The sequence below is a fragment of the Somniosus microcephalus genome, unplaced genomic scaffold, assembly GCF_052327205.1.
Source record: "Somniosus microcephalus isolate GS21.2 unplaced genomic scaffold, FLI_Smic_1.0 unresolved_chr9, whole genome shotgun sequence".
Lineage (NCBI taxonomy): Eukaryota > Metazoa > Chordata > Chondrichthyes > Squaliformes > Somniosidae > Somniosus > Somniosus microcephalus.
Genome location: NW_028225187.1, coordinates 14835863 through 14906569, shown reverse-complemented (window position 1 = coordinate 14906569; position 70707 = coordinate 14835863). Strand labels below are relative to the sequence as shown.

General features: G+C 50.8%; 3 protein-coding genes and 1 pseudogene across 5 annotated transcripts; 3 read left to right on the top strand and 1 right to left on the bottom strand.

Annotated features, from left to right (window-relative positions):
• Positions 1 to 12228: 12228 nt before the first annotated feature.
• On the bottom strand, positions 12229 to 21326 carry LOC147084804 (uncharacterized). The gene is made up of 2 exons (XM_085979510.1): positions 21226 to 21326; positions 12229 to 19041 (listed from the first exon to the last, which is right to left on the bottom strand). The coding sequence occupies exon 2, from the start codon at positions 19016 to 19018 to the stop codon at positions 16847 to 16849; it is 2172 nt and encodes a 723-aa protein (XP_085835636.1). The 5' UTR covers positions 19019 to 19041; positions 21226 to 21326; the 3' UTR covers positions 12229 to 16846.
• A 2496-nt stretch (positions 21327 to 23822) lies between these two features.
• Positions 23823 to 40752, top strand: LOC147084803 (uncharacterized). Of its 2 annotated transcripts, none has more exons than XM_085979516.1 (2): positions 23823 to 23919; positions 38660 to 40752. In XM_085979516.1, the coding sequence occupies exon 2, from the start codon at positions 38677 to 38679 to the stop codon at positions 39379 to 39381; it is 705 nt and encodes a 234-aa protein (XP_085835642.1). In that variant the 5' UTR covers positions 23823 to 23919; positions 38660 to 38676; the 3' UTR covers positions 39382 to 40752. The 2 variants fall into 2 exon arrangements, with proteins under 2 accessions (XP_085835642.1, XP_085835643.1); XM_085979517.1 differs by lacking the exon at positions 23823 to 23919 and adding an exon at positions 23941 to 25977.
• Positions 40753 to 56264: 15512 nt separating this feature from the next.
• On the top strand, positions 56265 to 57751 carry LOC147084802 (uncharacterized; annotated as a pseudogene).
• Positions 57752 to 58358: 607 nt separating this feature from the next.
• Positions 58359 to 66797, top strand: LOC147084801 (uncharacterized). Of its 2 annotated transcripts, none has more exons than XM_085979514.1 (2): positions 58359 to 58470; positions 65244 to 66797. In XM_085979514.1, exons 1-2 carry the CDS (start codon positions 58380 to 58382, stop codon positions 65948 to 65950), a joined length of 798 nt encoding a protein of 265 aa, XP_085835640.1. In that variant the 5' UTR covers positions 58359 to 58379; the 3' UTR covers positions 65951 to 66797. The 2 variants fall into 2 exon arrangements, with proteins under 2 accessions (XP_085835640.1, XP_085835641.1); XM_085979515.1 differs by lacking the exon at positions 58359 to 58470 and adding an exon at positions 58517 to 59332.
• The last annotated feature ends 3910 nt before the right edge of the window (positions 66798 to 70707 follow it).

Genomic DNA, 70707 nt, shown 5'->3' with positions numbered 1-70707 from the left:
CAGTCTAAGGATAAGGGGTAAAACATTTATGACAGAGATGAGGAGGAATTTATTCTCCCAGAGAGTGGTGAACCTGTGGAATTCTCTACCACAGAAGGCAGTGGAGGCCAATTCATTAAATATATTCAAGAAGGAGTTAGATATATTTCTTAAGGCTAAAGGGATCAAGGGATATGGGGAGAAGGCAGGGACAGGGTACTGAATTTGGATAATCAGTGATGATCTCATTAAATGGCAGAGCAGGCTCGAGGGGCCGAATGGCCTACTCCTGCTCCTATTTTCTATGTTTCTCTCTGTCTCTCCCTCTGTCTGTCTCTCCCTCTGTGTCTCTGTCTCTCCCTCTGTGTCTCTGTCTCTCCCTCTCTCTGTCTGTCTGTCTCTGCCTCTGTGTCTCCCTTTCCCTGTCTGTCTCTCCCTCTGTCTGTCTGTCTCTCTCTGTCACTCTGTCTCTCTCTCCTCCCGTGTGGGGACTGGCTGTTTAATCTGTGACTGCTCCATTATATTTTCTCCCCTCGACAGGCTGACTCTTTGTGTGGGGGAAGGGGTGGACACACAGCTCCCTGGGCAGTGATTGTTCGTTGCTGTGCCTCTGCAGTGATGGATTGCTGGCAAGCATTTCAATGGAGGGCACGTAACAGCCGCCCCTGGTTTCTATCGCACACTCTCAGCACCCGTCACTGCAGCGTGACCAGGAACAGGAGCCCAGGCTGATCCCGGGAGCACTCGGCAGATTGTCGCCTCTCCGACCGCTCACACCGGGTGAGATCAGCTCAGGCCAGGGAGGGAGCGTGGGCCTTTCGTGACAGGAAAGTAATCGGTAATGGTCTTGGTAGAGGCCGGAGAGTCCACAGGGAGCACAGCAAGTGAGAGTACGGTGAAAGACAGATCAGAGAGAGACACATGGAGACAGAGAGGGACTGAGAGACAGACAAGAGTGACAGAGCAAGACACAGAAACACAGAGAGAAACAGACACATGAAGAGACAGAGAAAGAGGAAGATAGAAAGGGAGAGACACAGACAGACACACAGAGAGGGAGACAAGAGACACGTGGACACATGGAGAGAGACAGAAAGACGTAAGAAATAGGAGCAGGAGTCGACCATTCGAGCCTGCTCCGCCATTCAATGAGATCATGGCAGATCTTCTGCCTCAACTCCATTCACCGGCCCTGTCGCCATATCCCTTGATGCCCTTACTAGTCAGAAATCTATCGACTTCTGTTTTGAATATACCCAATGACTGAGCCTCCACAGCCCTCTGGGGTAGAGAATTCCAAAGATTTACCACCCTCTGTGTGAAGAAATTTCTTCTCATCTCAGTCCTGAATGGCCCACCCTTTATCCTGAGGCTGTGGCCCCTGGTTCTAGACTCCCCAGCCAAGGGAAACATTCTCCCAGCATCCACCCTATCAAGCCCTGTAATAATTTTGGATGCTTCAATGAGATCCCCTCTCATTCTTCTGAATTCAAGAGAATACAGGCCTAGTTTACTCAATCTCTTCTCATACGACAGTCCCGCCATCCCAGGAATCAATCTCGTGAACCTTTGTTGCACTCCCTCTATGGCAAGTATATCCTTCCTTAGGTAAGGAAATCAAAATTGTACACAGTACTCCAGGTGTGGTCTCACCAAGGCTCTATATAATTGGAGTAAGACTTCTTTACTCCTGTACTCAAATCCTCTTGTAATAAAGGCCAGCATACCATTTGCCTTCCTAATGGCTTGCTGCACCTGCACATTCACTTTCAGTGACTCATGTACAAGGACACCCAGGTCCCTTTGAGCATCTGCATTCCCCAATCTTTCACCATTTAGGAAATACTCTTTCTGTTTTTTCTACCAAAGTGGATAACTTCACATTTATCCACATTATATTCCATCTGCCACTCACTGAGCCTGTCGAGATCCCCTTGAAGCCTTTTCACAGCCGACACTGCCAAGACACAAGACAGTGAGAGTGAGAGAAACATAGAAGATAGGAGCAGGAGTCGGCCATTCGGCCCCTCGAGCCTGCTCCGCCATTCAATGAGATCATGGCTGATCATCCAAATTCAGTACCCGGTCCCTGCTTTCTCCCCATACCCCTTGATCCCTTTAGCCTTAAGAAATATATCCAACTCCTTCTTGAATATATTTAATGAATTGGCCTCTACTGCCTTCTGTGGTAGAGAATTCCACAGGTTCACCACTCTCTGGGTGAAGAAATTCCTCCTCATCTCTGTCCTTAGACTGTGACCCCTGGTTCTGGACTCCCCCGACCATCGGGAACATCCTTCCAGCATCTAGTCTGTCCAGTCCTGTCAGAATTTTATAAGTTTCAATGAGATCCCCTCTCATTCTTCTAAACTCCAGCGAGTACAAGCCCAATCGACCCAATCTCTCCTCATACGGCATTCCTGCCATCCCAGGTATCAGCCTGGTGAATCTTCGCTGAACTCCTTCCATGGCAAGAACATCCTTCTTCAGATAAGGCGATCAAAACTGCACACAATACTCAAGATGTGGTCTCACCAAGGCCCTGTATAAGTGCAGCAAGACATCCTTGTTCCTGTACTCAAACCCTCTCGCTACGAAGGCCAACATGCCATTTGCCTTCTTAACCGCCTGCTGCACCTGCATGCTTACCTTCAGCGACTGGTGCACAAGGACACCCAGGTCTCGTTGCACTTCACCTCCCAATCTATTGCCATTCAGATAATAATCTGCCTTCCTGTTTTTGCCACCAAAGTGGATAACCTCGCATTTATCCACGTTATATTGCATCTGCCATGCTTTTGCCCAATCACCCAACCTGTCCAAATCATCCTAGAGTTTCTTGGCGGCATCCTCACAGCACACACGCCCAACCAGCTTTGTGTCGTCTGCAAATTTGGAGATACTATATCTAGTTCCCTTGACGAGATCATTAATACATATTATGAATAGCTGGGCCCCAAGGACCGATCCCTGCGGTACCCCACTAGTCACTGCCTGCCACTCGGAAAAAGACCCGTTTATTCCAACTCTTTGCTTTCTGTCTGCCAACCAGTTCTCTATCCAAGTCAATACCTTGCCCCCAATCCCACGTGCCTTAACTTTACACACTAATCTCTTATGCGGGACCTTATCGAAAGCCTTCTGAAAGTCCAAATACACCACATCCACTGGTTCTCCCTTATCTATTTTACCAGTTACATCCTCAAAAAATTCCAGTAGATTAGTCAAGCACAATTTACCTTTTGTAAATCCATGTTGACTTTGTCCGATCCTGTCACTGTTTTTCAAGTGCTCTGCTATTACATCTTTTATAATGGACTCTAGCATTTTCCCCACTACCGATGTCAGGCTTAACAGTCTGTAATTCCCCGTTTTCTCTCTACCACCTTTTTTGAATAGTGGGGTAACTAACTACCCTCCAATCCATGGGTACTGTTCCAGATTCCATCGAATGCTGGAAGATGATCAGCAAAGCATCAACTATTTCTAGGGCCACTTCCTTAAGTACCCTAGGATGTCGATTATCAGGCCCTGGGGATTTATCGGCTTTCAATCCCATCAATTTCCCTAACACCATTTCCCTACAAATACCGAATTCTTTCAGTTCCTCCCTTTCATCAGACCCTATGTTCCCTGACATCTCTGGGAGGTTATTTGTGTCCTCCTTTGTGAAGACAGAACCAAAATATGTATTTAATTGGTCTGCCATTTCTTTGTTCCCCATTATAAATTCCCGATTCTGACTGCAAGGGACCTACGCTTGACTTCACCAATCTTTTTCTCTTCACATATCTATAAAAGTTTGTCAGTTTTTATGTTCCCTGCAAGCTTACTCTCAAATTCTATTTTCCCCTTCTTAATTAATCCCTTTGTCCCCCTCTGTTGAATCCTAAACTGCTCCCAATCCTCAGGTTTACTGCTTTTTCTGGCCAATTTATATGTCCTCTCCTTGGATCTTATGCTATCCCTAATTTCCCTTGTTAGCCACGGTTGAGTCACCTTTTTTGTTTTATTTTTATGCCAAACTGGGATGAACAAATTCTGTAGTTCATCCATGCGGTCTTTGAATGTTTGCCATTGCCTATCCACCATCAACCGTTGAGTGACATTCCCCAATCAATCCTACTCAACTCACGCTTCAGACCATCGTAGTTTCCTTTATTTAAATTTAGGACCCTAGTCTCTGAGTCGACTACTTCATTCTCCATCGTAATGAAGAATTCGATCATATTATGATCGCTCCGACCCAAGGGGCCTCGTACAACAAGATTGCTAATGAATCCTTTCTCGTTACATAATACCCAGTCTAAGATGGCCTGATCTCTGGTTGGTTCCTCGACATATTGGTCCAGGAAACCATCCCTTAAACACTCCAGGAAATCCTCTTCCACAGTATTGTTACTAATTTGGTTAGCCCAATCTATATGTAGATTAAAGTCACCCATGATGACTGCTGTGCCCTGATTGCACGCTTCTCTAATTTCCCTTTTAATGCCATCCCCAACCTCTGCATTACTGTTTGGAGGTCTATATACCACTCCCACTAACGTTTTCTGCCCCTTGGTATTTCTCAGTTCTACCCATACAGGTTCCACATCATCAGACACAAATTTTATTGCGAAGACCATAATCAGACACAGACAGACATACACAGAGAGGGAGACAGACACAGAGAGACACACAGACAGAGACAGGAAGAGAGAGACATAGAGACAAGAAGAGAGATACATGGAGAGAGAGACAGAAAGGGAGTGAAAGACAGACAGACACGCAGTGAGACAGACATGGCGAGTGAGACAGAGACACACAGAGACAGGAAGAGACACAGACACATGGAGAGTGAGAGACACACAGACAGAGGGAGAGAGACTGAGACACACAGAGAGGGAGGCAGACACAGAGACACACAGAGAGGCGTGGACACGATGGGCCGAAATGGCCTTCCCTTCCGTGCTGTAACTTTCTATGATTCTATGAGAGGGAGACAGACAGAGAGACACTGTCAAAGTCCATTGAGATAGGAACAAGGCCCAGGAACTGCAGTAGGGTCACTGACTGACCATCCCCGCTCCTTCGAGCTGAGGTGATACACCACAGACAGAAAGACCACACCCCAGAGAGAAGGTGCACCTCACAGAGAGAGAAACACACACACGGGTAAAGGAGGAAAAAAGGTCCCCTCAGATTAGAGATTTTATTGCGAAGAACATAATCAGACAACGAACACAATCAAACTACTAACGGAATATTCATTATCAGCCTGAGGATAAATTGCTGCATTTCAAACAGCTTCTCAATCATGTCCAAATATCTCTCATCTTCTGAATAAATACAATGCGAATGTAGGCACTGACATTTCCGCTACACTGTCCCATCAAACACTCCCAGGGCAGGTACAGCACGGGTTAGATACAGAGTAAAGCTCCCTCTACACTGTCCCATCAAACACTCCCAGGGCAGGTACAGCACGGGTTAGATACAGAGTAAAGCTCCCTCTACACTGTCCCATCAAACACTCCCAGGGCAGGCACAGCACAGGGTTAGATACAGAGTAAAGCTCCCTCTACACTGTCCCATCAAACACTCCCAGGGCAGGTACAGCACAGGTTAGATACAGAGTAAAGCTCCCTCTACACTGTCCCATGAAACACTCCCAGGGCAGGCACAGCACAGGGTTAGATACAGAGTAAAGCTCCCTCTACACTGTCCCATCAAACACTCCCAGGGCAGGTACAGCACAGGTTAGATACAGAGTAAAGCTCCCTCTACACTGTCCCATGAAACACTCCCAGGGCAGGCACAGCATAGGTTAGATACAGAGTAAAGCTCCCTCTACACTGTCCCATCAAACACTCCCAGGGCAGGTACAGCACGGGGTTAGATACAGAGTAAAGCTCCCTCGACACTGTCCCATCAAACACTCCCAGGCCAGGTACAGCACAGGTTAGATACAGAGTAAAGCTCCCTCTACACTGTCCCATCAAACACTCCCAGGGCAGGTACAGCATGGGTTAGATACAGAGTAAAGCTCCCTCTACACTGTCCCATCAAACATTCCCAGGGCAGGTACAGCACGGGGTTAGATACAGAGTAAAGCTCCCTCTACACTGTGCCCATCAAACTCTCCCAGGGCAGGTACAGCACAGGTTAGATACAGAGTAAAGCTCCCTCTACACTGTCCCATCAAACACTCCCAGGGCAGGTACAGCACGGGGTTAGATACAGAGTAAAGCTCCCTCTACACTGTCCCATCAAATTCTCCCAGGGCAGGTACAGCACGGGTTAGATGCAGAGTAATGCTCATTCTGCACTGTCCCATCAAACACTCCCAGGGCAGGTACAGCATGGGTTAGATGCAGAGTAATGCTCATTCTGCACTGTCCCATCAAACTCTCCCAGGGCAAGTACAGCACGGGTTAGATACAGAGTAAAGCTCCCTGTACACTGTCCCATCAAACACTCCCAGGGCAGGTACAGCACAGGTTAGATACAGAGTAAAGCTCCCTCTACACTGTCCCATCAAACACTCCCAGGGCAGGTACAGCACGGGGTTAGATACAGAGTAAAGCTCCCTCTACATTGTGCCCATCAAACTCTTCCAGGGCAGGTACAGCACAGGTTAGATACAGAGTAAAGCTCCCTCTACACTGTCCCATCAAACACTCCCAGGGCAGGTACAGCACGGGGTTAGATACAGAGTAAAGCTCTCTCTACACTGTCCCATCAAACACTCCCAGGGCAGGTACAGCACGGGTTAGATACAGAGTAAAGCTCCCTCTACACTGTCCCATCAAACACTCCCAGGGCAGGCACAGCATGGGTTAGATACAGAGTAAAGCTCCCTCTATACTGTCCCATCAAACACTCCCAGGGCAGGTACAGCACAGGTTAGATACAGAGTAAAGCTCCCTCTACACTGTCCCATCAAACACTCCCAGGGCAGGTACAGCACGGGGTTAGATACAGAGTAAAGCTCCCTCTACATTGTGCCCATCAAACTCTCCCAGGGCAGGTACAGCACAGGTTAGATACAGAGTAAAGCTCCCTCTACACTGTCCCATCAAACACTCCCAGGGCAGGTACAGCACGGGGTTAGGTACAGAGTAAAGCTCTCTCTACACTGTCCCATCAAACACTCCCAGGGCAGGTACAGCACGGGTTAGATACAGAGTAAAGCTCCCTCTACACTGTCCCATCAAACACTCCCAGGGCAGGCACAGCATGGGTTAGATACAGAGTAAAGCTCCCTCTATACTGTCCCATCAAACACTCCCAGGGCAGGAACAGCACAGGTTAGATACAGAGTAAAGCTCCCTCTACACTGTCCCATCAAACACTCCCAGGGCAGGTACAGCACGGGGTTAGATACAGAGTAAAGCTCTCTCTACACTGTCCCATCAAACACTCCCAGGGCAGGTACAGCACGGGTTAGATGCAGAGTAAAGCTCCCTCTACACTGTCCCATCAAACATTCCCAGGGCAGGTACAGCACGGGGTTAGATACAGAGTAAAGCTCCCTCTACACTGTGCCCATCAAACTCTCCCAGGGCAGGTACAGCACAGGTTAGATACAGAGTAAAGCTCCCTCTACACTGTCCCATCAAACACTCCCAGGGCAGGTACAGCACGGGGTTAGATACAGAGTAAAGCTCCCTCTACACTGTCCCATCAAATTCTCCCAGGGCAGGTACAGCACGGGTTAGATGCAGAGTAATGCTCATTCTGCACTGTCCCATCAAACACTCCCAGGGCAGGTACAGCATGGGTTAGATGCAGAGTAATGCTCATTCTGCACTGTCCCATCAAACTCTCCCAGGGCAAGTACAGCACGGGTTAGATACAGAGTAAAGCTCCCTGTACACTGTCCCATCAAACACTCCCAGGGCAGGTACAGCACAGGTTAGATACAGAGTAAAGCTCCCTCTACACTGTCCCATCAAACACTCCCAGGGCAGGTACAGCACGGGTTAGAAAGAGAAAAGCTCCCTCTACACTGTCCCATCAAACACTCCCAGGGCAGGTACAGCACGGGGTTAGATACAGAGTAAAGCTCCCTCTACATTGTGCCCATCAAACTCTTCCAGGGCAGGTACAGCACAGGTTAGATACAGAGTAAAGCTCCCTCTACACTGTCCCATCAAACACTCCCAGGGCAGGTACAGCACGGGGTTAGATACAGAGTAAAGCTCTCTCTACACTGTCCCATCAAACACTCCCAGGGCAGGTACAGCACGGGTTAGATACAGAGTAAAGCTCCCTCTACACTGTCCCATCAAACACTCCCAGGGCAGGCACAGCATGGGTTAGATACAGAGTAAAGCTCCCTCTATACTGTCCCATCAAACACTCCCAGGGCAGGTACAGCACAGGTTAGATACAGAGTAAAGCTCCCTCTACACTGTCCCATCAAACACTCCCAGGGCAGGTACAGCACGGGGTTAGATACAGAGTAAAGCTCCCTCTACATTGTGCCCATCAAACTCTCCCAGGGCAGGTACAGCACAGGTTAGATACAGAGTAAAGCTCCCTCTACACTGTCCCATCAAACACTCCCAGGGCAGGTACAGCACGGGGTTAGGTACAGAGTAAAGCTCTCTCTACACTGTCCCATCAAACACTCCCAGGGCAGGTACAGCACGGGTTAGATACAGAGTAAAGCTCCCTCTACACTGTCCCATCAAACACTCCCAGGGCAGGCACAGCATGGGTTAGATACAGAGTAAAGCTCCCTCTATACTGTCCCATCAAACACTCCCAGGGCAGGAACAGCACAGGTTAGATACAGAGTAAAGCTCCCTCTACACTGTCCCATCAAACACTCCCAGGGCAGGTACAGCACGGGGTTAGATACAGAGTAAAGCTCTCTCTACACTGTCCCATCAAACACTCCCAGGGCAGGTACAGCACGGGTTAGATGCAGAGTAAAGCTCCCTCTACACTGTCCCATCAAACACTCCCAGGGCAGGTACAGCACGGGGTTAGATACAGAGTAAAGCTCCCTCTACACTGTCCCATCAAATTCTCCCAGGGCAGGTACAGCACGGGTTAGATGCAGAGTAATGCTCATGCTGCACTGTCCCATCAAACACTCCCAGGGCAGGTACAGCATGGGTTAGATGCAGAGTAATGCTCATTCTGCACTGTCCCATCAAACTCTCCCAGGGCAGGTACAGATCGGGTTAGATACAGAGTAAAGCTCCCTGTACACTGTCCCATCAAACACTCCCAGGGCAGGTACAGCACAGGTTAGATACAGAGTAAAGCTCCGTCTACACTGTCCCATCAAACACTCCCAGGGCAGGTACAGCACGGGTTAGATATAGAGTAAAGCTCCCTCTACACTGTCCCATCAAACACTCCCAGGGCAGGTACAGCACGGGGTTAGATACAGAGTAAAGCTCCCTCTACATTGTGCCCATCAAACTCTCCCAGGGCAGGTACAGCACAGGTTAGATACAGAGTAAAGCTCCCTCTACACTGTCCCATCAAACACTCCCAGGGCACGTACAGCACGGGGTTAGATACAGAGTAAAGCTCTCTCTACACTGTCCCATCAAAAACTCCCAGGGCAGGTACAGCACGGGTTAGATACAGAGTAAAGCTCCCTCTACACTGTCCCATCAAACACTCCCAGGGCAGGCACAGCATGGGTTAGATACAGAGTAAAGCTCCCTCTATACTGTCCCATCAAACACTCCCAGGGCAGGTACAGCACAGGTTAGATACAGAGTAAAGCTCCCTCTACACTGTCCCATCAAACACTCCCAGGGCAGGTACAGCACGGGGTTAGATACAGAGTAAAGCTCTCTCTACACTGTCCCATCAAACACTCCCAGGGCAGGTACAGCACGGGTTAGATACAGAGTAAAGCTCCCTCTACACTGTCCCATCAAACACTCCCAGGGCAGGTACAGCATGGGGTTAGATACAGAGTAAAGCTCCCTCTACACTGTCCCATCAAATTCTCCCAGGGCAGGTACAGCACGGGTTAGATGCAGAGTAATGCTCATTCTGCACTGTCCCATCAAACACTCCCAGGGCAGGTACAGCACGGGTTAGATGCAGAGTAATGCTCATTCTGCACTGTCCCATCAAACACTCCCAGGGCAGGTACAGCACGGGTTAGATGCAGAGTAATGCTCATTCTGCACTGTCCCATCAAACACTCCCAGGGCAGGTACAGCACGGGTTAGATGCAGAGTAATGCTCATTCTGCACTGTCCCATCAAACACTCCCAGGGCAGGTACAGCACGGGTTAGATGCAGAGTAATGCTCATTCTGCACTGTCCCATCAAGCACTCCCAGGGCAGGTACATCACGGGTTAGATGCAGAGTAATGCTCATTCTGCACTGTCCCATCAAACTCTCCCAGGGCAGGTACAGCACGGGTTAGATACAGAGTAAAGCTCCCTCTACACTGTCCCATCAAACACTCCCAGGGCAGGTACAGCACGGGGTTAGATACAGAGTAAAGCTCTCTCTACACTGTCCCATCAAACACTCCCAGGGCAGGTACAGCACGGGTTAGATGCAGAGTAAAGCTCCCTCTACACTGTCCCATCAAACACTCCCAGGGCAGGTACAGCACGGGGTTAGATACAGAGTAAAGCTCCCTCTACACTGTCCCATCAAATTCTCCCAGGGCAGGTACAGCACGGGTTAGATGCAGAGTAATGCTCATTCTGCACTGTCCCATCAAACACTCCCAGGGCAGGTACAGCATGGGTTAGATGCAGAGTAATGCTCATTCTGCACTGTCCCATCAAACTCTCCCAGGGCAGGTACAGATCGGGTTAGATACAGAGTAAAGCTCCCTGTACACTGTCCCATCAAACACTCCCAGGGCAGGTACAGCACAGGTTAGATACAGAGTAAAGCTCCGTCTACACTGTCCCATCAAACACTCCCAGGGCAGGTACAGCACGGGTTAGATATAGAGTAAAGCTCCCTCTACACTGTCCCATCAAACACTCCCAGGGCAGGTACAGCACGGGGTTAGATACAGAGTAAAGCTCCCTCTACATTGTGCCCATCAAACTCTCCCAGGGCAGGTACAGCACAGGTTAGATACAGAGTAAAGCTCCCTCTACACTGTCCCATCAAACACTCCCAGGGCACGTACAGCACGGGGTTAGATACAGAGTAAAGCTCTCTCTACACTGTCCCATCAAAAACTCCCAGGGCAGGTACAGCACGGGTTAGATACAGAGTAAAGCTCCCTCTACACTGTCCCATCAAACACTCCCAGGGCAGGCACAGCATGGGTTAGATACAGAGTAAAGCTCCCTCTATACTGTCCCATCAAACACTCCCAGGGCAGGTACAGCACAGGTTAGATACAGAGTAAAGCTCCCTCTACACTGTCCCATCAAACACTCCCAGGGCAGGTACAGCACGGGGTTAGATACAGAGTAAAGCTCTCTCTACACTGTCCCATCAAACACTCCCAGGGCAGGTACAGCACGGGTTAGATACAGAGTAAAGCTCCCTCTACACTGTCCCATCAAACACTCCCAGGGCAGGTACAGCATGGGGTTAGATACAGAGTAAAGCTCCCTCTACACTGTCCCATCAAATTCTCCCAGGGCAGGTACAGCACGGGTTAGATGCAGAGTAATGCTCATTCTGCACTGTCCCATCAAACACTCCCAGGGCAGGTACAGCACGGGTTAGATGCAGAGTAATGCTCATTCTGCACTGTCCCATCAAACACTCCCAGGGCAGGTACAGCACGGGTTAGATGCAGAGTAATGCTCATTCTGCACTGTCCCATCAAACACTCCCAGGGCAGGTACAGCACGGGTTAGATGCAGAGTAATGCTCATTCTGCACTGTCCCATCAAACACTCCCAGGGCAGGTACAGCACGGGTTAGATGCAGAGTAATGCTCATTCTGCACTGTCCCATCAAGCACTCCCAGGGCAGGTACATCACGGGTTAGATGCAGAGTAATGCTCATTCTGCACTGTCCCATCAAACTCTCCCAGGGCAGGTACAGCACGGGTTAGATACAGAGTAAAGCTCCCTCTACACTGTCCCATCAAACACTCCCAGGGCAGGTGCAGCACGGGGTTAGATACAGAGTAAAACTCCCTCTACACTGTCCCATCAAATTCTCCCAGGGCAGGTACAGCACGGGTTAGATACAGAGTAAAGCTCCCTGTACACTGTCCCATCAAACACTCCCAGGGCAGGTACAGCACGGGTTAGATACAGAGTAAAGCTCCCTCTACACTGTCCCATCAAACACTCCCAGGGCAGGTACAGCACGGGTTAGATACAGAGTAAAGCTCCCTCTACACTGTCCCATCAAACACTCCCAGGGCAGGTACAGCACGGGGTTAGATACAGGGTAAAGCTCCCTCTACACTGTGCCCATCAAACTCTCCCAGGGCAGGTACAGCACAGGTTAGATACAGAGTAAAGCTCCCTCTACACTGTCCCATCACACACTCCCAGGGCAGGTACAGCACGGGGTTAGATACAGAGTAAAGCTCTCTCTACACTGTCCCATCAAACACTCCCAGGGCAGGTACAGCACGGGTTAGATACAGAGTAAAGCTCCCTCGACACTGTCCCATCAAACACTCCCAGGGCAGGTACAGCAAGGGGTTAGATACAGAGTAAAGCTCCCTCTACACTGTCCCGTCAAACACTCCCAGGGCAGGTACAGCACGGGTTAGATACAGAGTAAAGCTCCCTCTACACTGTCCCATCAAATTCTCCCAGGGCAGGTACAGCACGGGTTAGATGCAGAGTAATGCTCATTCTGCACTGTCCCATCAAACTCTCCCAGGGCAGGTACAGCACGGATTAGATACAGAGTAAAGCTCCCTCTATACTGTCCCATCAAACACTCCCAGGGCAGGTACAGCACGGGGTTAGATACAGAGTAAAGCTCCCTCTACACTGTCCCATCAAACACTCCCAGGGCAGGTACTGCACGGGTTAGATACAGAGAAAAGCTCCCTCTACACTGTCCCATCAAACACTCCCAGGGCAGGTACTGCACGGGTTAGATACAGAGAAAAGCTCCCTCTGCACTGTCCCATCAAACACTCCCAGGGCAGGTACAGCACGGGGTTAGATACAGAGTAAAGCTCCCTCTACACTGTCCCATCAAACACTCCCAGGGAAGGTACAGCACGGGGTTAGATACAGAGTAAAGCTCCCTCTACACTGTCCCATCAAACACTCCCAGGGCAGGTACAGCACGGGTTAGATACAGAGTAAAGCTCCCTCTGCACTGTCCCATCAAACACTCCCAGGGCAGATACAGCACGGGGTTAGATACAGAGTAAAGCTCCCTCTACACTGTCCCATCAAACACTCCCAGGGCAGGTACAGCACGGGGTTAGATACAGAGTAATGCTCCCTCTACACTGTCCCATCAAACACTCCCAGGGCAGGTACAGCACGGGGTTAGATACAGAGTAAAGCTCCCTCTACACTGTCCCTTCACTCTCAAGGGAGGTACAGCACGGGGAACTGATTGGACACGGGACAATTGCAACGCTCGCACTCAGTGAGACTGAGGGGACAGTGTCTGACGTCAACCTCAGTTGAGCAATATTTAAAACCCCCTCCCACCAGCCCAGCATTGCCAATCCAGCCCGTCTGGGAACCTCCCCCCGCCCCCCACAGACTCTCCCCGCTGTCCTGATTCTCAGACTCCGCAGCGGAAAACTAAAGGTCGTGGCACAGAGACTCCGGGATCGGCTCTTCTCGCTGACCGCGGTACATTCTGGAAGGAGCAGGTGCCGCCTCCGGGCAGCCTGTTAGTGCGTCTGAAGACTCACCCTCCCCACGCCATTCGTCATGGCATGTGGGGGGTTTCCAGCAAGCCAGACGGATGACTGTGTCTCTCAGTCAGGTTCTCATTCGGTGTCTGGTGTCTCTCAGTCTGTGTCTCTCAGTCTGTAGCTGGTCTATCTGTCAGTCTGTGCCTAGTATGTGTCTCTCAGTCTGTGCCCAGTCTGTGTCTCCCAGTCTGTGTCTCTCAGTCTGTGCCCAGTCTGTGTCTCTCAGTCTGTGCCTAGTCTGTCTCTCAGTCTGTGCCCAGTCTGTGTCTCTCAGTCTGTGTCTGGTGTCTCTCAGTCAGTGCCCAGTCTGTGTCTCTCAGTTTGTGCCCAGTCTGTGTCTCTCAGTCTGTGCCCAGTCTGTGTCTCTCAGTCTGTGCCCAGTCTGTGTCTCTCAGTCTGTGCCCAGTCTGTGTCTCTCAGTCTGTGCCCAGTCTGTGTCTCTCAGTCTGTGCCCAGTCTGTCTCTCAGTCTGTGCCCAGTCTGTGTCTCTCAGTCTGTAGCTGGTCTATCTGTCAGTCTGTGCCTAGTCTGTGTCTCTCAGTCTGTAGCTGGTCTATCTGTCAGTCTGTGCCTAGTCTGTGTCTCTCAGTCTGTGCCCAGTCTGTGTCTCTCAGTCTGTAGCTGGTCTATCTGTCAGTCTGTGCCTAGTCTGTGTCTCTCAGTCTGTGTCTCTCAGTCTGTGCCCAGTCTGTGTCTCTCAGTCTGTGTCTCTCAGTCTGTAGCTGGTCTATCTGTCAGTCTGTGCCTAGTCTGTGTCTCTCAGTCTGTGCCCAGTCTGTGTCTCTCAGTCTGTAGCTGGTCTATCTGTCAGTCTGTGCCTAGTCTGTGTCTCTCAGTCTGTGCCCAGTCTGTGTCTCTCAGTCTGTGTCTCTCAGTCTGTGCCCAGTCTGTGTCTCTCAGTCTGTAGCTGGTCTGTCAGTCTGTGCCTAGTCTGTGTCTCTCAGTCTGTGCCCAGTCTGTGTCTCTCAGTCTGTGTCTCTCAGTCTGTGCCCAGTCTGTGTCTCTCAGTCTGTGCCCAGTCTGTGTCTGGTGTCTCTCAGTCTGTGCCCAGTCTGTGTCTCTCAGTCTGTGCCCAGCCTGTCTCTCAGTCTGTGCCCAGTCTGTGTCTCTCAGTCTGTGTCCAGTCTGTCTCTCTCAGTCTGTGCCCAGTCTGTGTCTCTCAGTCTGTGCCCAGTCTGTGTCTGGTATCTCTCAGTCTGTGCCCAGTCTGTGTCTCTCAGTCTGTGCCCAGTCTGCGTCTCTCAGTCTGTGCCCAGTCTGTGTCTGGTGTCTCTCAGTCTGTGCCCAGTCTGTGTCTCTCAGTCTGTGTCCAGTCTGTCTCTCTCAGTCTGTGCCCAGTCTGTGTCTCTCAGTCTGTGCCCAGTCTGTCTCTCAGTCTGTGCCTAGTCTGTGTCTCTCAGTCTGTGCCCAGTCTGTGTCTCCCAGTCTGTGTCTCCCAGTCTGTGTCCAGTCTGTGTCTCTCAGTCTGTGCCCAGTCTGTGTCTCTCAGTCTGTGCCCAGTCTGTGTCTCTCAGTCTGTGCCCAGTCTGTGTCTCTCAGTCTGTGCCCAGTCTGTGTCTCTCAGTCTGTGCCCAGTCTGTCTCTCAGTCTGTGCCCAGTCTGTCTCTCAGTCTGTGCCCAGTCTGTGTCTCTCAGTCTGTGCGCAGTCTGTGTCTCTCAGTCTGTGTGCAGTCTGTGTCTCTCAGTCTGTGCCCAGTCTGTGTCTCTCAGTCTGTGCCCAGTCTGTGTCTCTCAGTCTGTGCCCAGTCTGTGTCTCCCAGTCTGTGTCCAGTCTGTGTCTCTCAGTCTGTGCCCAGTCTATCTCTCAGTCTGTGCCCAGTCTGTGTCTCTCAGTCTATGCCCAGTCTGTGTCTCTCAGTCTGTGCCCGGTCTATCTCTCAGTCTGTGCCCGGTGTCTCTCAGTCTGTGCCCGGTCTATCTCTCAGTCTGTGCCCGGTGTCTCTCAGTCTGTGCCCGGTCTATCTCTCAGTCTGTGCCCGGTGTCTCTCTCAGTCTGTGCCCGGTCTATCTCTCAGTCTGTGCCCGGTCTATCTCTCAGTCTGTGCCCGGTCTATCTCTCAGTCTGTGCCCGGTCTATCTCTCAGTCTGTGCCCGGTCTGTGTCTCTCAGTCTGTGCCCGGTCTATCTCTCAGTCTGTGCCCGGTCTATCTCTCAGTCTGTGCCCGGTCTGTGTCTCTCAGTCTGTGCCCGGTCTATCTCTCAGTCTGTGCCCGGTCTATCTCTCAGTCTGTGCCCGGTCTATCTCTCAGTCTGTGCCCGGTCTATCTCTCAGTCTGTGCCCGGTGTCTCTCAGTCTGTGCCCGGTCTGTGTCTCTCAGTCTGTGCCCAGTCTGTGTCTCTCAGTCTGTGCCCAGTCTATCTCTCAGTCTGTGCCCAGTCTATCTCTCAGTCTGTGCCCGGTGTCTCTCAGTCTGTGCCCAGTCTATCTCTCAGTCTGTGCCCGGTGTCTCTCAGTCTGTGCCCGGTCTGTCTCTCAGTCTGTGCCCAGTCTGTGTCTCTCAGTCTGTGCCAGGTCTGTCTCTCAGTCTGTGCCCGGTCTGTCTCTCAGTCTGTGCCCAGTCTGTCTCTCTCAGTCTGTGCCCAGTCTATCTCTCAGTCTGTGCCCGGTCTATCTCTCAGTCTGTGCCCAGTCTGTGTCTCTCAGTCTGTGCCCAGTCTATCTCTCAGTCTGTGCCCGGTGTCTCTCAGTCTGTGCCCGGTCTATCTCTCAGTCTGTGCCCGGTGTCTCTCAGTCTGTGCCCGGTCTATCTCTCAGTCTGTGCCCGGTGTCTCTCAGTCTGTGCCCGGTCTATCTCTCAGTCTGTGCCCAGTCTGTGTCTCTCAGTCTGTGCCTGGTCTGTCTCTCAGTCTGTGCCCGGTCTATCTCTCAGTCTGTGCCCGGTGTCTCTCTCAGTCTGTGCCCAGTCTGTCTCTCAGTCCATGCCCGGTCTATCTCTCAGTCCGCGCCCAGTGTCTCTCTCCGTACGTGCCCGGTCTATCTCTCAGTCTATGCCCAGTGTCTCTCTCAGTCTGTGCCCGGTGTCTCTCTCAGTCCGTGCCCGATGTCTGTCGACGGGACGACCCCTCAGTCCCCGGAGCCTGGCGGTAGGACGATGGTGATCTCCGACACCTCCCGTTCCCGGTGCACCATCTGGTGGGTCTGCAGGTTGGCCCACTGCCGGAAACTGTCCCCACAGACGTCGCAGATGAAGGAGTTAGCTGGCTGGGGCGGGGGCTGGGGCTGGAGCCGGGGCTGGGCCTCCCTCTCCAGCCCCGGCTCGCCCTGGTGGAGCTGCATGTGCCAGCGCAGGTAGTGCAGGCGGGTGAAGCCCTTCTTGCAGACGGGACAGGCGTAGGCCTCGGGCAGGGTGTGGCAACGTTGGTGGAAGTGCAGCCGGCGCCTCTGGGTGAAGCAGCAGCCGCAGGTGGCGCAGCGGAAGGGCCGTTGTTCCAGGTGTTGCCGCTGGTGGAGCTGTAGCCTCCAGCTCTGGGTGAAGCAGCAGCCGCAGGTGGCACAGCGGAAGGGCTGCTCCTCCGGCCCCTGCTGGCCCGCGTGGGTGGCCTGGTGCTGGGACAGCAGCGGGGCCGCGGCGAAGCCTTTCCCGCACAGGTCGCAGGTGAAGTCGCGCTTGCCCAGGCTGACCGGGCCGGAGGGGGAGGAGGAGGAGGGGGAGGCCGAGCGGGTGAAGCCCGGCTCCGGGAACGCCCGCTGACCCTTGTGGACTCTCTGGTGCTGCTGGAGGGCCTGGGACCGGCTGAAGGAGTCGCCGCACACCCCGCAGGACAGGCGCCGCTCCCCGGGCGTGGGCCCCGCGGTGGAGGAGGGCACTGTGGTGGAGGAGGGTCCTGTGGTGGAGGAGGGTCCTGTGGTGGAGGAGGGTCCTGTGGTGGAGGAGGGTCCTGTGGTAGAAGAGGGTTCTGTGGTGGAGGAGGGTCCTGTGGTGGAGGAGGGCACTGTGATGGAGGAGGACCCCACAGTGGAAATGAGCCCTACGGTGGAGGAGGGCCCCACGGTGGAGGAGGGCACTGTGTTGGAGGAGGGCACTGTGTTGGAGGAAGGCCCCACGGTGGAGGAGGGCACTGTGGTGGAGGATGGTCCCACGGTGGAGGTGGAGGAGAGGTCAGTGGTAGAGCTGGGCCTGGTGATGGAGTAGTTGGATGGTTCGGTGATGGAGTTGGAGGATCCGGTGATGGAGGAGTTGGAGGTTCCGGCGATGGAGGAGTTGGAGGATCCGGCGATGGAGGAGTTGGAGGATCCGGCGATGGAGGAGTTGGAGGATCCGCTGATGGAGGAGTTGGCAGCGCCGGTGATGGAAGAGTTGGAGGGTCCGATAATGGAGGAGTTGGAGGGTCCGACGATGGAGCTGTTGTCAGCGCCGGTGATGGAGGAGTTGGAGGTACCGGTGATGGAGCTGTTGGCATCGCTGGTGATGGAGGAGTTGGAGGGTCCGGCGATGGAGGAGTTGGAGGATCTCGCGATGGAGGAGTTGGAGGGTCCAGCGATGGAGTTGGAGGCTCTTGCGATGGAGTTGGAGGGTCCGGCGATGGAGTTGCAGGGTCCAGTGATGGGGGAGTTGGAGGATCCGGCAATGGAGTTAGAGGGTCCAGCGATGGAGTTGGAGGGTCCAGTGATGGAGGAGTTGCAGGGTCCGATGATGGAGCTGTTGGCAGTGCCGACGATGGAGACTCCGGCCTCTCCGGGCAGCTTGAGGCCGGTGTGAACGGGCATGTGCCACTGGAGGAAGCGCTCCTGGGTGAAGCCCTTCCCGCAGGCTCGGCAGACGAAGGACTCGCGGAGACCGTGGCTGCGCTGGTGCTGCACCAGCTGCTCCCGCTGCACGAAGCAGCGGCCACACTGGTCGCAGCGGTACGTTTCCTCGGCAAAGTGCAGCTGGCGGTGGCGCCGGTAGTTGGCAGGGAGGGCGAAGGTCTTCCCGCACAGGGCGCACTCGTGGGCCTCCTTGCCAGTGTGCGTGGCCTGATGCCGGGCAAGCAGAGCCGCCACCGTGAAGCCCTTCCCGCAGACGTCGCAGAGGGCCAGGCGCTCGCCCCGGTTACACTGCTCGTGGGACGAGACTGCCGCCGAGCGGGTGAAGCTCATCTCGCCGAAAGCTCGCTGCCCGGTGTGGACCCGCAGGTGCTGCTGGAGAGCGTGCGAGCGACTGAAGTGGTCACCACATGTGGCGCAGGTGAAAGCCCCCGTGGACTTCGCTGCCGGGTCCGGGTGGGGTGGCAGAGTCTGGCCAGCACCCTCCATCTCCACTCAGGCCTTTGCTGCACCTGGAAGGGCCAAATAAATCATTAACCAACTGTCGCTAACACTGGGGTAATAGTAAGACTGGGGGTACAATGCTGGGGTTGCAGTAACACCACAGAACAGTAACTGCCCTGATCAGTTGTTGTTGTTGTATGTGGTTGCCCCGATCATCAGTTGTTGTATGTGGGTGCCCTGACTATCAGTTGTTGGTGTTGTATCAGATGTTGTTGTATATGGATGTTGATTTAATGTGCCCTGGATTATACTGTGGAAAGCAAATAACAGAAAGCCTAAATGGTAGTCAGCTGCAATATGGAGACTGTGGGGTATGCCCAAGAGGGGAAAGAGCAGATGCTCTGAAGATTTGTGGTAAATGTGAGGAATCATCAGATACTGGCTGTATCTTGGTTTCATGGCAATGCTACCTTTGGTTTTTCATTGGTTCTTTACTGAATGGTATTCAGGCAAAAACAGTCCCTCTAGAAAGAAAGAGTCGGCGGTGAGTCAGCAGAAGCAGCGATGGAGGCCACAACGGCCCGCTGTAGCACGGCGGCCAGCAGCTCCTCGTCGGGAGGCTCTGAGGTCGAACCGGTAGGAGGGAATGAGGCCAGCGTACCGAGGTCGGGAAGAGCAGGCCCTGGAAGGTCGGACACCGCGGGAGGCTCGGAGGTCAGACCGGGTGGAAGGAGAGCCAGGGTGAAGCAGGCCCCGGGACGTCGGTACCACGGCGGCTGAAGATTGTCGGGCAGGAGTGCGGGAAAGGCGGAGCTAGGCAAGAGCGGACCCTATTGTGATGGCGCCGATGAAGATGGCTGCCGTCCTTGCGGACTCCGTGCGTACCAGGCAGCTAAGTGTCCTTTGCTGCTTGGTGTGCTTGGCTCGTTAAGAAAAAAGCATTTCACTGACTGGATTTCACTTGTTGTATTTGGTTACGTGACAAATAAAATTGAAATTGAAAAAGAAATTGATATGGGTGCGCTGTCCAGCAGTTGTAGGTGTATGATGATCAGTTGTTGGTGTATGATTAGTTGTTACTGTATATGGTTACCCTGACCGTCCGTTGTTGGTGTATGATCAGTTGTTGTTGTTGTATGTGGTTGCCCTGACCATCAGTTGTTGGTGTTGTATGATCAGTTGTTGTTGTAGGTGGAGTTGACCCTGATCATCAGTTGTCGTATGATCAGTTGTTGTAGGTGGCGGCCCCGACTGTCAGTTGTTGTTGTAGGCGCTGTTGCCCCCCCTGACCGTCAGTTGTTGGTGTTGTATAATCAGTTGTTCACAGATCACAGAAATCACAGAAACCCCAGTGCAGATAGAGGCCATTTCGGCCCATCGAGCCTGCACCGACACATATCCCACCCGATCCCCGTAACCCCTACACCAACACATATCCCACCCTATCCCCGTAAACCCACATATTTAATCCCCCTAACACTAAGGGTCAATTTATCATAGCCAATCAACCTAACCCGCACATCTTTGGACTGTGGAAGGAAACGGAGCACCCGGAGGAAACCCACGCAAACACGGGGAGAATGTGCAAACTCCACACAGTCACCCGAGGCCGGATTCGAACCTGGGTCCCTTGCGCTGTGAGGCAACAGTTGTTGGTGTTGTATAATCAGTTGTTGTTGTAGGTGCTGTTGCCCCCTGACCGTCAGTTGTTGGTGTTGTATAATCAGCTGTTGTTGTAGGTGTTGTTGCCCCCTGACCATCAGTTGTTGGTGTTGTATAATCAGCTGTTGTTGTAGGTGCTGTTGCCCCCTGACCGTCAGTTGTTGGTGTTGTATAATCAGCTGTTGTTGTAGGTGTTGTTGCCCCCTGACCATCAGTTGTTGGTGTTGTATAATCAGCTGTTGTTGTAGGTGTTGTTGCCCCGACCGTCAGTTGTTGGTGTTGTATAATCAGCTGTTGTTGTAGGTGTTGTTGCCCCGACCATCAGTTGTGGGTGCTGTATAGTCAGTTGTTGTTGCCCCCTGACCGTCAGTTGTTGGTGCAGTGTGATCAGTTGTTGTTGCAGGCGGTTGGCCCCGCCCACTACCACCCATCCGGGCCACCGAGCGCCCTTTGACCCTCCCGCCCGGTTAGGCCTCAGGCTTCCGGCCGGATCCGCGGATGAAACTTTCAAACCGGCGGCGCGGCGGCGGCTCGGCCCGGCCCGCTCCCCTCGCCCGCTCCTCGCTCGCTCGGCCCCGGGAGCTGCCTACCTGCGGCCCCGGGCGGTGCTGTGGTGCTGGGCGGCCCCGGGCGGTGTGGCCGCTCCTCTCTCTCCCGCTCTCTCTCTCTCTATCCCGGGCTCCGCTCTCTCTCCGCTCCTCCCCGCCCCGAACATGCGCACTGCCACCCGCGCCCCGGCATACGGCGCTTTCACCCGCGCGGGGCAGGCTGGGAGCGGGGACCGCCATTACGGGGCGGAGTCTGACAGGGCGCAGTATAGAGCTCACACTGCAGTGTGAGCTGTGTACCCTGCCCTGTGAGCTGTCTGTGAGCTCTATACCCTGCCCTGTGAGCAGTGTGAGCTCTATACCCTGCCCTGTGTGCAGTGTGAGCTCTATACCCTGCCCTGTGAGCAGTGTGAGCTCTATACCCTGCCCTGTGAGCAGGGTGAGCTCTATACCCTGCCCTGTGAGCAGGGTGAGCTCTGTACCCTGCCCTGTGAGCGGTGTGCGCTCTATACCCTGCCCTGTGAGCAGTGTGAGCTCTATACCCTGCCCTGTGTGCAGTGTGAGCTCTATACCCTGCCCTGTGAGCAGTGTGAGCTCTATACCCTGCCCTGTGTGCAGTGTGAGCTCTATACCCTGCCCTGTGAGCAGTGTGAGCTCTATACCCTGCCCTGTGAGCAGGGTGAGCTCTATACCCTGCCCTGTGAGCAGTGTGAGCTCTATAGCCTGCCCTGTGAGCGGTGTGCGCTCTATACCCTGCCCTGTGAGCAGGGAGTTTTGGAAAATAATCACCAATGCATCCACAATCCCTACCGCCACTTCTCTCAAGACCCTAGGATGTAGGCCATCAGGTCCGGGGGATTTATCCGCCTTAAGTCCCATTATTTTACCGAGTACCATCTCCTTAGTGATTTTAATTGTGTTTAGCTCCTCCCCCCCCCCATTGCCCCCTGTTTGTCCAGTGTTGGGATATTTTTAGTGTCCTCTACTGTAAAGACTGATACAAAATATTTGTTCAGCGTCTTTGCCATCTCCATGTTCCCCACCACTAGTTTCCCGGTCTCATCCTCTAAGGAACCAACGTTCACTTTAGCCACCCTTTTTCTTTTTATATAGCTGTAGAAACTCTTGCTATCTGTTTTTATGTTTTTTGCTTGTTTACTTTCATAATCTATCTTCCCTTTCTTAATTACTCTTTTAGTTATTGTTTGCTGGCTTTTAAATGCTTCCCAATCTTCTATCCTCCCACTAGATTTGGCTACTTTATATGCCCTTGTTTTCAGTCGGATACTATCCTTTATTACTTTACTTAGCCACGGATGGCTGTCTTTTCTTTTACTCCCCTTTTTCCTCAGTGGAATATATTTATCTTGAAAGATGTGAAATATCTCCTTGAATGTAGACCACTGCTCTTGTACCGTCTTACACTTTAATCTGTTTTCCCAATCCACTTTAGTCAATTCTACTCTCATACCTTCATAGTCTCCTTTATTTAAGCCCAGTACGCTGGTTTGAGATCCAAATCTCTCACCCTCAAACTAAATTTGGAATTCAATCATATTATGGTCACTCATTCCAAGGGGATCCTTTACTAGGACATTTTTTATTAATCCTGTCTCATTACACAGGACCAGATCTAAGATTGCCTGCCCCCTGGTTGGTTCAGTTACATACTGCTCAAGGGTCCCGTCCCTAATACACTCTATGAACTCTTCCTCAAGGCTGCCATGCCCAATTTGATTAGTCCAGTCAATATGAAAGTTAAAATCCCCCACGATTATAGCTGTTCCCTTATTACAAGCCCCAACTATTTCCTGATTTATACTCCGACCAACAGAGTTGCAACTGTTAGGAGGCCTATAGACTACACCCACGAATGACTTTTTTCCCCTTATTATTCCTTATCTCCACCCAAACTGTTTCACTATCCTGATCCTTTGATCCAATATCATTTCTGACTATTGCAGTGATTCCATCCTTGATTAACATAGCAACCCCACCTCCCTTTCCTTCCTGTCTGTCCTTCCTGATTGTCAAATACCCTTGTATGTTTAGTTCCAGTCATGATCATCTTGCAGCCATGTTTCAGTTTACCTGCCCTGTGAGCAGTGTGAGCTCTATACCCTGCCCTGTGAGCAGTGTGTGAGCTGTATACCCTGCCCTGTGAGCAGTGTGTGAGCTGTATACCCTGCCCTGTGAGCAGTGTGAGCTCGATACCCTGCCCTGTGAGCTGTCTGTGGGCTCTATACTCTGCTCTGTGAGCAGTGTGAGCTCTATACCCTGCCCTGTGAGCAGTGTGAGCTCTATACCCTGCCCTGTGAGCAGTGCGAGCTCTATACCCTGCCCTGTGAGCAGGGTGAGCTCTATACCCTGCCCTGTGAGCAGGGTGAGCTCTATATTCTGCCCTGTGAGCAGTGTGAGCTCTATACCCTGCCCTGTGAGCTGTCTGTGGGCTCTATACTCTGCCCTGTGAGCAGTGCGAGCTCTATACCCTGCCCTGTGAGCAGTGTGGGCTCTATACCGTGCCTGTGAGCAGTGTGAGCTCTATGCGCTGGCCTGTGAGACTCCGCCCAGCAATGGTGGCGCTCTCTCCCAGCCTGCCCCGCGCGGGTGAAAGCGCCATATGCCGGGGCGCGGGTGGCAGTGCGCATGCTCGGGGCGGAGAGAGAGAGCGGGAGAGAGAGGAGCCGCCACACCGCACGGGGCCGCCCAGCACCACAGCACCGCCCGGGGCCGCAGGTAGGCAGCTCCCGGGGCCGAGCGAGCGAGGGGGGAGCGGGCGGGCTGGCGGGGGGAGCGGGCCGGGCCGCCGCCGCCGCTTAGAAAGTTTAATCCGCAGATCCGGTCGGAAGCCTGAGGCCTAACCCGGCGCTTGGTGGCCCGGATGGGTGGGAGTGGGCGTGGCCAACCGCCTGCAACAACAACTGATCACACTGCAACAACAACTGACGGTCAGGGGCAACAACAACTGACTATACAGCACCAACAACTGACGGTGAGGGGGCAACAGCACCTACAGCAGCAGCTGATTATACAACACCAACAACTGACAGGGGGCAACAGCACCTACAACAACAACTGATTATACAACACCAACAACTGATGGTCAGGGGGCAACAACACCTACAACAACAACTGATTATACAGCACCAACAACTGACAGTCAGGGGGCAACAGCACCTACAAAAACAACTGATTATACAACACCAACAACTGATGGTCAGGGGGCAACAACACCTACAGCAACAACTGATTATACAGCACCAACAACTGATGGTCAGGGGGCAACAACACCTACAGCAACAACTGATTATACAGCACCAACAACTGACGGTCAGGGGGGCAACAACACCTACACCTACAACTGATTATACTGCACCAACAACTGACGGTCAGGGGGCAACAACACCTACAGCATCAACTGATTATACAGCACCAACAACTGATGGTCAGGGGGCAACAACACCTACAGCAACAGCTGATTATACAACACCAACAACTGGCGGTCAGGGGGCAACAGCAACTAGAACAACAACTGATTATACAACACCAACAACTGACAGGGGGCAACAGCACCGACAACAACAACTGATTATACACCAACAACTGACGGCCAGGGGGCAACAACACCTACAGCAACAACTGATTATACAGCACCAACAACTGATGGTCAGGCGGCAACAACACGTACAGCAACAGCTGATTATACAGCACCAACAACTGACGGTCAGGGGGGCAACAACACCTACACCAACAACTGACTATACAGCACCAACAACTGATGGTCAGGGGCAACAACACCTACAACAGCAACTGACCATACAGCACCACCAACTGACGGTCAGGGGCAACAACACCTACAACAACAGCTGATTATACAACACCAACAACTGATGGTCAGGAGGCAACAGCACCTACAACAACAACTGATTATACAACACCAACAACTGATGGTCAGGGGGCAACAACACCTACAGCAACAACTGATTATACAGCACCAACAACTGATGGTCAGGGGGCAACAACACCTACAACAACAACTGATGGTCAGGGGCAACAACACCAACTGACTATACAGCACCAACAACTGACGGTCAGGGGCAGCAACGCCTACAACAACAACTGACTACAGCACCAACAACTGATGGTCAGGGGCAACAACACCTTCAACAGCAACTGACAATACAGCACCACCAACTGACGGTCAGGGGCAAAAACACCTACAATAACAGCTGATTATACAACACCAACAACTGATGGTCAGGGGGCAACAGCACCGACACTACAACAACAACTGATTATACAACACCAACAACTGATGGTCAGGGGGCAACAACACCTACAGCAACAACTGATTATACAGCACCAACAACTGATGGTCAGGGGGCAACAACACCTAAAGCAACAACTGATGGTCAGGGGCAACAACACCAACTGACTATACAGCACCAACAACTGACGGTCGGGGGCAACAACACCTACAACAACAACTGATTATACAACACCAACAACTGATGGTCAGGAGCAACACCTACAACAACAACTGATTATACAACACCAACTGATGGTCAGGGCCACCACCTGCAACAGCTGATCATACAATACCAACAACTGATAGGTGGCAACAACACCTACAACAACAACTGACTGTCAGGGGCAACACCGCCTGCAACAACAACTGACCATACAACACCAACAACTGATGGTCAGGGGCAACACTACCTACAACAACAGCTGACCATACACCAACAACTGAGGATCGGGCAACCATCTAAAACAACAGCTGTATGGTGTGAGGTGTGTGTGCTGTGAGTTGTATAGTGTGAGCTGTATAGTGTGAGCTGTATATCCTGTGAGCTGTATATTGTGAGGAGTATATGCTTTGTGCTGTATACTGTGCGCCGTCTTTCCTGTGCAGTGGCATTTGGTCTCCTCATCGAAATCATTGATGTAGATTGTGAATAGCTGAGGCCCCAACACTGATCCTTGTGGCACCCCACTAGTTACAGCCAGACACTGAGCCAGAGATGACAGCTGGTTTATTAAAATGACTCGCTGCCTTGCTGTGCACGGGTCCTGGTTGTTTCTCTTCCCCTGTTTCTCGTTTCCCATCCTTACAGAAAGGCCTGCTTACCTTCAGTCACAACACAGAATGGGATTCCCCGCCTGTCCCTTTTTGAGTATATTCTATATTCAGTCACTCTGAATCTCAGTTACATTGAATTACACAGAATATACGGCACAGAAACAGGCCATTCGGCCCAACCAGTCCAGCCATTTATGCTCCACTTGAGCCTCTTCCCATCTTAGTATATCAGCATAACCTTCTATTCCCTTCTCCCTCATATGCTTGTCCTGCCTTCCCTTAAAGTATTGAGAGGGAGGAGGTACTAGCGGTTTTAACGGGCTTAAAAGTGGATAAATCTCCAGGCCCTGACGGGATGTATCCCAGGCTGCTGTGTGAGGCAAGGGAGGAGATTGCAGGGGCTCTGACACAAATTTTCAGAACTTCTCTGGCCACAGGGGAGGTGCCAGAAGTCTGGAGAACAGCTAATGTAGTACTGTTGTTCAAGAAGGGTAGTAGGGATAAACCAGGGAATTACAGGCCAGTGAGCCTAACATCAGTGGTAGGGAAATTATTGGAAAAAAATTCTGAGGGTCAGAATTAGTCTCCACTTGGAGAGGCAGGGATTAATCAGGGATAGTCAGCATGGCTTTGTCAGGGGGAGATCATGTCTAAATTCGAAAATATAGGTCTAGTCTACTCAATCTCTCCTCATAGGACAATCCCCCATCCCAGGAACCAGTCTGGTGAACCTTCGTTGCACTCCCTCTAAGGCAAGTATATCCTTCCTTAGGTAAGGAGACCAGAACTGTACACAATACTCCAGGTATGGCCTCACCAATGCCCTGAATAATTGTAGTAAGACTTCTTTACTCTTATACTCTAATCCCTTTGCTAACATACCATTTGCTTTTGTTGTATCTGTGTGTTAATGGAGACACGGAATGCAGGAGTTGGTTTAACAGGTGTTTACTGAACAAAGTCTGGAGGTGAACTAAAAGATACAAGACGCTATACGGGCTTATATACCCGAGTGGTCACTACCGGTATTACAGTACACAGGGGCTCTTAAAGGTACATACACTACAATTCCTCCCCTTTTAGATAATTAGTACATAACATTTTAAGTAATCATTAATTAACATGCATACAAGAACAATAATCTACACATTTGCTGCAGTTAATCAATTATAAGTCAGTCTCTCTGGAGGCTTCCTGACTCGGTCCGGATAATGCCTCGGTGGTGTAGTAGTTTTCGGTGGTGCAGTAGGTTCTTTTGGCAAGGTCGATTCGGCTTGAATGCCAGTGTCGGGTTCATCTGGTTCCAGTATCACCGGATCGGAGGTAGATACTATGGGTATCTCTGCTTCATCATTAGGCGTATAGAGTTGTGGTGTAGGTTGTCCCTTTTCGGATGACTCTATGATCTGGTCAGCATGGCGCCTTATTATGCTTTCTCCAATGTCCACGATATACATCAGCGGTCCTAGTCGTGTGCAAATAGTTCCAGGCTGCCATTTCTCGGTACGGTAGTCCCGGGCCAAAACTTGTTGACCTATCTGGAAGGTTCTAGTTGGCCTTTCATTCATGCCTTGAAATTGCCGGTTCTTTACGTCCCTTCTGATGTTTGGCTTGATCAAATCCAGCCGGCATCTTAGGCTTCTATTGAAAAACATCATGGCGGGAGTTTGGTTTGTAACCACATGTGTTGCATTCCTGTACGCAAACAAGAAGTTATCTACCTTATGTTGTAGATTTATGTCTTCATTACCCATGGCCTTTATGGCCTTCTTGAAGGTCTGGACAAACCTTTCAGCTAATCCATTGGTGGCGGGATGGTATGGGGCGGACGTGTAGTGCTTAACCCCATTGTTTTTTAAGAACTTCCTGAATTCTTCGGACACAAATTGCGGTCCATTATCAGAACAGACCTGTTCAGGCAGCCCATTCCTGGCAAATATGGTCCTTAATACTGTGATGGGTTTTTCCGTGGTGGTGGAGGACATCTTTATTACCTCCGGCCACTTGGAGTGTGCATCCACCGCGATTAAGAACATTGAGTCCATAAATGGATCAGCAAAGTCGATATGTACCCTTTGCCATGGAGATGAGGGCCACTCCCATGGATGTAGAGGGGCTTGTGGTGGGGCGTTTTGGACCTTCTGGCATCCTAGACAGCTCTTGGTCATTTCTTCGATGTCTCCATCGATACCTGGCCACCACACAAACGCTCTGGCTAGGTTCTTCATTTTCACTCCACCCAGATGCCCCTCGTGAAGCTCCTTTAGCACTTTATCCTGGAGTTTGGGTGGAATCACCACTCTGGATCCACACATCAAGGTTCCTCGGCACACTGACAGCTGTTCTCTTCTTTGCGAGAATGCTGGCAACAGTGGTTCGCCATGTGCTGGCCATCCCTTCACCGTTAAATCGTAGACTCGTGAGAGAGTCAGGTCATTTCTCGTTTCCTTTTCAATGGTAGAATTTGTTACTGGTAGACATTCCACTATGGTTGAGTGGAACATCTCCACTGGGTCTACTGTAGGTGCCTCTTCTACCGTTGGCAATGGTAGGCGCGATAAACCGTCAGCATTCCCATGCTATTTTGATCCTTTGTATTCTATGTCATATTGGTGTGCCCCTAGGAAAAGGGACCACCTCTGTAGCCTTTGCGCTGTCATAATGGGAACGCCCTTTTTAGGGTTGAATATGGAGACGAGGGGTTGATGGTCAGTCAACAAGGTAAATTTTTGTCCGTGTGTGGTAAACCACTGTTTGTATTCCACTGTGTACATGCCTGGACATGCCTCGGCTGACTCCTCCCACAAGTCCTAGTATAAAGGTGACTGCTCCCCAGCCCCTTTGTATTCTGGACCGGTCGACCACTCGAGGCAGACCTTCATTCTTTTGTTAATAAAAGCCTTTAGTTACTCTCTTAACTCTCAGTCTTTTATGAGTAATTGATAGCGCATCACCGTGTAGGTAATGGTTGAATTTCTTCACTCCCCACACCAGGCTGAGTGCTTCCCTGTCGATCTGGGTATAGTTACGCTCAGCTGAGTTCAATGAGCGTGACGCAAAAGCTATCGGCCGCTCCGAGCCATCAGGGAATCTATGCGATAATACCGCTCCTACGCCGTAAGGGGATGCATCGCACGCCAGTCTGATTGGCAGTGATGGGTTGTAATGAGCCAACACTTCCTTGGACGTGATCAAGCCTTTGCATTTATGGAAGGCACGTTTACAGTCTTCGCTCCATTTCCAAATTACTCCCGTTTGTAGCAGTGCGTTAAGAGGGTGCAGAACAGTTGACAAGTTCGGTAAAAATTTATGATAGTAATTTATCAATCCCAGGAACGACCTTAATTGTGAGACATTTTCAGGTGCTGGGGCTTTTATGACCGCTTCAATTTTTTCAGGTGACTTATGCAACCCTTCTTCGTTAATTATATGGCCACAATATGATATTTGTTTCTGGAAAAATTCGCACTTGGGGCGATTTGCTCGTAGGCCCCGTTCTCTCAGCCCAGTGAGCACCTGCTCCAAATTGGCAAGGTGCTTGTTGTCGTTTTCTCCTGTTACAAGGATGTCGTCTAGGTAACACTGAGTCCCCGGAATCCCTTGCAGGACTTGCTCCATAGCTCTTTGCCAGATAGCTGGAGCTGATGCTACTCCGAAAACCAGTCGATTGTACTGGTACAGGCCTTTGTGTGTGTTTATCGTGAGATACTTTTTAGAGGCCTCCTCAACCTCCATCTGTAGATATGCCTGTGCCAAGTCAATTTTGGTGAAACGTTACCCTCCGGATAGTGAGGCGAAAATATCTTCTATCCTCGGAAGAGGATACTGTAGCGTGTGAAGAACCGGGTTTACAGTCACCTTGAAGTCCCCACAGATGCGAATTTTTCTCTGTTCTTCAGATTTATCATTATTCAACGTTTTCTTCATGACCGGGACGATGGGTGTTGCCCACTCGCTCCAATCTACCTTGGATAACACACCTGCCTTTTCCTAATTCTCCAGCTCTGCCTCGACTGCTGGACGAATTGCGTATGGCACCGGCCTTGCCTTAAAAAACTTGGGAATTGCCGCATCTTCCACTTTTATTGAGGCGGTGACGCCTTTCAAGGTTCCTAGTTCCTGTTGAAACACTTCTTTGGCGTTGGCCAAGATGTCTTTTAATCGTTCAGGTATGACGTCATCATCATTTTTTTTCTTACTGGTCACCGTCAGTGCCTGAATGGAGTGCCAGTCTAAACGTATCTTTCTGATCCATTCACATCCCAACAGCGGTGGATCACCATCTTGCAGAACGTATAAATACAACTTCTGTATTTCCTTGCCGTTGTATACAACAGGCACCCTTATTTTCCCTCTGGGGTATACTTTCTGCCCCGTATATGTCTTCAAGATAATGGATGTGTCTTTCAAAGGTACTCCAAAAGCTTTTATAAGTATATCAAAAGGAAAAGACTGGTGAAAACCAAAGTTGGTCCATTGCAGTCAGATACGGGGGAATATATAATGGGAAATAAGGAAATGGCAGATCAACTAAATGCATACTTTGGGTCAGTCTTTACGAAGGAAGACACAAAAAACCTCCCTGGGATATCGGGAAAAATAGGGACATTGGCAAAGGAGGAACTGACGCAAATCAATATCTCTAAGGATATGGTGTTAAGGAAGCTAAAGGGATTGAAGGTGGACAAATCCCCAGGGCCTGATAACATGCATCCTAGGGTACTGAAGGAGGTGGCCCTAGAGATAGCGGATGCACTAAGGATGATTTTTCAGAATTCATTAGACTCGGGAACAGTGCCCATGGATTGGAGGGTAGCTAACGTTACCCCACTATTCAAAAAGGGGGGTAGGGAAAAAGCAGGTAATTACAGACCTGTAAGCCTTACATCAGTTGTGGGCAAAATGCTGGAGTCCATCATTAAGGATGAAATAGCGGAGCACTTAGCAAATGGGGACAGGATAGGACAGAGTCAACATGGATTTACAAAGGGTAAATCGTGCTTGACTAATCTATTGGAATTTTTTGAGGGAGTAACTGGTAGAATAGATGGGGGAGAGCCAGTAGATGTGGTGTACCTGGACTTCCAAAAGGCCTTCGATAAGGTCCCACATAAAAGATTAGCATGGAAAATTGAGGCTCATGGGATAAAGGGGAAAGTATTGGCGTGGATAGGGAACTGGCTGTCAGATAGAAAACAGAGAGTTGGAATAAACGGCTCATTTTCTGAATGGCAGGCAGTAACAAGTGGGGTACCACAGGGATCTGTCCTGGGCCCCCAGCTGTTCACAATTTACATTAATGACCTGGATCAGGGAGTCGGATGCAGCATTTCCAAATTTGCAGACGACACTAAACTAGGAGGGGGGGTGGGCTCAGAGGAAGAGACCAGGAAGCTCCAGAGCGATTTGGACAGACTGGGCGATTGGGCGGATAAATGGCAGATGCACTATAATGTGGACAAGTGCGAAGTTATCCACCTTGGGTGCAGGAACGGGAGGGCAAATTATTATTTAAATGGCAATAGATTGGGAGAGGGGGAAGTACAGAGAGACCTGGGTGTTCTTGTACACCAGTCACTGAAGGCGAGCATGCAGGTGCAACAGGCGGTCAAGAAGGCAAACGGTATGCTGGCCTTCATAGCAAAAGGGTTAGAATACAGGAACAGGGATACCTTGCTGCAGCTGTACAGGGCACTGGTGAGACCACACCTCGAGTACTGTGTACAGTTTTGGTCGCCTCATCTGAGGAAGGATGTTCTTGCCATGGAGGGGGTGCAGCGGCGATTCACCAGGCTGATACCAGGAATGGCGGGAATGACCTATGAGGAGAGACTATGTAGTTTAGGGATGTACACACTGGAGTTTAGAAGATTGAGAGGGGACCTCATAGAAGTGTATAAAATTCTGACAGGTCTAGACAGACTGGATGCAGAAGGAATGTTTCCCTTGGCGGGTGAGAACAGAACTAGAGGACATAATTTAAGGATAAGGGCTAAACCATTTAGGACAGAGATGAGGGGGAATTTCTTCACTCAGAGAGTGGTGAACCTGTGGAACTCATTGCCACAGAGGGCAGTGTACGCCAGCTCATTAAATATATTTAAGAGGGAATTAGATATATTTCTACGGGCAAAAGGGGTTAAGGGTTACGGAGAGAAGGCGGGGACGGGATACTGAATTATAGGATCAGCCATGATCTCATTGAATGGCGGAGCAGGCACGAAGGGCCGAATGGCCTACTCCTGCTCCTATCTTCTATGTATCTATGTATATGCGGAAATAGCCGCTCGTAATCCCGTCGACTTATGACGGTCAGAGCTGATCCTGTATCTAGCTCCATTTTAACTGGGGACCCCGCTATCGTGAGGGTAACTCAAATGGTCTGGTAATCTTCTTTGGCAATTACATTATGTAATTTGAGACAGCTTAGTCTCTTGTTTCCGGAGTCGCTATCACTCTTCTGGTCTTCGGAGCTACTGTCCGTCATCATTTGTACCTTTCTGTACTTTTCCTTATTGATTTTTTTTCTGTCAGTGGATTTTTTGTTTCCAGATCGGCATACACGTGCAATGTGTCCCATCTTTCCGCATTGCCTGCATGCATTGTCCTTGAACCAGCAGTCCCTCTGGTCATGGGTGGATCTGCCGCAGCGATAACATCTCTCGAAACCCTGTGTCATTTCATGGGTGCCGAAGTCCTGTGGCTTTTGCTGTATCTCTGCAGCTCCTCTTGCTGCTGCTTCGTATGATACAGCCACACTGAAAGCCTTGTCCAGTGTCAAATCTTTCTCAGAAAGTAGCCTTTTCTGTGTTCCTTCACTTAGGAGACCGCAGACGAATTTATCTCGTAGAGAATCTGCCAGTCCTGCCCCGAATTGGCAGTGCTTTGACAGCTTTCTTAATTCGGTGAGGTAATCAGCGTTACTTTCATTCTTGTGCTGATTCCTCCTGAAGAATTTGAATCGTTCCGCTATCAGCAGCGGCGTTGGGTTTAAGTGCTCCTGTAGGGTATCAACAATCTCCTTAAAATTCTTGTCCATCGGTTTGGCTGGAGTGATTATGTTTCGTAACAGCCCGTATGTCCTTGCGCCCATCAGATTTAGAAGTACCGATGCCTTTTTATCATCCTCTACTTCATTCGCTGTGCAAGATACCTCCACTCTTTCCACATATGTGGTCCAATCCTCTATATTACTATCGAAAGCAGTAATATTGCCAGTCTTAGGCATCCTGAAAATCAAAAATGGCGCCTCCCGCGCTTTCCTTTCTTCCCTGCCGAGAAAAAAATGGCGCCTCCCGCGTTTTCCCACCGCTGCTGCTGCTGACAACGCTGTTCTCCGCAGTTTTTATTTACACAGATATTTGTAATAGTTGGAGACTCGTTCCCACCGGACTCTCTGGGACTTTTCCCTCCCTCTGCTTGGTCCGAACGCCGACCTGCTTTGCAGCGCCGGCCGTCTCCCGAGTGCTCCACCCTCCGTCTCTGTTTGCCTCCGCCTTCCGACTCGCTGCTCGGCCCCGCTGCAGAGCCACCCGATCGAGCCCCAGCCCGCTGCCCAGGAAGGATTAGTGCAGTACCTGCCACCAGCCCGGCTAGCTGGTGAAACCACAGTTTTTTTTTCTTCGACCTTCGTCTGAGGAATCGATCTCCTTGAGGTGCTGCTGAATTGCAGGTAAGTCCGTTTCCAATTCGTTGCCACTGTTGTATCCGTGTGTTAATGGAGACATGGAACGCAGGAGTTGGTTTAACAGGTGTTTACTGAACAAAGTCTGGAGGTGAACTAAAAGATACAAGACGCTGTACAGGCTTATATACCCGAGTGGTCAGTACCGGTATTACAGTACACAGGGGCTCTTAAAGGTACATACACTGCAGCTTTCCTAATTGCTTGCTGTACCTGCATGTTAACCTTCAGTTCAAGGACATCCAGGTCCCTCTGAGTGCAAACATTTCCCAGTCTCTCACCATTCAAAAAATATTCAGCTTTTTTTGTTTTTCCTACCAAAGTGGGCAACCTCACACTTCCCCACGTTGTATTCCATTTGCCATGTTCTTGCCCACTCAGTCAATCTGTCTTTCTCTCTCTCTGCAGCCTCTTTGTATCCTCCTCACAGCTTACTTTCCCACCTAACTTTGTATCATCAGGAAACTTGGACACGTTACACTCAGTCCCTTCATCTAAGTCATTGCTATAAATTGCTGTGCAGTGTAAGGCTGGCAGTTCTGGTGTGTGTTGGACCTGGAGTTGCTGTGGCCCCCTCAGGCGGCCTTCAGTGGCTGTTGGGGAGGGACTGATGGGGAGAAAGCGGGATCCGGGGGCGGCAGCAATGGCGCCCCGGCCTACCCAGAGGGCCCCACGCACCTGAAAGCGATATATCTCGGCATCGGGGGCGCGCCCTGCGCGTGCGGAACGGAGGGACGGCGGAGACGGGGGCGGGGGGGTGATGGGTGGAGGTTTCACCAGCGGATATCCAGCGGGCCAGGAGCAGGCCAGAAGTGTGGGCGCAGGGCTGGAGGAGAGTTTGAGGTGAGGTCACAGCAACAACAAGTACAACACCTGATGGTCAGGGGTGGGGGGGCAACCAAACCACACACGACAACAGCAACACCTGATGGTCGGGGCAACAACAACTGACTGTTGGGGCAACAACAACCGATTGTGGGGGGCAACAACAACAACAACAACATCTGGTGGTCAGGGGCAACTAAACCACACAACAACAACAACAACTGGTGGTCAGGGAGCAACCACACAACAACAACTGATGGTCAGGGGGTAACAACAATTGACTGTTGGGGCAACAACAACTGATTGTGAGGGGCAACAACAACTGATTGTGGGCGGCAACAACAACAACAACTGGTGGTCAGGGAGCACGCACACAACAACAACTGATGGTCAGGGGGCAACAACAACTGACTGTTGGGGCAACAACAACTGATTGTGGAGGCAACAACAACAACAACATCTGATGGTCAGGGGCATCTAAACCACACTCCACAACAACTGATGGTCAGGGTTCACAGCATTCGATGTCAGATTTATTGAGCATGCAATATTAAACACACATTTAAAAGCAGCACTTCCGACAGAACCTCGCGGATTTCAGCTGGTGATCTCTAAAGTATTACCAAGTATTTACGGCACAGAAAGAGGCCATTCGGCCCCAACAGGTCTGTGCCGGTGTTTACGCTCCCTAACCCGGCCACGCTCCCTAACCTGCCAGCTCTCTGGTCTTTCTCAGGCAGGTTCCTTACCTTCTAATGTCATGTCCTTGTACATGAGTCACTGAAAGTGAATGTGCAGGTGCAGCAAGCCATTAGGAAGGCAAATGGTATGCTGGCCTTCATTACAAGAGGATTTGAGTACAGGAGTAAAGAAGTCTTACTCCAATTATATAGAGCCTTGGTGAGACCACACCTGGAGCACTGTCTACAATTTTGATCTCCTTACCTAAGGAAGGATATACTTGCCATAGAGGCACGGTGGCATAGTGGTTAGCACTGTTGCCTCACAGCGCCAGGGACCCGGGTTCAAATCCGGCCTCGGGCGACTGTCTGTGTGGAGTTTGCACATTCTCCCTGTGTCTGCGTGGGTTTCCTCCGGGTGCTCCGGTTTCCTCCCACAGTCCAAAGATGTGCAGGTTAGGTTGATTTGGCTATGATAAATTGACCCTTAGTGTTAGGGGATTAAATATGTGGGGTTACGGGGTTACAGGGATAGGGTGGGATATGTGTCGGTATGGGCCGAAATGGCCTCTATCTGCACTGTGGGGATTCTGTGTGTGATTCTGTGTGAGAGGGAGTGCAACGAAGGTTCACGAGATTGATTCCTGGGATGGCAGGACTGTCGTATGAGAAGAGATTGAGTAAACTAGGCCTGTATTCTCTTGAATTCAGAAGAATGAGAGGGGATCTCATTGAAGCATACAAAATTATTACAGGGCTTGGTAGGGTGGATGCTGGGAGAATGTTTCCCTTGGCTGGGGAGTCTAGAACCAGGGGCCTCAGCCTCAGGATAAAGGGTGGGCCATTCAGGACTGAGATGAGAAGACATTTCTTCACACAGAGGGTGGTGAATCTTTGGAATTCTCTACCCCAGAGGGCTGTGGAGGCTCAGTCATTGGGTATATTCAAAACAGAAGTCGATAGATTTCTGACTAGTAAGGGCATTTAGGGATATGGCGACAGGGCCGGTGAATGGAGTTGAGGCAGAAGATCAGCCATGATCTCATTGAATGGCGGAGCAGGCTCGAGGGGCCGAATGGCCGACTCCTGCTCCTATTATGTTCTAATGGATGAATGGAGTGAGATTTTCTCAGCCTGTATGTATTCGCAATTGTTCCCTTCTGCGGAACCTGTTAGCACCTAATTAACACTCTCTGAAATGTCTTCTAATTTACCTATTGCCTAAACTGACCCTTGCCCAGGTCAGTTTTGAATGCGACAGGTCAGTGGTCACAGGATCAGGATTGGACTTACACTCCTCACTGAACAGGTGCGAGCTAAAGATTCCTATTAGCACAATATATCGACAAATCAATAGCAGTCCAACACGGTGAGGGGGGCGACCTAACAGAGGTGTTAAAAATCATGAGGGGCTTTGATAGAGCAAGTAAGGAGAAGCAGCTTCCTCGGGCAAGCGGGTCGGTAACCAGAGGTCACAGCTTCGGAAGAATTGGCAAAAGAACCAGAGGGGAGATGAGGAGAAATGTCTTCACACGGCGGGTTTGTTGTGATCTGGGATGCTCGACCTGAAAGGGCAGTGGAATTAGAATCCAGAGGAACTTTCAAAAGGCATTTGGACATGTATGGAATCCTAGGATGGTACTGCACAGAAGGAGTCTGTGCAGTACCAATCTATTCACAATATATATTAATGATCTAGACGAGGGAACTAGATGTAATATCTCCAAGTTTGCAGACGACACAAAGCTGGGTGGGCGTGTGTGCTGTGAGGAGGATGCCGAGAAACTCCAGTATGATTTGGACAGGTTGGGTGATTGGGCAGATGCAGTATAATGTGGATAAATGCAAGGTTAGCCACTTTGGTGGCAAAAACAGGAAGGCAGATTATTATCTGAACGGCAATAGATTGGGAGAAGGGGAAGTGCAACGAGATCTGGGTGTCCTTGTGCACCAGTCGCTGAAGGTAAGCATGCAGGTGCAGCAGGCGGTTAAGAAGGCAAATGGTATGTTGGCCTAAGTAGCGAGAGGGTTCGAGTACAGGAACAAGGATGTCTTGCTGCAGCTGTACAGGGTCTTGATGAGACCACACATTGAGTATTGTGTGCAGTTTTGGTCGCCTTATCTGAGGATGGAGGGAGTGCAGCGAAGATTCACCAGACTGATACCTGGGATGGCAGGAATGACGTATGAGGAGAGATTGGGTCGATTGGGCTTAAACTCGCTGGAGTTTAGAAGAATGAGAGGGGATCTCATTGAAACTTATAAAATTCTAACAGGACTAGACAGACTAGATGCAGGAAGGATGTTCCCGATGGCAGGGGAGTCCAGAACCAGGGGTCACAGTCTAAAAATAAGGGGTAAGCCATTTAGGACAGAGATGAGGAGGAATTTCTTCACCCAGACAGTGGTGAACCTGTGGAATTCTCTACCACAGAAGGCAGTAGAGGCCAATTCATTAAATATATTCAAGAAGGAGTTGGATATTTCTTAAGGCTAATAGGATCAAAGGATATGGGGAGAAGGCAGGGACAGGGTACTGAATATGGATGATCAGCTATGATCTCATTGAATGGCGGAGCAGGCTCGAGGGGCCGAATGGCCTACTCCTGCTCCTAGCTTCTATGTTTCTATGAGGCCATTCGGCCCACCGAGTCTGCGCCAGCCTATTTCGAAGAGCAATCCAGTTAGTCCCGCTCCCCCGCTCTTCCCCCATAGCCTTGCAAATGAATTCTCTACAAGTGGGGAAAGAGCAGGGGGCGTGTGGGTCTAATCGGAGAGCTCTTTCAAAGAGCCGGCAGAGGCGCGACGGGCCGAATGGCCTCCTTTCTGTGGAGTAAGATTCTACGATCAGAGCTCAGGACCGCTTTCCTTGCAGATCCGGCTGCTCAGATTAATTGATTTTTTTCCCATTTGTTCCTGGGGTGTGGGCGTCGCCGGCAAGCTCAGCATTTATTGCCCATCCCGAACTGCCCTGGAGAAGGTGGTGGTGAGATTCCATTTCAGAGGGCAGTTAGGAGCCAACCACAGTGCTGTGGGTCTGGAGTCACTTATCGGCCAGACCGGGCAAGGGCGGTAGATTAACTTCCCTAAAGGACATTAGGGAACCAGATGGGTTTTTACGACAATCCGATACTTTCACTTACCACTGTGCTACCGTACCCCGTGGCGGGATCCCCTCACTGATTCTATTTTCCCGGTTTGCAGGTGCGGCGAGACTGGAGATGGAGGGAGCGGGGCAGACGGCGCCACCGGGAGCGGCAGTGAGGACCCCGGAAGCGAGCGGCAGCGGCAAGCCCCTGACCTGCCCGACCTGCGGCGACCACTTCATGCGGTCGCAGACCCTGCAGCAGCACCGCCGCGTCCACACGGGCCAGCGGGCGCTGCCCGAGATGAGCTACACCCGCTCGCCGGCCCTGGGCTACTTCCATCTGTGCAACAACGGCGAGCGCTTCCTGCGCTGCGACATCTGTGGAAAAGGCTTCACGGAGGCGGCCCTGCTGGCCCGGCACCAGGAGACGCACACCGGGGCAGCGCCCCTCGCCTGCAGCCGCTGCGGCCAGACCTTCGCCCTCGCCGCCAACCAACGCAGCCACCAGCGGTGGCACTGCCACGCCCGCTTGCACCGCTGCGGCACCTGCCACGCCCGCTTTGCCGACCAGGACCAGCTGGAGATGCACCGCCGGCGCCACATGCGGGGGCGCGAGGCCGGGCCGCCAGCGGTGGCGCCTTCGCCGGACGGGACGGGACCGGCGTCCGCCAGCGGGGCCACCGCCTCCTCCTCCTCCTTCATCTGTCACCTCTGCGGCGACAGCTTTACCCGGTGGTGCAGCCTCCAGCAGCATCGGTGCGCGCAGCCCGAGCCCACAGTCCAGGCGGAGCGGGAGGAGGACGAGGAGCAACAACCGGCCCGTGGCCCCGACAAATAACCAGGCGCGCCCCCGGCTGGTTCGCCAACGTGGCAGGAGGATGTGGGAAACGGAGCAAAAAAAAACCCAAACAAGACTGAGCTGAACCCGGACAATCAGCCAGTGGCTGTTTCACGGGTTTCGTGTTTTATTGCCACTTCTGACCAGTGAGAGACGGGTCCAGACTCTTCGGGACCGTGAAGCCAAAACCAGAACCAGCTGGGCTCCTCCTGACTTTTGGGGGTGGTGGGGGGGTGGCTTCTGCTTTAAATATGCAAGAGCTGGGAGTCAAATCGAGCCCCAGACTGAGGGGATCAGGAGCTTTACTCTGTATCTAACCCTGTGCTGTTCCTGCCCTGGGAGTGTTTGATGGGACAGTGTAGAGGGAGCTTTACTCTGTATCTAACCCGTGCTGTACCTGCCCTGGGAGTGTTTGATGGGACAGTGTAGAGGGAGCTTTACTCTGTATCTAACCCGTGCTGTTCCTGCCCTGGGAGTGTTTGATGGGACAGTGTAGAGGGAGCTTTACTCTGTATCTACCCCGTGCTGGACCTGCCCTGGGAGTGTTTGATGGGACAGTGTAGAGGGAGCTTTACTCTGTATCTAACCCGTGCTGTACCTGCCCTGGGAGTGTTTGATGGGACAGTGTAGAGGGAGCTTTACTCTGTATCTAACCCCGTGCTGTACCTGCCCTGGGAGTGTTTGATGGGACAGTGTAGAGGGAGCTTTACTCTGTATCTAACCCCGTGCTGTTCCTGCCCTAGGAGTGTTTGATGGGACAGTGTAGAGGGAGCTTTACTCTGTATCTAACCCGTGCTGTACCTGCCCTGGGAGTGTTTGATGGGACAGTGTAGAGGGAGCTTTACTCTGTATCTAACCCGTGCTGTACCTGCCCTGGGAGTGTTTGATGGGACAGTGTAGAGCGAGCTTTACTCTGTATCTAACCCGTGCTGTACCTGCCCTGGGAGTGTTTGATGGGACAGTGTAGAGGGAGCTTTACTCTGTATCTAACCCGTGCTGTTCCTGCCCTCGGAGTGTTTGATGGGACAGTGTAGAGGGAGCTTTACTCTGTATCTAACCCATGCTGTTCCTGCCCTGGGAGTGTTTGATGGGACAGTGTAGAGGGAGCTTTACTCTGTATCTAACCCGTGCTGTTCCTGCCCTGGGAGTGTTTGATGGGACAGTGTAGAGGGAGCTTTACTCTGTATCTACCCCGTGCTGGACCTGCCCTGGGAGTGTTTGATGGGACAGTGTAGAGGGAGCTTTACTCTGTATCTAACCCCGTGCTGTTCCTGCCCTTGGAGTGTTTGATGGGACAGTGTAGAGGGAGCTTTACTCTGTATCTAACCCGTGCTGTACCTGCCCTGGGAGTGTTTGATGGGACAGTGTAGAGGGAGCTTTACTCTGTATCTAACCCGTGCTGTACCTGCCCTGGGAGTGTTTGATGGGACAGTGTAGAGGGAGCTTTACTCTGTATCTAACTCGTGCTGTACCTGCCCTGGGAGTGTTTGATGGGACAGTGTAGAGGGAGCTTTACTCTGTATCTAACCCGTGCTGTACCTGCCCTGGGAGTGTTTGATGGGACATTGTAGAGGGAGCTTTACTCTGTATCTAACCCGTGCTGTACCTGCCCTGGGAGTGTTTGATGGGACAGTGTAGAGGGAGCTTTACTCTGTATCTAACACCGTGCTATATCTGCCCTGGGAGTGTTTGATGGGACAGTGTAGAGGGAGCTTTACTCTGTATCTAACCTGTGCTGTACCTGTCCTGGGAGTGTTTGATGGGACAGTGTAGAGGGAGCTTTACTCTGTATCTAACCCGTGCTGTACCTGCCCTGGGAGTGTTTGATGGGACAGTGTAGAGGGAGCTTTACTCTGTATCTAACCTGTGCTGTACCTGTCCTGGGAGTGTTTGATGGGACAGTGTAGAGAGAGCTTTACTCTGTTTCTAACCCGTGCTGTACCTGCCCTGGGAGTGTTTGATGGGACTGTGTAGAGGGAGCTTTACTCTGTATCTAACCCGTGCTGTACCTGCCCTGGGAGTGTTTGATGGGACAGTGTAGAGGGAGCTTTACTCTGTATCTAACCCCGTGCTGTATCTAACCCCGTGCTGTACCTGCCCTGGGAGTGTTTGATGGGACAGTGTAGAGGGAGCTTTACTCTGTATCTAACCCGTGCTGTACCTGCCCTGGGAGTGTTTGATGGGACAGTGTAGAGGGAGCTTTACTCTGTATCTAACCCGTGCTGTACCTGCCCTGGGAGTGTTTGATGGGACAGTGTAGAGGGAGCTTTACTCTGTATCTAACCCGTGCTGTACCTGCCCTGGGAGTGTGTGATGGGACAGTGTAGAGGGAGCTTTACTCTGTATCTATCCCATGCTGTACCTGTCCTGGGAGTGTTTGATGGGACAGTGTAGAGGGAGCTTTACTCTGTATCTAACCTCGTGCTGTACCTGCCCTGGGAGTGTGTGATGGGACAGTGTAGAGGGAGCTTTACTCTGTATCTAACCCGTGCTGTACCTGCCCTGGGAGTGTTTCATTGGACAGTGTCGAGGTAGCTTTACTCTGTATCTAACCTGTGCTGTACCTGCCCTGGGAGTGTTTGATGGGACAGTGTAGAGGGAGCTTTACTCTGTGTCTAACCCGTGCTGTACCTGCCCTGGGAGTGTTTGATTGGACAGTGTAGAGGGAGCTTTACTCTGTATCTAACCCGTGCTGTTCCTGCCCTGGGAGTGTTTGATGGGACAGATTTATGCTCCCAGTTATGACATCACTGGCCTTGAATTTAAATTCGCGCAAAAAATCGCTGAAAATAAATGAAATTGTGCCCTTTTTTTCTTCATTTCTCTTGTCATTTTCTCCCAATGAGCAGTGTCTGGAGTGATTGATAACTGGAGAAATACTTGAAGGGGAAATTTGCAGGGCTGTGGGGAAAGAGCAGGGGGGAGTGGGACTAATTGGAGAGCTAGTCCAAAGAGCCGGCACAGGCACGATGGGCCGAATGGCCTCCTTCTGTGCTGTGAGATTCTATGGTTCCATCCCTGGCTTGTGCTGAGTGAGCTGATCTGACACTGGGAAAAGGGGAAGTGCAACGAGACCTGGGTGTCCTTGTGCACCAGTCGCTGAAGGTAAGCATGCAGGTGCAGCAGGCGGTTAAGAAGGCAAATGGTATGTTGGCCTTCGTAGCGAGAGGATTCGAGTACAGGAGCAAGGATGTCTTGCTGCAGTTGTACAGGGCCTTGGTGAGACCGCACCTTGTTTTCTGCCCTTGCAGCGCGTTCCTATGCAGAGCTAGACAGGTAGCTAACAACTTGATATCTTCCCATAAAAATCACAAGGCTTGACTTTTCTTGTAAACTTTACTGAAAGATTCTTATTGTGAAACTGAAATACAATACAGAAATGGAAGCACACATTAGTACACAAGCACATAACTGATATGCATATACAAATTCAGGTAAGCCTGAGCAACACGGTACATTTGGCATGTAACTTACCAAAACACGTGGAAACACAGCTTACTGTGAATATACATTTAGCAAACTGAAAAGCATTCTCTCACATTCACTTTTAATTAGCCCTGTACATAGTGCATCAAAATACAGCTACAAGCTAACAAGTTAGATACAGAGAGCGAGCAATTCACGGCTAGCTGTGTAGGTTTGCTTACAGAGAAAGGTTACAAAACTAAACATTTTCTGCAAAATACAGTGTACACTAATCATCTATAACATTCTCAAGTACTTACAGACAAATAGTGTCCAAGGCCGAAGCGTAACAAGAAAATAACTAGCAGCACCATGTGTCCAGCTGCATGTTTCGTGATCTACAGCAATTTACTTTACAGCAGTTTCTTGAGCAGTATGTAACTGAACCAACCAGGGGGCAAGCAACCTTAGATCTGGTCCTGTGTAACATAGATACATAGATACATAGAAGATAGGAGCAGGAGTAGGCCATTCGGCCCTTCGTGCCTGCTCCGCCATTCGATGAGATCATGGCTGATCCTTTAATTCAGTATCCCGTCCCCGCCTTCTCTCCGTAACCCTTAACCCCTTTTGCCCGTAGAAATATATCTAATTCCCTCTTAAATATATTTAATGAGCTGGCGTACACTGCCCTCTGTGGCAATGAGTTCCACAGGTTCACCACTCTCTGAGTGAAGAAATTCCCCCTCATCTCTGTCCTAAATGGTTTAGCCCTTATCCTTAAATTATGTCCTCTAGTTCTGTTCTCACCCGCCAAGGGAAACATTCCTTCTGCATCCAGTCTGTCTAGACCTGTCAGAATTTTATACACTTCTATGAGGTCCCCTCTCAATCTTCTAAACTCCAGTGTGTACATCCCTAAACTACATAGTCTCTCCTCATAGGTCATTCCCGCCATTCCTGGTATCAGCCTGGTGAATCGCCGCTGCACCCCCTCCATGGCAAGAACATCCTTCCTCAGATGAGGCGACCAAAACTGTACACAGTACTCGAGGTGTGGTCTCACCAGTGCCCTGTACAGCTGCAGCAAGGTATCCCTGTTCCTGTATTCTAACCCTTTTGCTATGAAGGCCAGCATACCGTTTGCCTTCTTGACCGCCTGTTGCACCTGCATGCTCGCCTTCAGTGACTGGTGTACAAGAACACCCAGGTCTCTCTGTACTTCCCCCTCTCCCAATCTATTGCCATTTAAATAATAATTTGCCCTCCCGTTCCTGCACCCAAGGTGGATAACTTCGCACTTGTCCACATTATAGTGCATCTGCCATTTATCCGCCCAATCGCCCAGTCTGTCCAAATCGCTCTGGAGCTTCCTGGTCTCTTCCTCTGAGCCCACCCCCCCTCCTAGTTTAGTGTCGTCTGCAAATTTGGAAATGCTGCATCCGACTCCCTGATCCAGGTCATTAATGTAAATTGTGAACAGCTGGGGGCCCAGGACAGATCCCTGTGGTACCCCACTTGTTACTGCCTGCCATTCAGAAAATGAGCCGTTTATTCCAACTCTCTGTTTTCTATCTGACAGCCAGTTCCCTATCCACGCCAAAACTTTCCCCTTTATCCCATGAGCCTCAATTTTCCATGCTAATCTTTTATGTGGGACCTTATCGAAGGCCTTTTGGAAGTCCAGGTACACCACATCTACTGGCTCTCCCCCATCTATTCTACCAGTTACTCCCTCAAAAAATTCCAATAGATTAGTCAAGCACGATTTACCCTTTGTAAATCCATGTTGACTCTGTCCTATCCTGTCCCCATTTGCTAAGTGCTCCGCTATTTCATCCTTAATGATGGACTCCAGCATTTTGCCCACAACTGATGTAAGGCTTACAGGTCTGTAATTACCTGCTTTTTCCCTACCCCCCTTTTTGAATAGTGGGGTAACGTTAGCTACCCTCCAATCCATCGGCACTGTTCCCGAGTCTAATGAATTCTGAAAAATCATCCTTAGTGCATCCGCTATCTCTAGGGCCACCTCCTTCAGTACCCTAGGATGCATGTTATCAGGCCCTGGGGATTTGTCCACCTTCAATCCCTTTAGCTTCCTTAACACCATATCCTTAGAGATATTGATTTGCGTCAGTTCCTCCTTTGCCAATGTCCCTATTTTTCCCGATATCCCAGGGAGGTTTTTTGTGTCTTCCTTCGTAAAGACTGACCCAAAGTATGCATTTAGTTGATCTGCCATTTCCTTATTTCCCATTATATATTCCCCCGTATCTGACTGCAATGGACCAACTTTGGTTTTCACCAGTCTTTTCCTTTTGATATATTTATAAAAGCTTTTGGAGTTAGTTTTTATATTTTCCGCCAGCTTGTTTTCGTAAGCTATTTTGCCCCTCTTGATTATGCCCTTTGCCCTCCTTTGCTCTATCTTAAACTGTTCCCAATCTTCCGCTCTGGCGCTTTTTTTGGCTATTTTATACGCCCTATCTTTGGATTTTATGCTGTCTCTAATTTCCCCTGTTATCCACGGTTGAGTCACCTTTTTAGATTTCCTTTTATGCCAGATTGGTATAAACAATTTTTGCAATTTTGTCATTCTATCTTTAAATGTTTGCCATTGTTTATCTACCTCCAGTCCTCCCAGGAACGTTGTCCAATCAGACCTACTCAGTTCCCGTCTCATGGCATCATAATTCCCCTTGTTTAAATTCAGGACCTTAGTCTCTGAGTCAATTTCTTCGCTCTCCATTTCGAGTGAGAAATCGATCATGTTATGATCGCTCTGACCCAAGGGTCCCCGTACAACAAGATTACTGATTAGTCCCTTCTCATTGCACAGTACCCAGTCCAATATAGCCTGTTCCCGAGTTGGTCCCGAGTAACGAGACAGGATTAATTTAAAATGTCCTAGTAAAGGATCCCCTTGGAATGAGTGACCATAACATGGTTGAATTCCATATTCAGTTAGAGGGTGAGGAGGCTGTATCTCAAACAAGCGTGCTAAGCTTGAATAAAGGAGACTATGAAGGTATGAGAGCGGAATTGAGTAAAGTGGATTGGGAAAATAGGTTAAAGGATAAGACGATACATGATCAGTGGTGTACATTTAAGGAGTTATTTTACAAATTCCAAAAAAAGTATATTCCACTGAGAAGAAAAGGGTGTAAAAGAAAAGACAGCCATCCGTGGCTAAGTAAAGAAATTAAGGATAGTATTCGACTAAAAACAAGGGCATATAAGGTAGCCAAATCTAGTGGGAGGATAGAGGATTGGGAAAACTTTAAAAGACAGCAAAAAATAACAAAAAGATTGATTAAGAAAGGGAAGATACATTATGAAAGTAAATTAGCAAAAAATATAAAAACAGATAGTAAAAGTTTTTATAGTTATATAAAAAGAAAAAGGGTGGCTAAAGTAAATGTTGGTCCCTTAGAGGATGAGACCGGGAAATTAATGGTGGGAAATATGGAGATGGCAAAAACACTGAATGAATATTTTACATCAGTCTTTACAGTAGAGGACACCAAGAATATCCCAACACTTGACAAGCAGGGGGCTATAGGGGGGGAGGAGCTAAATACGATTAAAATCACTGAGGAAGTAGTACTTGGTAAAATAATGGGACTCAAGGCGGATAAATCACCTGGACCTGATGGCTTACATCCCAGGGTTTTGAGGGAAGTGGCGGTAGGGATTGTGGATGCATTGGTAATAATCTTCCAAAACTCCCTGGACTCAGCAAAGGTCCCGGCAGACTGGAAAACTGCTAATGTAACACCCTTATTTAAAAAGGGCAGTAGACAGAAGGCTGGAAACTATAGACCGGTTAGCCTAACATCTGTGGTAGGTAAAATTTTGGAGTCCATTATTAAGGAGACAGTAACAGGACATTTGGATAATCATAATTTAATAAGACAAAGTCAGCATGGTTTTATGAAGGGGAAGTCATGTTTGACAAATTTGCTGGAGTTCTTTGAGGAAGTAACATATAGGGTGGATAAAGGTGAACCAGTGGACGTAGTGTATTTAGACTTCCAAAAGGCATTTGACAAGGTGCCACACAAAAGATTATTGCTTAAGATAAAAAAATCACGGGATTGGGGGTAATATTCTGGCATGGATAGAGGATTGGCTATCTAACAGAAGGCAGAGAGTTGGGATAAATGGTTCATATTCAGACTGGCAATCAGTAACCAGTGGTGTTCCGCAGGGGTCAGTGCTGGGTCCCCAACTCTTTACAATCTATATTAACGATTTGGAGGAGGGGACCGAGTGTAACACGTCAAAGTTTGCAGATGATACTAAGATGGGAGGGAAAGTAGTGAGTGAGGAGGACATAAAAAACCTGCAAGGGGACATAGACAGGCTAAGTAAGTGGGCAGAGATTTGGCAGATGGAATACAATACTGGAAAGTGTGAGGCTATGCACTTTGGCAGGAAAAATCGTAGAGCAAGTTATTATCTTAATGGCAAGAAACTTGAAAGTACTGAAGTACAAAGGGATCTGGGGGTCCTGGTGCACGAAACTCAAAAGGTTAGTATGCAGGTGCAGCAAGTGATTAAGAAGGCCAATGGAATGTTGGCTTTCATTGCTAGGGGGATAGAATATAAAAATAGGGAGGTATTGCTTCAGTTGTACAAGGTATTGGTGAGACCGCACCTGGAATACTGCATACAGTTTTGGTGTCCATACTTAAGAAAGGACATACTTGCTCTCGAGTCAGTACAAAGAAGGTTCACTCGATTAATCCCGGGGATGAGGGGATGGACATATGAGGAGAGGTTGAGTAGATTGGGACTCTACTCATTGGAGTTCAGAAGAATGAGAGGCGATCTTATTGAAACATATAAGATTATGAAGGGGTTGGATCGGGTGGATGCAGGGAGGATGTTCCAGATGATGGGTGAAACTAGAACTAGGGGGCATAGTCTTAGAATAAGGGGCTGCTCTTTCAAAACTGAGATGAGGAGGAACTACTTCACTCAGAGGGTGGTAGGTCCATGGAATATGCTGCCCCAAAAAGCTGTCGAAGCTACATCATTACATAAATTTAAAACAGAAATAGACAGTTTCCTCGTAGAAAAGGGAATTAAGGGTTACGGGGAGCGGGCAGGAATTTGGACATGAGTCTAGGTTCGGATAGGTCATGGCCCTGTGGGTAGCGGAGCGGGCCCAGGGGCCGTGTAGCCTGATCCTGCTCCTGTTTTCGTGTGTTTAATGCTGTTAGATTCAGGAGATAGTCCTGTCATAGTGGATTGGCGGTTAGGATCAGATCAGCCATGATCTTATTGAATGGCGGAGCAGGCTCGAGGGGCCAATTGGCCTACTCCTGCTCCTATTTCTTATGTTCTTATGTAGCACTTTACTGCACTTGCTAGGTACCAAATATCCACTAGGTGGCGGCACACAATGGGAATCGACCCAAATTAATTAAACCCCTGAGTTAACTTGAAAACTAACATAAATTCCTAAAGGAAGGCAGCACACTCCCCGCTTTGTATAATTCCATTGTACCACTACAGATACAAAATAAAACCTAAAGAAAACGTCCTTTGGCTGCAAACATACTCAGAATCCTTTCTCTAGGTTTCTTCAGAAAGGAGAACTACGATCTCTGAGACTGGCCTCAGAAACACTTTGACAGTCCCCTCCTTGACAATCTTCACCTCCACCTTGCGGACCCTCTTGTCTCTGCTCGGCAGAGTTTTGACAACCAGTCCCACTGGCCATTCATTTCTGTGTGCTTGGCTGTCTTTCAGCAAGACAACATCTCCCACTTTGACATTTGGCTTGTCTTCTGTCCATTTCCTACGGCTCTGTAGGGTGGACAAATACTCTCCTCTCCATCTCTTCCAAAAAGTGTCTGCAAGACACTGGACTTGCTTCCACTGCTTCCCGTGCAGCTCAGCCATAACGAATCCAACCTGGTATTTCCCGTCGGTGTCAGCTGCTCTCAAGTAGGCCACAGCTCCTATTGCTACTGTGGAAGCGTCTGAGAAGATGAACAGCTCTCTTCTCTGTGTGGAAGACAGCGAGACTGGAATGTAGCACCTCTCTATGTGCAGGTCTTCGAGAGCCTTCAAGGACTCATAGAAACATAGAAGATAGGAGCAGGAGTAGGCCATTCGGCCCTTTGAGCCTGCTCCGCCATTCAACGAGATCATGGCTGATCATCCAAACCCTAGCACCCGGTCCCTACAGCGACAGCCATCCCACCCAAGCCCTATCCCCGTAACCCCACGTATTTAATCCCCCCTAACACTAAGGGTCAATTTTTATCATGGCCAATCAACCTAACCCGCACATCTTTGGACTGTGGGAGGAAACCGGAGCACCCGGAGAAAACCCACGCAAACACGGGGAGAATGTGCAAACTCCACACAGACAGTCACCCGAGGCCGGATTTGAACCCGGGTCCCTGGCGCTGTGAGGCAACAGTGCTAACCACTCCTTCCATAGGTTCCATTTTGCTTCTTTTTCTGGGAGGCGTGGAGCATCCCACTCACTGATCCGATGAGAGTTCCCGTACTAATGCTTTTCCTTGCATTGTTATGGGAGCTACGAACCCCAAAGGGTCGTACAAACTGTTGATTGTGGACAGGACACCGCTCCGTGTGAATGGCCTTTCTTCACGGGATGCCAGGAATGTGAAGCTGTCTGTTTCCAGGTTCCAGGAGAGCCCCAGGCTCCGTTGAAGGGGGAGAGGATCCACTCCAAGGTGCAAATCCTTCAGATCCTTAGCACGGTCCTCTGCAGGGAAGGCTTCCATCACCTGTCCACTGTTCGGTGCTACCTTGTGTAGTCTCAGGTTGGACTCTGCCAACATCTCTCTGGTTCTTGCCAGGAGATCTGTTGCTTCTTCAGGTGTGGTAACTGAGGTGAGACCATCGTCAACATAGAACTGTCTCTCAACAAAATGCTTCGCATCGGAGCCATATTCTTGCTCACCTTTCTGAGCGGCTCGCCTCATGCAGTAGATGGCCACAGCAGGTGAAGGGCTGTTTCCAAACACGTGGACCTTCATCCTGTACTCCACCACATTCTTGTTGATGTCGTTGTCCTCAGGCCAGAGGTAGCGGAGATAGTCCCTGTGGTCTTCTCGGACGACAAAGCAATAAAACATTTGCTGCACATCTGCTGTCAGGGCTACAGGTTCTTTCCTGAACCGCAGAAGAACTCCCAACAAGGTGTTGTTCAAGTCTGGGCCACTGAGGAGTACATCGTTCAGAGACACTCCTTTACATTCAGCACTTGAATCGAACACAACTCGTAACTGGTCTGGCTTTTGTGGGTGATACACACCGAATGTTGGCAGGTACCAGTGTTCTTTACCTTCCTCCGGAGGTGGAGCAGGCTCGGCTTGGTCGTTGTCCAGCATCTTCTGCATGAACTCTATGTAATGGCCCTTCATTTCTAGCCTTTTCTCCAGTGTTCTCCTGAGTGAGCAGAGGCGCTTCATAGCTTGTTCCCTGTTGCTCGGAACATGGCGTCTAGGAGAGCGAAATGGTAAGGGTGCCACCCAGCTGTGTCCATCGTCCTGGTAAACTTCCTCATCCATGATGGTTAGGAAAGCTTTGTCATCCATGGATAGTGCTGGTTTGTCATCATCCTTGGACCTTTCAAACACTGAGCATCCTAGGCTGTCTGTGCTCACAGTGAGGCCTGCCTCTTCCTCACAGGCAGAGGAGGTTGACCTGTGATGCTGCGTCATGCCATTGTAGTCTTCCTTTACCTGGATCCTGTTTGGGCATGGGCTGAGAAAGGATGTGCGACCGTTGTGCAACACGTTTGCTTTATAGACGTTGACATCCGCTGGTTTGTGGACTGTTCCCAGGCAAGCTCCACCCACGAGGGCCCATCCCAGGTCAAGCCGCTGCGCATAAGGAGCATTGTGGGGCCCGTTTATTTGCTCACGCACCTTGTGCACCCTTAAGATGTCTCTTCCCAAGAGCAGGAGGATTGGAGCATCCGGGTCCACGGCTGGAATCTTGTTGGCAACTGGCTGTAGCTGGGGCTGATGGCGTGCGACCTCTGGGGAGGGAATTTCCGTCCTATCGTCTGGCATCATGTCACACTCAAGGTGGGGAGGGGAAGCTGTAGTTTCCCATCCATGGACTCGATCATGAAGTTGCCAACTCTCCTACCCGTAGTCTCTGTTGTCCCTGCACAGGTTTTTAGCGTGTACGGAGCTGCGCTGGCCTTGACTTCAAAGAGATTGAAGAATTCTGTCTTCGCTAGAGACTTGTTACTTTGCTCATCAAGCACTGCATACATCTTGATTGCCTTCTCTTTTCTCCCTGCAGGATATGCTTTAACCAAGCAGATTTTGGAGCATGAGCATGGGCTGCTTGCATTTCCATAAACCTCTACACTTGGAGGTGACTGAAGAAGATGCGCTTTCGGTTTGCTCCCCGCTATCCTCTTTGTCAACGCAGCACTCTCGGTGGTTGAAGGAGGAGGACCTGGATGCAGGGCTGCGATGTGTTTTTCACTGTTGCACTCGAAGCACTTGATTGTCGCCTTGCAGTCTTTTGCCGTGTGCCGAGTCGACCCACAACACCTGAAGCAGATGCGATTCTCTTTCAGGTATGATTTGCGCTCATCAATAGGCTTGCCTCTAAAGCTTCGACACTTTTTGAGTGGGTGGGGCTTCTTGTGTATTGGACACTGACGATCTGGGTCATCCACTTTATTCCCAGCAGAACTGGTTTGGTTGACTGAGGGTTCGGCTGGAACATCTGTTTTGTGCACGCTCACAGAGGCTTTGTTGCTGTACTTTGTGGGTTTCTCTGTTCTCGAAGGAGCGTGAGTGCTGGAGGTGGAGAAAGTGAAACTTGGATCATTCCTCACCTTTGCCTGTTGTTGGACGAACCTGGAGAAGAGAGAGAAGGGAGGAAATGCCACTCCGTAGTCCTCCTTGTACTTGGATCCCTTTGCTATCCATTTCTCTTGAAGGTTGTAGGGGAGCTTTTCCACTATTGGGTTTACCCCACGAGCTGTATCCAAATGCGAGAGGCCTGTCAGGTAACCTTCTCCCTTAGCACACTCCAGTTCGAGGAGAATGTCACCCAGTTCTCGAAGCTTGACATTATCTTTGTTGGTTAGCTTCGGAAAGTCCTCAATCTTCTTAAGCAGTGCGTGCTCAATGACTTCTGGTGTCCCATAACAGTCTTTGAGACGTTGCCAAACCATGTTGAGGCCTGCTGTGGGATTGAGGACGTGTACTGAGCGAATTCTCCTCGCCTGTTCTGACGACTCAGCCCCGAGCCACCTTGTCATCAAATCTAGTTCTTCTCTGGCTGACAGATTCAAGTCCTTGGTGGTACTCCGGAAGGATGCTTTCCATGACCAATAATTTTCAGGACGGTCATCAAATTCTAGAAGACCTGAACTTAACAATTCTCGGCGGATAAGGTACCTAGCGAGGTCTTGTGCACCTTGTGGCTCGGGTGAGGACTGCTTGGCTGGATTGGCCGAGTGCTGTGGAGGTCTCTGCAGGTAAGTCTTACTTGTTTCTTCTCCTTTAAGCTCAGTGTCTCCAAAAACAGGCTGTTTGCTACTGTGGTGAGTAGCTGGTTCTGCGTCGAGATACCTGGATGTTTTGTGTGAGTCTGCTGGCTTGTGTTTCGATGATGCTTCCTTGAAGAACAATTTGGAGTGTTGTTGGACATACTCACTTCTACGTTGCACTGGACTGAGGGGCTGTTCTAGAATATATGGTTCATGGCTGTTCTCCCCGTCTTCGTTCTCCTCACCTTCATAAGCTGCAGCTTCAGCTTCAGCGGTAGCAGCAGCTCTCTGGCTTTGGAGAATGTGGAGACTGGCGTCGAGGTCAGCTCTCTGCTTCATAAGGTCAGCTCTCTGTTTCATCACACTAGCGTCGAGGTCAGCTCTCTGCTTCATCACACTAGCTTCTTTTTCAGCGAAGGACAATTGAGCCTGGGCAGCTTTTGCCTTAGCATGTGCTTTGGCGGCTGCAGAAGCTGTCGATGACGACGGTCTGCTGGACCGCCGAGATGATCTAGAGGATGCTTTAGAGGACTGTGACTTGGTATCATTTGCTCGAAGAGGCTCATGCTTCCCGGTTGGCTGGTTGACGTCATCTATGGCATATTGTCTTCCTGAGCGTAGACTCATGGTAGCTGAGTGGTATCTTCTTGTGCTTGAGCCCGCTGTGCTGTTGTCCTTTCACTTTTCTGTCCTTGCAGCGCGTTCCTATGCAGAGCTAGACAGGTAGCTAACAACCTGATATCTTCCCATAAAAATCACAAGGCTTGACTTTTCTTGTAAACTTTACTGAAAGATTCTTATTGTGAAACTGAAATACAATACAGAAATGGAAGCACACATTAGTACACAAGCACATAACTGATATGCATACACAAATTTAGGTAGGCCTGAGCAACACAGTACATTTGGCATGTAACTTACCAAAACACGTGAAAACGCAGCTTACTGTGAATATACATTTAGCAAACTGAAAAGCATTGTAATGAAATCTGTTTGTCTTGATCCTGTATTCGTTTTGCACTCATGTATATTACCCTCCCCCACTGTGTATAGTTTCACTTCATCTTTCCTGACTAACCTGGGAGGTTCCAGGTCTTGGCTCTTGGCTCCGCCCCTGACTTCTCTTACATAAAGATCCCAGGATCTGTACGACTCATTCCTGTGAACCAGTCGGCGTGTTGAGATGTTAGCTCTGACCTTAGTGATTAAAAGCCAACTTGTTTAAGTCTATAACTTCTAGTTTTGTGGTTATTGAAGGCCCATCAATTTTAATCACTAAAGAATACTAGGATGGATCGACTCCTAAAACCAGAGCGTCTGGACTTGGATCCACATTCTGCTGAAGCATCAAATCAATTTGGACACTGGCTCAAATGCTTCGAACTCTTCGCGGGGGCCTCATCCGCTAGCGAGGTAGATAAACTGAGTCTACTGACTACTCGCGTAAGTCATCGGATTTATTCGTTCATCCGGGACGCCACCTCTTACACGGAGGCCATCACTATCCTGAAGGCCCAATACCAGAGGCCGGTAAACGAAGTGTACGCCAGACATCTGCTGGCTACACGCAGGCAGCGACCAGAGGAATCAATGGACGATTTCTTACAGGGCCTAAAGGACCTGGTCCGGGACTGTAACTGCAAGGCCGTGACGGCCAATGCGTACTCTGATGAATTGGTCCGCGATTCCTTCATCACAGGCCTCAAATCGAATTATATCCGGCAGAGATTGCTGGAGAAGGAGGTCCTGGACTTAAAAAAGGCCTTCTGACCTCCCGCTGGCAGGAAGTCCTCCCAGACGTGCTCCACTCCATAAGGTCTCTGTTATGTACTGCCACTAACGCTACCCCTCACGAAAAGATGTTCGTTTTCCCCCGGAAATTCACCTCGGGCATATCTCTACCCGCGTGGCTGACGTCTCCGGGGACAGTACTATTGCAGAAGCACGTGAGAGGCCATAAAACGGACCCCCTTGTGGAAAAGGTACAGCTCCTCCATGCAAACCCTCAGTACGCCTATATCGAATACTCTGACAGGCGAGAGGACACTGTTTCCATAAAAGACCTCGCTCCCTCGGGGAGCGGAGAGAACGATGGGAGACTACCCGATGAAGACCTACATTACAAAGAGACAGGACGCCCAGAGGCATCAATACCCAACTTTAACCTGGAGGACACTGCAGATAACCTGGAAGACACTGCGGAGGCCCGGACAGCGGAGGAACCAGAATCCACTCCCCTAGAGGCACCCCAACCGGCTTTGCGCTGATCACTGAGAACTGCAAAACCTCCTGACAGACTCACTTATACCAACTTTTAAGAAACATCACCCCGATGGACTAAATCTATAGAAGGGGTGAATGTAATGAAATCTGTTTGTCTTGATCCTGTATTCATTTTGCACTTATGTATATTACCCTCCCCCACTGTGTATAGTTTCACTTCCTCTTTCCCGACTAACCTGGGAGGTTCCAGGTCTTGGCTCTTGGCTCCGCCCCTGACTTCTCTTACATAAAGATCCCAGGATCTGTATGACTCATTCCTGTGAACCAGTCGGCGTGTTGAGGTGTTAGGTCTGATCTTAGTGATTAAAAGCCAACTTGTTTAAGTCTATAACTTCTAGTTTTGTGGTTATTGAAGGCCCATCAAGCATTCTCTCACATTCACTTTAAATTAGCCCTGTACATAGTACATTAAAATACAGCTACAAGCTAACAAGTTAGATACAGAGAGCGAGCAATTCACGGCTAGCTGTGTAGGTTTGCTTACAGAGAAAGGTTACAAAACTAAACATTTTCTGCAAAATACAGTGTACACTAATCATCTATAACATTCTCAAGTACATACAGACAAATAGTGTCCAAGGCCGAAGCGTAACAAGAAAATAACTAGCAGCACCATGTGTCCAGCTGCATGTCTTGTGATCTAAAGCAATTTACTTTACTGCACTTTACTGCACTTGCTAGGTACCAAATATCCACTAGGTGATGGCACACAATGGGAATCGACCCAAATTAATTAAACCCCTGAGTTAACTTGAAAACTAACATAAATTCCTAAAGGAAGGCAGCACACCTTGAGTATTGTGTGCAGTTTTGGTCGCCTTATCTGAGGAAGGATGTTCTTGCCATGGAGGGAGTGCAGCGAAGGTTCACCAGGCTGATACCTGGGATGGCAGGAATGACGTATGAGGAGAGATTGGGTCGATTGGGCTTATACTCGCTGGAGTTTAGAAGAATGAGAGGGGATCTCATTGAAACTTATAAAATTCTAACAGGACTAGGCAGACTAGATGCAGGAAGGATGTTCCCGATGGCAGGGGAGTCCAGAACCAGGGGTCATGGTCTAAGGATAAGCCATTTAGGACAGAGATGAGGAGGAATTTCTTCACCCAGAGATTGGTGAACCTGTGGAATTCTCTACCACAGAAGGCAGTTGAGGCCAATTCATTAAATATATTCAAGAAGGAGTTAGATATATTTCTTAAGGCTAAAGGGATCAAGGGATATGGGGAGAAGGCAGGGACAGGGTACTGAATATGGATGATCAGCTATGATCTCATTGAATGGCGGAGCAGGCGCGAGGGGCCGAATGGCCTACTCCTGCACCTAGCTTCTATGTTTCTACGAGGCCATTCGGCCCACTGAGTCTGCGCCAGCCTATTTCGAAGAGCAATCCAGTTAGTCCCGCTCCCTCGCTCTTCCCCCATAGCCTTGCAAATGAATTCTCTACAAGTGGGGAAAGAGCAGGGGGGGGGTGGGTCTAATCGGAGAGCTCTTTCAAAGAGCCGGCACAGGCACGATGGGCCGAATGGCCTCCTTTCTGTGGCGTAAGATTCTACGATCAGAGCTCAGGACCGCTTTCCTTACAGATCCGGCTGCTCAGATTAATTGATCTTTTTTCCATTCGTTCCTGGGATGTGGGCGTCGCTGGCAAGCTCAGCATTTATTGCCCATCCCGAACTGCCCTGGAGAAGGTGGTGGTGAGATGCCATTTCAGTTAGGAGCTAACCACAGTGCTGTGGGTCTGGAGTCACTTTTCAGCCAGACCGGGCAAGGGCGGTAGATTTCCTTACCTAAAGGACATTAGGGAACCAGATGGGTTTTTACGACAATCCGATACTTTCACTTACCACTGTGCTACCGCACCCCGTGGCGGGATCCCCTCACTGATTCTATGTTCCCGGTTTGCAGGTGCGGCGAGACCGGAGATGGAGGGAGCGGGGCAGATGGCGCCACCGGGAGTGGCGGTGAGGACCCCGGGGGCGAGCGGCAGTGGCAAGCCCCTGACCTGCCCGACCTGCAGCGACCACTTCATGTGGTCGTAGACCCTGCAGCAGCACCGCCGCATCCACACGGGCCAGCGGGCACAGCCCGAGATGAGCTTCACCCGCTCGCCAGCCCTGGGCTCCTTCCATCTGTGCAATAACGGCAAGCGCTTCCTGCACTACGATGTCTGTGGGAAGGGCTTCACGGTGGTGGCCCTGCTGGCCCGGCACCAGGAGACGCACACCAGGGCGGTGCCCCTCGCCTGCAGCCGCTGCGGCCAGACCTTCGCCCTCGCCGCCAAACACCGCAGCCACCAGCGGTGGCACTGCCACACCCGCTTGCACCGCTGCAGCACCTGCCACGCCCGCTTTGCCGACCAGGACCAGCTGGAGATGCACCGCCGGCGCCACGCCCTGCAGTTCTCCTTTGTGTGCACGCTCTGCGGCCAGGGCTTCAGCCGCAGCCACTACCTGGACCGCCACGCGCGGCTGCACGAGGACGGGCCGCCGGCGGTGGCGCCTTCGCCGGACAGGACGGGACCGGCGTCCGCCGGCGGGGCCACCGCCTCCTCATCCTCCTTCATCTGTCACCTCTGCGGCGACAGCTTTACCCGGTGGTACAGCCTCCAGCAGCATCGGTGCGCACAGCCTGAGCCCGCGGTCCAGGCGGAGTGGGAGGAGGACGAGCAGCAACAACCGGCCTGTGGCACCGACAAATAACCAGGCGCGCCTCTGGCTGGTTCGCCAACGTGGCAGGAGGACGTGGGAAACGGAGCAAAAAAAACCCCCAAACAAGACTGAGGTGAACCCGGACAATCAGCCAGCGGCTGTTTCGCGGGATTCATGTTTTATCGCCACTTCTGACCAGCGAGAGATGGAACCAGACTCTTCGGGACCGTGAAGCCAAAACCAGAACCAGCTGGGCTCCTCCTGACTTTTGGGGGTGAGGGGCGGATGGCTTCTGCTTTAAATATGCAAGAGCTGGGAGTCAAATCGAGCCCCAGACTGAGGGGATGAGGAGCTTTACTCTGTTTCTAACCTGTGCTGTACCTGCCCTTGGAGTGTTTGATGGGACAGTGTAGAGGGAGCTTTACTCTGTATCTAACCTGGGCTGTACCTGCCCTGGGAGTGTTTGATGGGAGAGTGCAGAGGGAGCTTTACTCTATATCGAAACCATGCTGTACCTGCCCTGGGAGTGTTTGATCAGACAGTGTAGAGGGAGCTTTACTCTGTGAGCAGGGTGAGCTCTATACCCTGCCCTGTGAGCAGTGTGAGCTCTATACCCTGCCCTGTGAGCAGGGTGAGCTCTATACCCTGCCCTGTGAGCAGTGTGAGCTCTATACCCTGCCCTGTGAGCAGTGTGAGCTCTATACCCTGCCCTGTGAGCAGTGCGAGCTCTATACCCTGCCCTGTGAGCAGTGTGAGCTCTATACCCTGCCCTGTGAGCAGTGTGAGCTGTATACCCTGCCCTGTGAGCAGTGTGGGCTCTATACCCTGCCCTGTGAGCAGTGTGAGCTCTATACCCTGCCCTGTGTGCAGTGTGAGCTGTATACCCTGCCCTGTGAGCAACGTGAGCTCTATACCCTGCTCTGTGAGCAGGGTGAGCTCTATACCCTGCCCTGTGAGCAGTGTGTGAGCTGTATACTCTGCCCTGTGAGCAGCGTGAGCTCTATACCCTGCCCTGTGAGCAGTGTGAGATCTATACTCTGCCCTATCAGACTCCGCCCAGCAATGGCGGCGCTCTCTCCCAGCCTGCCCCGCGTGGGTGAAAGCGCCCTGGGCCGGGCGCGGGTGGCAGTGCGCATGCTCGGGGCATGGAGGAGCGGAGAGCGAGAGAGCGGGAGAGAGAGGAGCCGCCACACCGCCCGGGGCCGCCCCGCACCACAGCACCGCCCGGGGCCGCAGGTAGGCAGCTCCCGGGGCCGAGCGAGCGAGGGGGGAGTGGGCGGGCTGGCGGGGGGAGCGGGCCGGGGCGCCGCCGCCGCTTTGAAAGTTTAATCCGCAGATCCGGTCGGAAGCCTGAGGCCTAACCCGGCGCTTGGTGGCCCGGATGGGTGGGAGTGGGCGTGGCCAACCGCCTGCAACAACAACTGACTATACAGCACCAACAACTGACGGTCAGGGGGCAACAGCACCTACAACAACAACTGATAATACAACACCAACAACTGACGGTCAGGGGGCAGCAGCGCCTACAACAACAACTGACCGTCAGGGGGGCTACAACACCAACTGATTGTACAGCAGCAACAACTGATGGTCAGGGGCAACAACACCAACTGAGTATACAGCACCAACAACTGACGGTCGGGGGCAACAACACCTACAACAACAACTGATTATACAACACCAACAACTGACGGTCAGGAGCAACAACACCTACAACAACAGCTGACGGTCAGGTGCAACAACACCTACAACAACAGCTGATTATACAACACCAACAACTGATGGTCAGGGCCACCGCCTGCAACAACTGATCATACAATACCAACAACTGATGGTCAGGTGGCAACAACACCTACAACAACTGACGGTCAGGGGCAACACCGCCTGCAAGAACAACTGACCATACAACACCAACAACTGATGGTCAGGGGCCACACTACCTACAACAACAGCTGACCATACACCAACAACTCATGGCCAGGGCCACCACTTACAACAGCAACTGATGGTCAGGGTTGACTGCTTACAACAACAACTAATCATACACCAACAACTGAGGATCGGGTAACCATCTACAACAACAGCTGTATAGTGTGAGGTGTGTGTGTGCTGTGAGCTGTATAGTGTGAGCTGTATATGCTGTGAGCTGCATATCCTGTGAGCTGTATATTGTGAGGAGTATATGCTTTGTGCTGTATACTGTGCACCGTCTTTCCTGTGCAGTGGCATTTGGTCTCCTCATCGAAATCATTGATGTAGATTGTGAACAGCTGAGGCCCCAACACCGATCCTTGTGGCACCCCACTAGTTACAGCCAGCCTCTGAGCCAGAGATGACAGCTGGTTTATTAAAATGACTCGCTGCCTTGCTGTGCACGGGTCCTGGTTGTTTCTCTTCCCCTGTTTCTCGTTTCCCATCCTTAGTGCAGTTGATGTAGTCTACATGGACTTCAGTAAAGCTTTTGACAAAGTCCCACATGGGAGACAGGTCAAGAAGGTAAGAGCCCATAGGATCCAGGGCAATTTGGCACCTTGGATCCAAAATTGGCTTAGTGGCAGGAGGCAGAGGGTGATGGTTGAAGGTTGTTTTTTTGACTGAAAGCCTGTGTCCAGTGGTGTATCGCAGGGATCGGTGCTGGGTCCTTTGCTGTTTGTAGTGTACATTAATGATTTAGATATGAATGTAGGAGGTATGATCAGTAAGTTCGCAGATGACATGAAAATTGGTGGAGTGTAAATAGCGAGGAGGGAAGCCTCAGGCTACAGGACGATATAGACGGGATGGTCAGATGGGCAGAACAGTGGCAAATGGAATTTAACCCTGAAAAGTGTGAGGTGATGCATTTTGGGAGGACAAACAAGGCAAGGGTATACACAATGAATGGTAGGATCCTCTCTCTTGCCCCCCTCTCCCTCCCCAAGGTGGCATGTGGGAGGCCAGCCAGGAGTGCGTTGGAATAGTCAAGTCTGGAGGTAACAAAGGCATGGATGAGGGTTTCAGCAGCGGATGAGCTGAGGCAGGGGCGGAGACGGGCGATGTTACGGAGGTGGAAGTAGGCGGTCTTTGTTATGCTGCGGATATGTGGTCGGAAGCTCATTTCAGGGTCAAATATGACACCAAGGTTGCGAACAATGTGGTTCAGCCTCAAACAGATGTTAGGGAGAGGGATGGAGTCTGTGGCTAGGGAACGGCGTTCATGGCGGGGACCGAAAACAATGGCTTCGGTCTTCCCAATATTTAGTTGCAGGCAATTTCTGCTCATCCAGAACTGGATGTTGGACAAGTAGTCTGACAATTTAGAGACCGTGGGGGGGGTCGAGAGAAGTGGTAGTGAGGTAGAGCTGGGTGTCGTCAGCGTACATGTGGAAACTGACGCTGTGTTTTCGGATGATGTCACCAAGGGGCAGCATGTAGATGAGAAATAGGAGGGGCCAAGGATAGATCCTTGGGCGGACACCAGAGGTAACGATGCGGGAGTGGGAAGAGAAGCCGTTGCAGGTGATTCTCTGGCTATGATTCGATAAATAAGAATGGAACCAGGCGAGTGCAGTGGAAACACACTCTCACTCTCTTTCTCTCTCTTTCTACCCTATTGAACCCTTTCATAATCTGAAAGACCTCGATCAGGTCACCCCTGAGCCTCCTCTTTTCCAGAGAAAAGAGCCCCAGCCTGTTCATCCTTTGAACATAAGAACATAAGAAATAAGAGCAGGAGTCAACCACTTGGCCCTCGAGCCTGCTCCGCAATTCAACAAGATCATGGCTGATCTTCTACCTCATCTTCACCTTCCCGCACTATCCCCATATCCCTTAATTCCCCAAATTTTTCGACCTCTGTCTTGAATATACTCAACGACTGAGCACACAAAGATTCACAACCCTCTGAGTGAAGAAATTCCTCCTCATCTCAGTCCTAAATGGCCGACCCCTTATTCTGAGACTGTGACCCCTGGTTCTAGACTCCCCAGTCAGGGGAAACATCCTCCCTGCATCTACCCTGTCAAGCCCTGTAAGAATTTTCTATGTTTGAATGAGATCGCCTCTCATTCTTCTAAACTCGAAAATATAGGTCTAGTCTACTCAATCTCTCCTCATAGGACAGTCCCCCATCCCAGGAACCAGTTTGGTGAACCTTCGTTGCACTCCCTCTAAGGCCAGTATGTCTTTCCTTAGGTAAGGAGACCAGAACTGTACACAATACTCCAGGTGTGGCCTCACCAATGCCCTGAATAATTGTAGTAAGACTTCTTTACTCTTATACTCTAATCGCTTTGCAACAAAGCTAACATACCATTTGCTTTCCAAAATGCTTGCTGTACCTGCATGTTAACCTTCAGTTCAAGGACATCCAGGCCCCTCTGAGTGCAAACTTTTCCCAGTCTCTCACCATTCAAAAAATATTCTGCTTTTTTTGTTTTTCCAACAAAGTGGGTAACCTCACACTTCCCCACATTGTATTCCATTTGCCATGTTCTTGCCCACTCAATCAATCTGTCTTTCTCTCTCTCTGCAGCCTCGTTGTGTCCTCCTCACAGCTTACTTTCCCACCTAACTTTGTATCATCAGGAAACTTGGACACGTTACACTCAGTCCCTTCATCTAAGTCATCATTGCTATAAATTGCTGTGCGGTGTAAGGCCGGCAGTTCTGGTGTGTGTTGGACCTGGAGTTGCTGTGGCCCCCTCAGGCGGCCTTCAGTGGCTGTTGGGGAGGGACTGATGGAGAGAAAGCGGGATCCGGGGGCGGCAGCAATGGCGCCCCGACCTACCCAGAGGGCCCCACGCACCTGAAAGCGATATATCTTGGCATCGGGGGCGCGCACTGCGCGTGCGAAATGGAGGGACCGCGGAAACGGGGGCGGGGGGGATGGGTGGAGGTTTCACCAGCGGATATCCAGCGGGCCAGGAGCAGGCCAGAAGTGTGGGCGCAGGGCTGGAGGAGAGTTTGAGGTGAGGTCACAGCAACAACAAGTACAACACCTGATGGTCAGGGGTGGGGGGGCAACCAAACCACACACGACAACAGCAACTGACTGTTGGGGCAACAACAACCGATTGTGGGGGGCAACAACAACAACAACATCTGGTGGTCAGGGGCAACTAAACCACACAACAACAACAACTGGTGGTCAGGGAGCAACCACACCACAACAACTGATGGTCAGGGGGCAGAAACAACTGATGGTCAGGGGGTAACAACAACTGATTGTGAGGGGCAACAACAACTGATTGTGGGGCAACAACAACAACTGGTGGTCAAGGAGCAAGCACACAACAACTGATTGTCAGGTGGCAACAACAACTGACTTGGGGCAACAACAACTGATTGTGGAGGCAACAACAACAACAACATCTGATGGTCAGGAGCAGCTAAACCACACTCCACAACAACTGATGGTCAGGGTTCACAGCATTCAATGTCAGATTTATTGAGCATGCAATAATTAAACACACATTTAAAAGCAGCACTTCCGACAGAACCTCGCGGATTTCAGCTGGTGATCTCTAAAGTATTACCAAGTATTTACGGCACAGAAAGAGGCCATTCGGCCCCAACAGGTCTGTGCCGGTGTTTACGCTCCCTAACCCGGCCACGCTCCCTAACCTGCCAGCTCCCTGGTCTTTCTCAGGCAGGTTCCTTACCTTCTAATGTCATGTCCTTGTACGTGAGTCACTAAAAGTGAATGTGCAGGTGCAGCAAGCCATTAGGAAGGCAAATGGTATGCTGGCCTTCATTACAAGAGGATTTGAGTACAGGAGTAAAGAAGTCTTACTCCAATTATATAGAGCCCTGGTGAGACCACACCTGGAGCACTGTGTACAATTTCGATCTCCTTACCTAAAGAAGGATATACTTGCCATAGAGGGAGTGCAACGAAGGTTCACGAGATTGATTCCTGGGATGGCGGGACTGTCGTATGAGAAGAGATTGAGTAAACTAGGCCTGTATTCTCTTGAATTCAGAAGAATGAGAGGGGATCTCATTGAAGCATACAAAAATATTACAGGGCTTGATAGGGTGGATGCTGGGAGAATGTTTCCCTTGGCTGGGGAGTCTAGAACCAGGGGCCTCAGGATAAAGGGTAGGCCATTCAGGACTGAGATGAGAAGACATTTCTTCACACAGAGGGTGGTAAATCTTTGGAATTCTCTACCCCAGAGGGCTGTGGAAGCTCAGTCATTGGGTATATTCAAAACAGAAGTCAATAGACTTCTGACTAGTAAGGGCATCAAGGGATATGGCGATAGGGCCGGTGAATGGAGTTGAGGCAGAAGATCAGCCATGATCTCATTGAATGGCGAAGCAGGCTCGAGGGGCCGAATGGCCGACTCCTGCTCCTATTATGTTCTAATGGATGAATGGAGCGAGATTTTCTCAGCCTGTATGTATTCGCAATTGTTCCCTTCTGCGGAACCTGTTAGCACCTAATTAACACTCTCTGAAATGTCTTCTAATTTACCTATTGCCCAAGCTGACCCTTGCCCCAGGTCAGTTTTCAATGCGACAGGTCAGTGGTCACAGGATCAGGAGGAATCTTCAAAAGGCATTTGGACATGTATGGAATCCTAAGATGGTACAGTACCTGGGTGGGCGTGTGTGCTGTGAGGAGGATGCCGAGAAACTACAGGATGATTTGGACAGGTTGGGTGATTGGGCAGATGCAGTGTAATGTGGATAAATGTAAGGTTATCCACTTTGGTGGCAAAAACAGGAAGGCAGATTATTATCTGAACGGCAATAGATTGGGAGAAGGGGAAGTGCAACGAGACCTGGGTGTCCTTGTGCACCAGTCGCTGAAGGTAAGCATGCAGGTGCAGCAGGCGGTTAAGAAGGCAAATGGTATGTTGGCCTTTGTAGCGAGAGGGTTCGAGTACAGGAACAAGGGTGTCTTGCTGCAGCTGTACAGGGCCTTGGTGAGACCGCACCTTGAGTATTGTGTGCAGTTTTGGTCGCCTTATCTGAGGAAGGATGTTCTTGCCATGGAGGGAGTGCAGCGAAGATTCACCAGACTGATACCTGGGCTGGCAGGAATGACGTATGAGGAGAGATTGGGTCGATTGGGCTTATACTCACTGGAGTTTAGAAGAATGAGAGGGGATCTCATTGAAACTTATAAAATTCTAACAGGACTAGACAGACTAGATGCAAGAAGGATGTTCGCGATGGCGGGGGAGTCCAGAACCAGGGGTCACAGTCTAAAGATAAGGGGTAAGCCATTTAGGACAGAAATGAGGAGGAATTTCTTCACCCAGAGAGTGGTGAACCTGTGGAATTCTCTACCACAGAAGGCAGTTGAGGCCAATTCATTAAATATATTCAAGAAGGAGTTGGATATATTTCTTAAGGCTAAAGGGATCAAGGGATATGGGGAGAAGGCAGGGACAGGGTACTGAATATGGATGAGCAGCTATGATCTCATTGAATGGTGGAGCAGGCTCGAGGGGCTGAATGGCCTACTCCTGCTCCTATCTTCGATGTTTCTATGAGGCCATTCGGCCCACCGAGTCTGCGCCAGCCTATTTCGAAGAGCAATCCAGTTAGTCCCGCTCCCCCGCTCTTCCCCCATAGCCTTGCAAATGAATTCTCTACAAAGAGCTGGCACAGGCACGACGGGCCGAATGGCCTCCTTTCTGTGGAGTTAGATTCTACGATCAGAGCTGAGGACCTCTTTCCTTACAGATCCGGCTGCTCAGATTAATGGGTTTTTTTTCCATTTGTTCCTGGGATGTGGGCGTCGCCGGCAAGCTCAGCATTTATTGCCCATCCCGAACTGCCCTGGAGATGGTGATGGTGAGATTCCATTTCAGAGGGCAGTTAGGCGCCAACCACAGTGTTGTGGGTCTGGAGTCACTTATCGGCCAGACCGGGCGAGGGCGGTAGACTTCCTTCCCTGAAGGACATTAGGGAACCAGATGGGTTTTTACGACAATCCGATACTTTCACTTACCACTGTGCTACCGTACCCCGTGGCGGGATCCCCTCACTGATTCTATTTTCCCGGTTTGCAGGTGCGGCGAGACCGGAGATGGAGGGAGCGGGGCAGACGGAGCCACCGGGAGCGGCGGTGAGGACCCCGGGGGCGAGCGGCAGCGGCAAGCTCCTGACCTGCCCGACCTGCGGCGACCACTTCACACGGTCGCAGAGCCTGCAGCAGCACCGCCGCGTCCACACGGGCCAGCGGGCACTGCCCAAGATGAGCTACACCCGCTCGCCGGCCCTGGGCTCCTTCCATCTGTGCAACAACGGCGAGCGCTTCCTGCGCTGCGACGTCTGTGGGAAGGGCTTCACGGAGGCGGCCCTGCTGGCCCGGCACCAGGAGACGCACACCGGGGCGGCGCCCCTCGCCTGCAGCCGCTGCAGCCAGACCTTCGCCCTCGCCGCCAACCACCGCAGGCACCAGCAGTGGCACTGCCACGCCGGCTCGTACCGCTGCGGCACCTGCCACGCCCACTTTGCCCACCATGACCAGCTGATGACGCACCGCCGGCGCCACATGTGGCTGCACGACGCCGGGGCGCCGGCGGTGGCGCCTTTGCCGGATGGGACGGGACCGGCCACCGCCTCCTCCTCCATCTTCATCTGTCACCTCTGCGGCGACAGCTTTACCCGGTGGTTCAACCTCCAGCGGCATTGGTGCACGCCGCCCGAGCCCGCGGTCCAGGCGGAGCGGGAGGAGGGCGAGCAGCAACAACCGGCCTGTCGCCCCGACAAATAACCAGGCGCACCTCCGGCTGGTTCGCCAACGTGGCAGGAAGACATGGGAAACGGAGCAAAAAAAAACCCCAAACAAGACTGAGCTGAACCCGGACAATCAGCCAGCGGCTGTTTAGCGGGATTCATGTTTTATCGCCACTTCTGACCAGCGAGAGACGGGAGCAGACTCTTCGGGACCGTGAAGCCAAAACCAGAACCAGCTGGGCTCCTCCTGACTTTTGGGGGTGTGGGGGGGGTGGCTTCTGCTTTAAATATGCAAGAGCTGGGAGTTAAATCGAGCCCCAGTCTGAGGGGATGAGGAGCTTTACTCTGTATCTAACCCCGTGCTGTACCTGCCCTGGGAGTGTTTGATGGGACAGTGTAGAGGGAGCTTTACTTTGTTTCTAACCCGTGAAGTACCTGCCCTGGGAGTGTTTGATGGGACAGTGTAGAGGGAGCTTTACTTTGTATCTAACCCGTGCTGTACCTGCCCTGGGAGTGCTTGATGGGACAGTGTAGAGGGAGCTTTACTCTGTATCTAACCCGTGCTGTACCTGCCCTGGGAGTGTTTGGTGGGACAGTGTAGAGCGAGCTTTACTCTGTATCTAACCCCGTGCTGTACCTGCCCTGGGAGTGTTTGATGGGACAGTGTAGAGGGAGCTTTACTCTGTATCTAACCCGTGCTGTACCTGCCCTGGGAGTGTTTGATGGGACAGTGTAGAGGCAGCTTTACTCTGTATCTAACACGTGCTTTACCTGCCCTGGGAGTGTTTGATGGGACAGTGTTATGCTCCCAGTTATGACATCACTGGCCTTGAATTTAAAATCGCGCAAAAAATCGCTGAAAATAAATGAAATTGTGCCCTTTTTTTCTTCATTTCTCTGGTCATTTTCTCCCAATGAGCAGTGTCTGGAGTGATTGGTAACTGGAGAAATACTTGAAGGGGAAATTTGCAGGGCTGTGGGGAAAGAGCAGGGGGGAGTGGGACTAATTGGAGAGCTCGTCCAAAGAGCCGGCACAGGCACGATGGGCCGAATGGCCTCCTTCTGTGCTGTGAGATTCTATGGTTCCATCCCTGGCTTGTGCTGAGTGAGCTGATCTGACACTGGGAGAAGGGGAAGTGCAACGAGACCTGGGTGTCCTTGTGCACCAGTCGCTGAAGGTAAGCATGCAGGTGCAGCAGGCGGTTAAGAAGGCAAATGGCATGTTGGCCTTCGTAGCGAGAGGATTCGAGTACAGGAGCAAGGATGTCTTGCTGCAGTTGTACAGGGCCTTGGTGAGACCACACCTTGTTTTCTGCCCTTGCAGCGCGTTCCTATGCAGAGCTAGACAGGTAGCTAACAACTTGATATCTTCCCATAAAAATCACAAGGCTTGACTTTTCCTGTAAACTTTACTGAAAGATTCTTATTGTGAAACTGAAATACAATGCAGAAATGGAAGCACACATTAGTACATAAGCACATAACTGATATGCATATACAAATTCAGGTAAGCCTGAGCAACACGGTACATTTGGCATGTAACTTACCAAAACACATGAAAACACAGCTTACTGTGAATATACATTTAGCAAACTGAAAAGCATTCTCTCACATTCACTTTTAATTAGGCCTGTACATAGTGCATCAAAATACAGCTACAAGCTAACAAGTTAGATACAGAGAGCGAGCAATTCACGGCTAGCTGTGTAGGTTTGCTTACAGAGAAAGGTTACAAAACTAAATATTTTCTGCAAAATACAGTGTACACTAATCATCTATAACATTCTCAAGTACTTACAGACAAATAGTGTCCAAGGCCGAAGCGTAACAAGAAAATAACTAGCAGCACCATGTGTCCAGCTGCATGTCTCGTGATCTACAGCAATTTACTTTACAGCACTTTACTGCGCTTTACTGCACTTGCTAGGTACCAAATATCCACTAGGTGGCGGCACACAATGGGAATCGACCCAAATTAATTAAACCCCTGAGTTAACTTGAAAACTAACATAAATTCCTAAAGGAAGGCAGCACACTCCCCGCTTTGTATAATTCCATTGTACCACTACAGATACAAAATAAAACCTAAAGAAAACGTCCATTGGCTGCAAACATACTCAGAATCCTTTCTCTAGGTTTCTTCAGAAAGGAGAACTACGATCTCTGAGACTGGCCTCAGAAACACTTTGACAGTCCCCTCCTTGACAATCTTCACCTCCACCTTGCGGACCCTCTTGTCTCTGCTCGGCAGAGTTTTGAGACCCAGTCCCACTGGCCATTCATTTCTGTGTGCTTGGCTGTCTTTCAGCAAGACAACATCTCCCACTTTGACATTTGGCTTGTCTTCTGTCCATTTCCTACGGCTCTGTAGGGTGGACAAATACTCTCCATCTCTTCCAAAAAGTGTCTGCAAGACACTGGACTTGCTTCCACTGCTTCCCGTGCAGCTCAGCCATAACGAATCCAACCTGGTATTTCCCGTCGGTGTCAGCTGCTCTCAAGCAGGCCACAGCTCCGATTGCTACTGTGGAAGCATCTGAGAAGATGCACAGCTCTCTTCTCTGTGTTGAAGACAGCGAGACTGGGATGTAGCACCTCTCTATGTGCAGGTCTTCGAGAGCCTTCAAGGACTCCTTCCATAGGTTCCATTTTGCTTCTTTTTCTGGGAGGAGTGGAGCATCCCACTCACTGATCAGATGAGTGTTCCCGTACTAATGCTTTTCCTTGCATTGTTATGGGAGCTACGAACCCCAAAGGGTCGTACAAACTGTTGACTGTGGACAGGACACCTCTCTGTGTGAATGGCCTTTCTTCACGGGACGCCAGGAATGTGAAGCTGTCTGTTTCCAGGTTCCAGGAGAGCCCCAGGCTCCGTTGAAGGGGGAGAGGATCCACTCCAAGGTGCAAATCCTTCAGATCCTTAGCACGGGAGACGGGACCAGACTCTTCGGGACCGTGAAGCCAAAACCAGAACCAGCTGGGCTCCTCCTGACTTTTGGGGGTGGGGGAGGGGGTAGCTTCTGCTTTAAATATGCAACAGCTGGGAGTCAAATCGAGCCCCAGACTGAGGGGATGAGGAGCTTTACTCTGTTTCTAACCCATGCTGTACCTGCCCTGGGAGTGTTGATGGGACAGTGTAGAGGGAGCTTTACTCTGTATCTAACCCGTGCTGTACCTGCCCTGGGAGTGTTTGATGGGACAGTGTAGAGGGAGCTTTACTCTATATCTAACCCCGTGCTGTACCTGCCCTGGGAGTGTTTGATGGGACAGTGTAGAGGAAGTTTTACTCTGTATCTAACCCCGTGCTGTACCTGCCCTGGGAGTGTTTGATGGGACAGTGTAGAGGGAGCTTTACTCTGTATCTAACCCCGTGCTGTACCTGCCCTGGGAGTGTTTGATGGGACAGTGTCGAGGGAGCTTTACTCTGTATCTAACCCGTGCTGTACCTGCCCTGGGAGTGTTTGATGGGAGCAGTGTGAGCTCTATACCCAGCCCTGTGAGCAGTGTGAGCTCTATACCCTGCCATGTGAGCAGAGTGAGCTCTATACCGTGCTCTGTGAGCAGTGTGAGCTCTATACCCTGCCCTGTGAGCAGTGCGAGCTCTATACCCGGCCCTGTGAGCAGTGTGAGCTCTATACCCTGCCCTGTGAGCAGGGTGAGCTCTATACTCTGCCCTGTGAGCAGTGCGAGCTCTATACCCTGCCCTGTGAGCAGGGTGAGCTCTGTACCCTGCCCTGTGAGCAGTGTGGGCTCTATACCGTGCCCTGTGAGCAGCGTGAGCTCTATGCGCTGGCCTGTGAGACTCCGCCCAGCAATGGTGGCGCTCTCTCCCAGCCTGCCCCGCGCGGGTGAAAGCGCCCTATGCCGGGGCGCGGGTGGCAGTGCGCATGCTCGGGGCGGGGAGGAGCGGGGAGAGAGAGCGGGAGAGAGAGGAGCCGCCACACCGCCCGGGGCCGCCCAGCACCACAGCACCGCCCGGGGCCGCAGGTAGGCAGCTCCCGGGGCCGAGCGAGCGAGGGGGGAGCGGGCGGGCTGGCGGGGGGAGCGGGCCGGGGCGCCGCCGCCGCTTTGAAAGTTTAATCCGCAGATCCGGCCGGAAGCTTGAGGCCTAACCCGGCGCTTGGTGGCCCGGATGGGTGGGAGTGGGCGTGGCCAACCGCCTGCAACAACAACTGTTCACACTGCACCAACAACTGACGGTCAGGGGGCAACAACAACTGACTATACAGCACCAACAACTGACGGTGAGGGGGCAACAGCACCTACAGCAACAGCTGATTATACAACACCAACAACTGACGGTCAGGGGGCAACAGCACCTAGAGCAACAGCTGATTATACAACACCAACAACTGACGGTCAGGGGGCAACAGCATGTACAACAACAACTGATTATACAACACCAAGAACTGACCGTCAGGGGGCAAGAGCACCACAACACCAACTGATTATACAGCACCAACAACTGATGGTCAGGGGCAACAACACCAACTGATTATACAACACCAACAACTGACGGCCGGGTGCAACAACACCTACAACAACAGCTGATTATACAACACCAACAACTGATGGTCAGGGCCACCGCCTGCAACAACTGATCATACAATGCCAACAACTGAGGGTCAGGTGGCAACAACACCTACAACAACAACTGACGGTCAGGGGCAACACCGCCTGCAACAACAACTGACCATACAACACCAACAACTGACGGTCAGGGGCAACACTACCTACAACAACAGCTGACCATACACCAATAACTGATGGTCAGGGCCGCCACCTACAACAGCA

What these genes read in the sequence shown, in the direction of transcription:
- LOC147084803 (XM_085979516.1), top strand. Translation starts at nt 38,677, where the DNA reads ATGGAGGGAGCGGGGCAGACGGCGCCACCGGGAGCGGCAGTGAGGACC.
- LOC147084801 (XM_085979514.1), top strand. Translation starts at nt 58,380, where the DNA reads ATGGAGGAGCGGAGAGCGAGAGAGCGGGAGAGAGAGGAGCCGCCACAC. An exon ending in AGCACCGCCCGGGGCCGCAG is followed by an intron (nt 58,471 to 65,243) that starts GTAGGCAGCTCC and finishes CCCGGTTTGCAG; the next exon opens with GTGCGGCGAGACCGGAGATG.
- LOC147084804 (XM_085979510.1), bottom strand. Translation starts at nt 19,018, where the DNA reads ATGGAGGGTGCTGGCCAGACTCTGCCACCCCACCCGGACCCGGCAGCG.